We start from the raw sequence: 72,089 nt of genomic DNA, 5'->3' as shown, positions 1-72,089 counted from the left end.
TGCAGATTCGGTAAAAATCCAGATTTGGACTGTCCGAATCTCCAACCCTATTGCTGACCTCAAGGTAGCAGTTGGAGATCTCCCACTATTACAAGTGATCTCCAGACAATAGAGGTAAGTTCACCTGAAGAAAATGGCTATTATGGAATATAGATTCTATGGCATTATACTAAGTTGCTAGTTCTGGGTTGAGAAATACCTGGAGATTTTGGGGGTGCAGCCTGAGGAGGGCAGAGTTTGGAGAGGTAATTCAATGTATAATGCCATTTACTCCACCTTGCAATGCAGCCATTTTCTTCAGGTGAACTGATATCTGTTGTGTAGAGATCAGTTGTAATAGCGAGCAATCTCCAGCCACCACCTGGTGGTTGGCAACCTACATTGTACTGATTGGTGTCCCTCTGCACCACCAACCCCACCCTCTTCAGAAGCTCTATTCCAAAAACCTCCAGGTATTTCACAATCCAGAGGAGTTTGGATGGGTGTTCATTTTAAGGCTGGGCCGGGCCAGTCTGAAGCCAGCCTTGAACTGCCGGCTTTCCCATGGTCAGTCCAGCTTCATACTGCTGGCTTCACCTTTGAAGTCCACATGACTTCGGAGGTGGAGCTTTGGAGACAAAGCCACCAGTATAAAGCTGGACTGACTCAGGGCAGAACTTGCAGTTCAAGGTTAAGTTTGGGCTGGGTGGGTTTTAACTGCATGCTTCAGAGGCTGAGTCTGCAGTTTAAAGCTAGACCCAATTGGGCCCAACCTTGAACTGCACGTCCCCAACTCCACCCAGCTCAAAGCTTGCTCTGGGCGCCATCTTTAGAAGATATGCCGTGCAATAAGGGAATGTCAACAAATTAACAACTGCCCATGACATAACAAGATCAGGAAATGACTGCTTTGGAGGGTGGACATAGCTGGCATTGTAGCCTACTGAGGTCCATCCCCTCCGCAAATCCTGCCATCTCCAGGGTCCATCCCCCAAATCTCCAGGAATTTCCTATCTAGAGCTGGTGCCCTTTCTGGAACTGCTGCTGTTTATCAGATGTAATGAAAATTGTACAGTTGATAAGCATAAGTATCATAGTTGCCAAGCACCTGGCAAGCCATGGTCCATGCAATACACAGCATTCAGCTTGGGAGGTCATCAGTTGTGAAGGGCTACTGTGTGGGATGATTTTAACCTAAAGCAAAGTTCCTGGGGTCCCCTTGAATCTCTTCTTTGAGGCTCCACCCCAGGTGACTGAAGAACTAATAACTCCTGCATATCAAAATATTAAAAGGCCTCTGAGAAATTGCAAAGAGGAAGCTGGCTGACAGCATCTTGATTGAGTGATCATGTTGAAACAATAAAATTTCAGCACAGGATCAAAGAAATGGTGTTTACGTAAATGGAAAAAGAAAAGAGAGGCCTGCAAAGTTTTCAGATCTGGCTGACATCCTTCTGAAGCCCACATTAACTGTTGCCATTTGCACTTTGCATCCATTTTGCTTATGTCAATACCACATTTTCTTTGCCCACCCCCTCTGAGCTTTTGTACAGCTCGCTTAACCACTTCATTACTTAAAATGTTTTTGAACTTGCCACTTGAAAGCAGATGCACAGCCACCGATCAAAGTCCAAAGGGATATGCCGCATAAAATGTGTAATTTGCTTTGGAAATCAGAATGCTTTGAAGAGTGAATTTTTTTGGCTCCTCACTTGAAACTGCTGCAAAATGTCTTGTACTGAATCCAAGGTGACGGATCTGGCACATCATCCTCTTTGTCATTCTGCAGTTAGATTAACTACAACATTCCAACTAAGCACTATGCACAAAAACCAAGGCAACAGTCCACCTGATTGCCCTGCAGCATAAACGACATTGGAACTTGCCATCTTCCTTCCCATGACTCCATGCTAATAGTTTCAACAGCTACATATTAGGCAGAAATTTAACAGGTGATGTTTTCCTGGTATTGAGACTCAGTTTAGGTGTAACAGAAAAACCAGATAAGGGCATAAAAACATGAAATCACAATCAGCAACCTCAAATGACATTCACTAAAAAGTCCTAATGCTACAAAAAAAGAGAGGTAAAAGTAGTTCCCTTTGGAAGCACTGGGTCATTACTGACCCACGGAGTGATGATATATCATGACGTTTACTAGACAGACAATGTTTATGTTGTAGTGGGTTGGTTGTAGTGGGTTTTCCAGGCTGTGTGGCTGTGGTCTGGTGGATCTTGTTCCTAACATTTCACCTGCACCTGTGGCTGGCATCTTCCGAGGTGTATCACAGAGGCAAGTCTGTTACACACTGTGTCCAGTGAGAAGGGAATGTTTTAGTGGGGTGTATAAATTGTCATGTCCCTGGGTGGGGAACCAAACAGTAAGTGTTTGGGTGGAACTTGCTATGGGTTGGTTTGCCATTGCCTTCCCCAATCATCTACAATTTACCCCCAGCAAACTGGGTACTAATTTTATCGATCTCTGATGGGATGAAAGGCTGAATCAAACTTGCTATACAAGCATACCACAAAACACATTGAAAAGATAGTACATCTCAGTTTTAAAACTAGGTACAAAGAAATGTTTGGGTTTGGAACCTAAAGGAGAGTAAGGTGAGCTTTACAGAATCCCAAGGCAAGTTGTCACTATTGAAAATGTTCCAGCTCTGGTTCACCTAAACACATGGGGACACAGATAGCAGGACTTAGGAAGAAGATGTAGCCTTACTAATCTTAGCTGGTAGAGAGGCATGTATTCAAACAATCACACTAACTATATTTAACATGGAATTGTGCTATGTCTGAACTGAGCCACAGGAAAAGCTCTACCTGCTAAGTGCCTCCAAGTTCAGCCTTTCAAAGGCAAACAACAGAGTTCCTGGAGAAAGAAGGTTAGGCAACACCCCTAAGTGCAGAGAATGGTTTTGCGCTGTGATATTGAAAATGGTATCCTAACATAAGAAAACATAAGAACATAAGAACAAGCCAGCTGGATCAGACCAAAGTCCATCTAGTCCAGCTCTCTGCTACTCGCAGTGGCCCACCAGGTGCCTTTGGGAGCTCACATGTAGGATGTGAACGCAATGGCCTTCTGCGGCTGTTGCTCCCGATCACCTGGTCTGTTAAGGCATTTGCAATCTCAGATCAAGGAGGATCAAGATTGGTAGCCATAAATTGACTTCTCCTCCATAAATCTGTCCAAGCCCCTTTTAAAGCTATCCAAGTTAGTGGCCATCACCACCTCCTGTGGCAGCATATTCCAAACACCAATCACACGTTGCGTGAAGAAGTGTTTCCTTTTATTAGATCTAATTCTTCCCCCCAGCATTTTCAATGTATGCCCCCTGGTTCTAGTATTGTGAGAAAGAGAGAAAAATTTCTCTCTGTCAACATTTTCTACCCCATGCATAATTTTGTAGACTTCAATCATATCCCCCCTCAGCCGCCTCCTCTCCAAACTAAAGAGTCCCAAACGCTGCAGCCACTCCTCATAGGGAAGGTGCTCCAGTCCCTCAATCATCCTTGTTGGCCTTCTCTGCACTTTTTCTATCTCCTCAATATCCTTTTTGAGATGTGGCGACCAGAACTGGACACAGTACTCCAAGTGCAGTCGCACCACTGCTTTATATAAGGGCATGACAATCTTTGCAGTTTTATTATCAATTCCTTTTCTAATGATCCCCAGCATAGAGTTTGCCTTTTTTACAGCTGCCATGCATTGAGTTGACATTCCCATGGAACTATCAACTATGACGCCTAAATCCCTTTCCTGGTCTGTGACTGATAGCACTGACCCCTGTAGCGTGTATGTGAAGTTTGGATTTTTTGCCCCATGTGCATCACTTTACATTTTGCTACATTGAACTGCATTTGCCATTTCTGAGCCCACTCACCTAATTTATCAAGGTCCGCTTGGAGCTCTTCACAATCCTTTGTGGTTCTCACCACCCTACATAATTTGGTATCATCTGCAAACTTGGCCACCACGCTACCCACCCCTACTTCCAGGTCATTTATGAATAGGTTAAAGAGCACTGGTCCCAAAACGGATCCTTGTGGGACACCACTCCCGACATCTCTCCATTGTGAGAACTTCCCATTTACACCCACTCTTTGTTTCCTGTTTCTCAACCAGTTTTTAATCCATAGGAGGACTTCCCCTCTTATTCCTTCATTGCTGAGTTTTCTCAACAGTCTCTGGTGAGGAACTTTGTCAAAAACCTTTGGAAATCCAAGTAGACAATGTCCACCGGTTCACCCCTGTCCACATGCCTGTTTACACCCTCAAAGAACTCTAGTAAGTTTGTAAGACAGGATTTGCCTCTGCAAAAGCCATGCTGACTCTTTCTCAGCAGGTCTTGCTTTTCTACATGTTTTATAATTTTATCTTTAATGATAGATTCTACTAATTTACCAGGAACAGATGTCAAACTGACTGGCCTGTAATTTCCCGGGTCCCCTCTAGATCCTTTCTTAAAGATTGGTGTGACATTGGCCATCTTCCAGTCTTCAGGGATGGAGCCTGATTTCAGGGATAAGTTGCACATTAAGTGAGAAGATCAGCAATTTCATGCTTGAGCTCTTTAAGAACTCTTGGGTGAATGCAATCTGGGCCAGGGGATTTGGTAACATTTAGTTTATCAATGGCTGCCAGAACTTCTTCCTTGTCTACCACTATCTTCGCTAGTTCCTCGGATTTGCCTCCTAAGAAGCTTGGTTCAGGTGCAGGAATTTTCCTCACCTCCTCTTGGGTGAAGACAGATGCAAAGAATTCATTCAGCTTCTCTGCAATCTCCCTATTCTTAACAGGAAGGGCAGCCTCCTGCTCTGTCCAGATTGGTACTTCAGAGCTCTAGCTGAGGGTGGTGGTGGAAAGTGCTGTCAAGTCACTTGCATCAACCCTGTAGAGTTTTCAAGACAAGAGATGTTCAGAGGTGGTTTGCCATTGCCTGTCACTGTGCAATGGTCATTGGTGGTCTCTCATCCAACTACTAACCAGTTCAACTCTGTTTATCCTTCAAAATCTGATGAGAACAGAAAAGCTTGGGCCATCCATGTCAGAGCCCTAGCTATTGAGGCTTAAGTTTCTGATTGTAGTTGGTTTCTATTTCATTCACAGGAAGATTTTTCAAGTGACATTGGAGAACAGGAGTGTTTTGGAGAGAAAACAGAATTACAGAAACAAGCTTCATATCTGACGTGTGCATACCTTTGAAACTGTGCAGAATCCTAGGTGCCTACAAGCATAAACACATTGGGCTATCTTCCTTTGGTTACTAGCCCTTCTTTTTTAGTGTTACTGATTCCATGGGAAGGTTTGTATACTCATGAGACCTATGCACATATAATAATGACAGTCAGTAGGTCGGTCATGGATCTCCCCCAAACAACACTTAATGTTGATTATATGCCTATAATTCTGCGTTCAATCTGGTCAGCTTTTGCTAAATTTGCCTTCTTGTGACAGCTTTTGTCCAGGCATGCCCCTTGGGCTGCATTTGTAAGGTCACTTTTCTGGGAATAAGCCTGTGGTTGTCAGTCATAGCCTTGAGGGCAGAGAAAGGCTAGCAGGAATTGCTCTGATATGTGATGTCACTTCCAGTGCAAAACCAGAAGTAGGATTGCAAACCTCAAGGTGGTATCTGAAGATCTCCTGGCATTACAGCAGATATCCCAGTGACAGAGATCAGTTCACCTGGAGAAAATGGCCACTTTGAAAGATGGACTCTATGAAATCCCCCCTCTCCAAATCCTGCCCTCCTCAGGCCCCACCACCAAAATCTCCAAGTATTTCCCTAAGCAGAGTTGGCAACCCTAACCAGAGGGGATGTCATGGCACTGATGAAACCCTTTTGCCCCAAGCTCTACGGTTAAATAATACAGTTTGGGGTGAATTCTAGAGTATCAACCCTACACAGAGATGACATTAAACAATGGATCAATTCCACTTTTGGAACAATGGATCTTCCACTTTTCCTATGATGATCTGTGAATCCACAACAGAGAGGGTGGGAGGTGAAGAGACAGAATAATGCCAGGTCTCCTACTATAGCTATATTTAATAACATGGGGATTACTTATTAGGAGATCTGCTTAGAATTGTTCTCATTATTCCCAGCTAATAAGGAGCCCTTTATCAACAGTGGAAAAGTTCTTGGATCCGACCCACTGTGCAAAAAAGAGGTGAAGTATTGAGACTAAGCCTATGGCTTGCTGCTTCCTCCTCTTCTCCTGATAAGTTCAAAAATATTTGTGAAATGTAGTTGTCTTCCTCTGTCTCCATGATGACCACCCACTAGATCAAATAAATTTGTGAAAAAAACTATTCCTCTCCACCCAGCCTTTGACCTTTCAGAATGTTTAGGCCTAGACCCTGAAAGGTCTTGCGTATTGAATAGGTGCAGGCATTTTCTAGAATATGTATAATGTTTTGCAGACGTTTGGCCCCAGTGCAGCTGCCTCTGCATGAATGGGGCTCTACCTCACTCTCTTCAACAGCAGGAGGAAAAGCTCTACATACTTAGACAGGATGTTAGAGAGAACAGGGCAGCCCCTGGTCAGCCAGATGTCCTCCTGAGCATCCAAACCCCACAGAGTTTGGACTTCAGCTACTATTTTCTTTGGATTCGTGTATGTTGTCTGAAAGCTGAGTGATTGAGGAACACTGAAAGGCATTTATCTTAAGCAGGTTCAGTGCATAAAACTACTGGACCAGGGAAGTCTTGATTAAAACCATTTCACAGCTTCAGTTCACCCCATCTACAGAATAAAAATGACAATGACCTTCTTTGCAGGTTTTGGTTTGCACACCCTTAGATTAGTCATTATTTTGTACCAGTTCACCTGTGGCAATGAATTAGTTAGATTGTTATAGGCTGACAAAGGAATAAGGATCTAATGCCTTGAACAGAGGGAATTTGAGCAAGTATAGCCTCATGTAAGGCTGAAAAAGGCATGCCTGTTGCCATTCTCTCTTCAAAGTTTTAACAGGAACTGGAATCTCAGCTTTAGTTGCAAGTCATGCAGCTAATTTTTCATGGAGTATCAAAATGATAGGGGGAGGGCATTGTTTATGTCTCCCTTTCTAAGCAGTTTGTTGCAGAATGCAATTTTGAATCAATGCAGGTAGATACAGAGCATGAGTCAGGATCTTGAGAAATATTTAGCTTCATCTTACTTGCTGAGGTAAACTTTTTATTATTGTATTTAGAAAATCCTTCCAAATTCCACTGCTATGTTTCACTAACTCAGCTGTGCAATTTAAAAATAAAATAAAATTGCACTTCACTACTTGAGACTATTTCAATAACTATCTTTCTTTGAGGCTGTAAGAAACAAACGGATTACCAACAAATATTTTGAGTCTTAAACTTGTTTATCCACATGCCAAAGGTATTTATTTACATATTCATTTGAATATGAATTACTTCTAGGCGGGCATGCTTAAGACCACACCCTAAATAGATATTGTGTGTGTGTGTGTGTGTGTGTGCGTGTGTGCGCACACACACACACATCTATGCGCACATGTGCATGGTAAAACAGGCAAATTTTGATAATAAATTTTCAGTTTCAAGATTTTGATACCAAAGTTTGTCAACTTTTGACATCTAGGCAATATTTGGTGGTAAGACACAGCAAATTTTGCAGCCGGAAGAGGGTTTTTTACTGGTGCCATCTTACAGCAGGAGATCCATTGTGAAATCTGATGTGGGACAAGTACCGCTCGTAACTTAACTTGACTAACAGTGAGCATTAATGTTTCCTGGAATGTTTGTACAAAGCGTACTGAGCAGTGAGAAATATGGCTAGACTAGTGAAAAATTAGTTTCCTTCTCTCAGAAGTTATGCCTTCAAATTTGATTCAAAATTTTGCATCGAGCACAAGTACCTAACAACTGCACATGGAATGGAAATGTAAAATCCAATTCACCAGACTTCTACAATGTATTTCAAACAGGGGCAGAATAAACAACCAGGCCACACACAGACTGAGATTTGCATGTCGATTCAAGAACAGTAGATGTTTCCCATGCTCCTGTTTGATATAATAGAAAAAGGAAATATAAGAGTGAATCCAGCTGTGTAAGTTTAATGAAAGATTCAAGCTGCTGTGTCAGTGGGCAAAATTCCATGACCTGAAGCAACCACTACACCCCAAAGACAAAACTCATGTCTGTTCTATCCTAGGCTTCATAAATGTATCTATTTGTTGAAGAGATGTTAATGATATTTTTACTGTTATTTTAGCATGATGTCTCTGATCATCTACTTCTCACATGATTCTTAAAATGCATTCATACACATGTCAGTATGTATTACATAAGAATCAAAATGAAGGTGGAATACTTTGACAACAGAAAAAATATTGGCATATTGAGAATACATACAATGGCAAAGTGGGGGGATTTAAAAGGGAAATTTGGGGAAATTTGGGGGGTGCCTGCTGTCAGGGGTGCAATTGTTAAGCTAGAAGCACCAAAATTTCAAGGTATTTTTATGAGACTCTCCTAATTATACCACCCAGGTTTGGTGAAGTTTGGTTCAGGGGGTCAAAAGTTATGAACCCTCAAAGGTGTAGCCCCCATCTTCTATTAGCTCCCATTGGAAACAGTGGGTGATGGGGCACCCCCTTTGGGAGTACATAGCTTTGGACCTCCTGAACCAAACTTCACAAAACCTAGGTGGTATTAGTAAGAGACTATCTTGATTATACCTGCCAGGTTTGGTGAAGTTTGGTTCAGAGGGTCCAAAGTTATGGACCCTCAAAAGTGTAGCCCCATCTCCCATTAGCTCCCATTGGAAACAATGGGGGATGGGGGCATCCCTTTTGGAAGTCCATGACTTTGGACTCCCTAAACCAAACCTCACCAAACCTGGGTAATAGTATCAAGAGAGTCTCCTGAAATGTCCCTGAATTTTTGATGCTGCTAGCCTAAAAACTGCGCCCCCTGCAGGCCAAAAACTAAAAACCCACTAAAAAAACAAAAAAACCCACCCATAAACGAACCCTGCATTTTTGGCGCCCGCCACAAGGAGGCGTCCTGGTCCACTGCCCACTTTGCCCAATGGGCATTACGCCACTGGTTCCTTGGTGGTCTCTCATCCAAGTATTGACCAAGGCCAACCCTACTTAGCTTTTGAAATGTGAAGAGATCAGACTTGCCTGTCCTATCCAGGGATTCATCATCTTGGGGATTGAGGAAAGGCAGCACAAAAATGTTTTAAATAAATAAAATGAACTATTTAATATTTTGAGAAACTATATATTGATTTTAAGTTATTTGGTCTTTTATTTAAATATCCCTTTCCCAATTTGGTATTTTCCTTTCTAGCTACCTATTTTTACTCATACTTTTTAAAGTGCATTATTTGGGAGGGAGGAGTTTCCTTGTCATTCACGTCAGATATTGCTAGTTAGCAAATTAACAACATTTTTTCTAAAACTATCTACAGATGTTCTTTGCCATTTTTAGAAGAAAATAATTATCTTCCACTTAGTGCTACATGTTGTGAAAGTATAGTTTCACTAAAGGAGGAGATTTTAAGCCCAGCTCCTTTTGGTATGTGAAAGATCCACCAATATCTTTTCCTCTTGCTAAAGAGAACAAGATATCTTGGTGCAACATTGCCATTTTAATTGCTGGCTTCTAACAGTGGTTACTTAACACATCTTTATGCATTACTTAGGGACTTGCTGAAATGGTACATTCGAAATGAAAAGAGTCAGGGGTAGGTTTGTTCATGCCAATAACGAAATCCACTTAATTACTTGGCATATAATCACTTCTTTTTGAGGTATCTAAACTAAATGAAAGAATGACTTTTTCAATTTTCTTTTTCAAATGCAGGCCATGTTATTAACCTGGCTGTTGGATTCAGGTGGGTAAAAGTCAGAATATCTCTTTTCTGTTTGCCTAAATACTTGATCTAGTGAAGAAAGAAAAGGAAAAGATTTTTAACACAAATGATTGTTAATGCAAATGGCAGCTCTGACCTGTACCAAGGGCTAGACTAGATATCCATCCAAGGAACTGATGTACTGCCAGCACTGCTGGAATCAATGGCTAAGGAAAATAGAATTATGTTTTATTACTGTTGTTATAATATACAAAATGTACACCCTACCTTTCTTCTCTCTCAGTGGCCACTTAGGCCACTAACAAATTGAAACATACATAATGAAATCATCATTAAAACTATTACAATCAAAACTAAAATACAAAGACATTTAAAAAACAGTTAAAATATGGAGCAGGAAGGAGGGATAATTGAGGAAACACCAAAAGAGATCAAAAAAGGTCTTCAGCCATTAGTTGAGGATGGCAACAGGAGACAGACAAATCTGGGAAGAGAGTTCCTAAACCTTTTGCCTCCCAGAGCTGCACAGCCCCCAGTCACATCCAAGGTGAGGGCTTGAGATGCTAGCAGTTTAGAAAAGAATTTGAATTAATACACCATCTTTCTCTCATGTAAGGAGTTTCAATGTGGCTTACAAACTCCTTCTCTTCCTTTCTTCGCAGCAGACCCCTGTTGAGGTGGGGGGTGGGGTGGGGCTAAAAGAGTTCTGAGAGAACCATGACTACCCAAGGTCTCAGCAGGATTCATGTGTTAGACAGCAGGCAAACAAATCCATTTGACCAGGTTAGTGTCCACTGCACATGTGGAGAAGTGGGCAATCAAACCTAGTTCTGCAGATTAGCATACACCTGGATGACCTGCTGGGTAACTGCTACACCATGCTGTCATGTTTGAAGTGCATCTGGCCAAGTACAACTCTTGTCCCTTCCTCCCCTTTGACTGATGTCACAGTAACACCTCCATTGTAATTTTTTTTGACATTTGGGAGAAAGGATTCTCTGCTGCTCATGTGGAGGAGCAGGAAATCAAACCTGGCTCTCCAGACTAGCGTCTATCTGCTCTTAACCATGATACCATGCTAGAACATAAGAACAAGCCAGCTGGATCAGACCAGAGTCCATCTAGTCCAGCTCTCTGCTACTCGCAGTGGCCCACCAGGTGCCTTTGGGAGCTCACGTGCAGGATGTGAAAGCAATGGCCTTCTGTGGCTGTTGCTCCCGAGCACCTGGTCTGTTAAGGCATTTGCAATCTCAGATCAAAGAGGATCAAGATTGGTAGCCATAAATCGACTTCTCCTCCATAAATCTATCCAAGCCCCTTTTAAAGCTATCCAGGTTAGTGGTCATCACCACCTCCTGTGGCAGCATATTCCAAACACCAATCACACATTGCATGAAGAAGTGTTTCCTTTTATTAGTCCTACTTCTTCCCCCCAGCATTTTCAATGTATGCCCCCTGGTTCTAGTATTGTGAGAAAGAGAGAAAAATTTCTCTCTGTCAACATTTTCTACCCCATGCATAATTTTATAGACTTCAATCATATCCCCCCTCAGATATCTCCTCTCCAAACTAAAGAGTCCCAAATTCTTCAGCCTTTCCTCATAGGGAAGGTGCTCCAGTCCCTCAATCATCCTTGTTGCCCTTCTCTACACTTTTTCTATCTCCTCAATATCCTTTTTGAGATGCGGCGACCAGAACTGGACACAGTACTTCAAGTGCAGTCACACCCCTGCTTTATATAAGGGCATGACAATCTTTGCCGTTTTATTATCAATTCCTTTCCTAATGACCCCCAGCATAGAGTTTGCCTTTTTTACAGCTGCCATACATTGAGTTGACATTCCCATGGAACTATCAACTAAGACGCCTAAATCCCTTTCCTGGTCTGTGACTGATAGCACTGACCCCTGTAGCGTGTATGTGAAGTTTGGATTTTTTGCCCCTATGTGCATCACTTTACATTTTGCTACATTGAACTGCATTTGCCATTTCTTAGCCCACTCACCTAATGTATAAGGTCTGCTTGGAGCTCTTCACAATCCTTTGTGGTTCTCACCACCCTACATAATTCGGTATCATCTGCAAACTTGGCCACCATGCTACCCACCCCTACTTCCAGGTCATTTATGAATAGGTTAAAGAGCACTGGTCCCAAAACGGATCCATGGGGGACACCACTCCTTACATCTCTCCATTGTGAGAATTTCCCATTTACACCCACTCTTTGCTTCCTGTTTCTCAACCAGTTTTTAATCCATAGGAGGACTTCCCCTCTTATTCCTTCATTGCTGAGTTTTCTCAATAGTCTCTGGTGAGGAACTTTGTCAAAAGTTTTGGAAATCCAAGTAGACAATGTCCACTGGTTCCCCCTTATCCACATGCCTGTTTACACCCTCAAAGAACTCTAGTAAGTTTGTAAGACAGGATTTGCCTCTGCAAAAGCCATGCTGACTCTTTCTCAGCAGGTCTTGCTTTTCTACATGTTTAATAATTTTATCTTTAATGATAGATTCTACTAATTTACCAGGAACAGATGTCAAACTGACTGGCCTGTAATTTCCCGGGTTCCCCCTAGATCCTTTCTTAAAAATTGGTGTGACATTGGCCATCTTCCAGTCTTCAGGGATAGAGCCTGATTTCAGGGATAAGTTGCATATTAAAGTGAGAAGATCAGCAATTTCATGCTTGAGCTCTTTAAGAACTTTTTTACTTAAATAAGTGTCTACTAGCCTTTGAGGAAAATAATATGCCTTGAACCAAATATTTGAGTGTTTTGAATGAACATTTGGTTTTTATGCATGCTGTGTATTCAAATTATAGACTAAAGGACGCATCCTTATTTTGTAAGCTTTGTGTTGCTTGGATGTACTGGCGCAAATATTTTTGTTAGGGCGTTTTCGCACACACTGTTTGTTGCAGATCTGGCATGTGAGGTCGTTGCCGTTTCACACATTTGTTCGCACACACTTAAGCCGAAATGTGTTCCGACTCCCTTTCTGTGCCACATTCCAGCCATTGTTCCGCATTTTTCCTGTCGCTCGATACTTGTGCAACTTTCTTGGAAAACGCAGTTTCCCCCCACAATTTGGTGCCTAGTTGCGAAACAAAAGTGGAGCGAAAGTGGATCAAGCGGCAGCAAGGGTTTACGCCCACCATGTGACGAGATTTGATCCATCCAATGGGAGTGCGACTGGGCGCTCTGGCTGCACGTGCACATTCCTTTGTTCCTTTTGCGTCTCACTCGACTTCCCCCCCTCATCCCGTTCGGATGCTTGACTACCGGGCCATGTGTGAATGCCATCGAGCGACAAAACTACATTAAAAAGGTAAGGAATCAATGCGGTTCGCTTTTATTCTGGAATAAAAAGTGTGTGCGAAAACGCCCTTAGTCAGCAAATAATAATATCTGTAATTTCAGTGAGATTTTCTTGCTGAATAGGTGAATAGCTATCCTTTTTTTCCTTGTGAGGAATGTAAGAAATACCAGTTGGGTGGGGGGAGAGCCTCTGTAATTTCTTACTATGGGCTGGTTCATCTTTCACAAAGTGCAAAGGCAGACTTTGTTTGAAGCTTCACATTCTTTGAAACAAATTATTGGCGTTGTCAAGATTGATCATTAGCTAGGCACTCATGGACATTTGTGTGTATTTCTCTGGATTGGGGCCAGAAAGAGAGCACTGTTTCAGATTCAAATGGGGGAAATGACCGGGATCATTTCCAGTATTACAGAATATAAAACTGGGTGATACTTTTTGCATCATGATAAAAGCAAATTGAGACCAGTAAATAATAGGGGATGTGTCTTTCAGAATTGTCAAAAGTTCCTCATACTGCCAGTAGTTTCTATCTGCTGTAGAGGAGACAGTTTCATAACTTTTAATATACATTTTTTTTCTAGGAAAAGACAAAAACCTATCTCATGGTTTAATTCATAAAGTTTTTGCGCTTTGATTCTAATTCCAATCACTGTAGGTGAGAAGAAATATCTCCTGTTTACAGCAACTTTAGGAAGGTGATAAACCAGCTGCTACAAAAAAAAATCTGAAGGTCTTCCACTTTTCTTTATTTAGATCTGATATAGAAATCATTCATCTTTTTTTCCCTCAGCTATCCTTGGTTCAATATCATAGCAGAAAGAAATTATGCTTCACAACCTTTCTCTGGTTTCTCATTGATCAGTGGCATTAATATACCTGCATGTAATATAGATCAAATTAATATAAATTTGAGCTTCAGTGTGTTTATCCCATACAGTAGACTAGGTAAACCTGCAGGTTCATCCTTGATGCAGCACTCATGTCTACTTTGTCTTTTCTTCTGTTAATAGGGATGATATCTTTGTTTGAGTCCGAATACACAAAGGCACATAAAGTCTGGTGTTTCAACCTGTAATGCAATAAAATACATATGTACAATGCATGATACTTTTGCATCAGTGCAACATTTTTAAAGGGGCAAATTGCATGCTATGTTTTTTAATGAGTTGGATTTGGGCTCCATTTTCACAAAGCTGCTCCATGGAAAGGCATTTAAATGTCTCCAGGAATCTGACTAGGCTCAGCATGGCGGCGCCAGAGTTGAGGGACACCTGCCTACCTTTGGAACTACACTTTCTTGCTTTGAAAAACAAAATGGAGGGGAGGCAAAAGCCTGTCTTTCACTCAGGCCCTTACCCTGGACTCCTAGGGGCTTTAAAATGCCTTTCCCCATAGCTATTGTGTGACAGCGGACAAAGGCAGATTAGGTCCAGGAGATTCAGACCCAACTCTTTCAAAAATGTACCAAGTTGTTTGGCCCTAAGTGTGAAAACTTTTTTAAAACAATGTTTTGTTTTAATTCTGTTGCCTGTGTATGAGGAAAGTCATATAGACAACAATGAATAGTATTTTAATTAGAAAAAGGGCATTGAATTATGTGATGAACCATACACTGACCTTTAAGAATAGGCCATTTATTTCAATAGCAAATGAGATGGCTCTGCAGCTACCAGTGCATGATAAAAACATACAAAAAGTATTACACAGTTGATGAAAAATCATGCCATCTATGTCCTGGGGCAATTCAGAGGAGGAATCAGAAGTAGATGTCATCAGATAGCTCCTGGAGTAGCTGCCATTGGACTTGGAGGGTAAGGCATAAAGACATGGTGTTCCTTTGCAGAGGAATCAATACTTTGGAGGACCTGAAGATCATTATGCCATAGTAGAGATGATAGAATCCTCTGTTCAGATTGCAGTTTGGTCATAAATTGTGAGCAGGACCCTTGAACACTTTTTTTTTAAAAAAAATTTGAATGTCACACTCCTATCCCTGTTTCTTTATCCTGCCCCTGATGTTCCACACACATATTATTGGTAATGTTAACTTATGCAAGAGGTGCTTCTATCCTGCGGGAGGGGGGTTATCCATCTGTCTCGCAAAGCTCTTCACATTTGTGTTCCTCATTGGATCAAAAAAGCCTTTGCATTCTCATATTGCCTACTGGGAACCAGAATCCGACTCTGTTAGTTCTGAGTATGTGACGCTGTGATGATTGCCATCAACTGATAAATGCTGCTGACTGCACAGATAGAATAGTGGCACATATGCTCGAAATTTACACAATTACAATTCTGAGGCGTACATTATCTAAATAAGCCAGCAAGCTGTGAACGTCTACAACTAAAAAAAGTTTTAATAAAAACTAGTAAACTAGTGAAGAATGATGAAAGAATGCTAGTTGGCATATATGCTTTTTCTTCAAAGAACAACAAATGTTATGGTATTAGCAAAACTCATGAGCATTCAGTAAGCTGTACAATTCTGACAACTAATTTCTCACTGTAAAATAACTGATAATTGTATTCATTTACACCCAACCTTTTTTCCCCATGGGAATCCAAGGTAGCATAACTAATCCTCTTCTCTTTTTTAACCTCACAGCAAACCTGTGGAGTAGGTTAGGCTGAGCATGTGTGGCTGACCTGAGGTCACCCCACAAGCTTCCATCAGGGTTCAGACTCAAAATCCTAGTGCTACATTCCACGCTGGTATCATCTGGCCCTATGGAGTCATTATTGTTGATATCAGTTAATGTGGCTTTTTACACACATTGGTTAATTACATACTGCCAGTGTCCCCCACTCTTGCCCCGCTCTGGCATGAAAATTCACACCAGAAGCGCTCTCACTTTCCCTGGGGAAAGTGAAAATCACGCCCAGGGAAAGAGGAAGCATGTCGGGACAAGAAATCTTGCCCCGATGCACCTCCTTTCTTGGCATGTTGCAAAGAGGAAACACATTGAGACAAGATTTTTTGCTCTGACACGCTTCCAGACCTACCATGTGGCCCAGTGCTGGTGGGCAATCGGCCATTGAATGATATAAATACAAGTAGATGCAGGGATAATCCTATTTAGGTATGTATGATACATCCTGTGTTTACATTATTTAAATAGTATCCAAAAAATTGCATTCAATGTATTTGGTTGTTCCTTGCAAAAGCTAGGATAGAGCATTTTACACATCCTCTGTGTATTTCTTTGACCTCAACCACAGCACAAAGATTTGCACTGTAACTGAAGCTAAGCTGCAGCAGTAATTTTGTGGCGACCATTTTATTCCTGCACCCACCAAGTCATGTCAGAATTCCAGATATTACCAAGAGTCAAAAAAATTGAGGAGATTCCTGATTTAGATAGATAAGCTGCTATCATGTTCAAAGTAGTCTGGACAGAGAAGTAATTTCAGGGAATCCCTAGGTTCCATCTGGGAGAACTCTATGCCCCACCTCAAGTTTGGTAACCGCAATACTAACCTTAAAAAAATCCTTAGTGCCCCCCCCCCAGCTATAAATAGGGAAAAGGGTATAAAATGTATAATTCTAGCATATAATAAAATACATTGTGATCTCTTTTTTAAAATACTCATACCATTCAAAATAAGGGAAGATTTACAGAGACACCATATTTTAACTCACACAAACCAATTCCAAAAGCATTGCTATATATATTGTACATGTTGTATTTAAATCCCAATGTGATTCATGATAGTTTTTCTGCTTAAAATACCATATGTGATTTCAGGCTGTGTGTGTGTTATGCTTGGATTGAAACTGCCACTTTTTCACTTTCTCTTGGAGTGAATTGCTACAGTAAACCAAGTTCTGAGTACTGTGCAAAGGTCCACCTTATGCTTTCCTTTTTCTTCAAATTGTTTTGATTCTGCTGAATTCAGAAAACAGGCAATAAAATATTAATGAAAAAAGCAAAGTTTAAGTTTTTAGTGAGAAAAATAATAATTTTGCTTTCCATCTAGTATTAGTAAGATAAATTTGGGTGTCTTCTGTTAATATAGGCAAGAATTGCTTCAAATTACAGGATTCCTCTCAAATCATTAGGGAAACATTTGTTGAAGGTCAAAACTCAACCAGTAAAGCTTTAGGAGACATCTGGTGCTTTACCACTTGAACTGCAGGGAATCAAATGTACTCTTAAAAAGGATTTTGATTTTTTAGCTCTTGATTCCCAAAGGCAAGTGAGAGAGAGAAACCTGACCTGCTGAACATCAGTCAAAATAGTAATGGGAGGATTGAGATCAAGGCTGAAGGGCCAAGAAAGGGGAGCATAGTATGAAAACATGGATTAGGCGAGGTGAATAACAGACTATGTTGTATTTTCACATTAGTGTTTTATTCCCTTGAACATGTGTTGAAGTTTCTTCAAGAAAATAGAGGTGGAGAAGAAGAATAGCAATTTAAACTCTGCTTTTCTCTCCTGTAAGGAGTCTCAGAGCTATTTACAAACTCCTTCCCTTCGTCTTCCCACAAATGACACCTTGTGAAGTAGATGGCGCTAAGAGAGTTCTGAGAGAACTGTGACTGGCCCAAGGTTTTTCAGTAGGCTTCATGTGTAGCAGTGGAGAAACAAACCTGTTTCACCAGATTAGATTCTGCTGCACATGTGGAGGAACAGGGAATCCAACCTGGATCCCCAGATTAGAGTCCACTGCTCTTAACCACAACACCATTCTGGTTGGTGACAAGACTGATGGACTGTTTTACACAAATCTGTAAATAATATTTGTTTGTTGCCTTGTGATTTCTTCCTCAAAAGACAGGTAAAATATATATGGAAGAAATGTGTGCCTTTGAACTGGTTCTCAAGGGTGGTTACCATTATGACTAGGGGGGAAAAGAAGGGGAGGGGAGGAAAAATACTAGAGATCAAGAAGGATGGAGCTGGACAGAATGCTGTAATACTGTACCAACAGCCTGATCATATGCATGTCCACATTACTTCAATGGGACTGATTACTAGTAGTAATTACTCTTATTTTTTGTAAGTAATTTTCAGTGATCAAAGTTCTTTACACAGGTTTATTTGTAAAGTTCCCAAAAGTCTTGTAAGGTGCACCAATATATTATTATGAATCCCATATTACATGTGTATGTGGGGTGGGGGTAGGGGTAGCATTGCTGGGTCTTCTGTTATAGTAGATCTTCCACTCCCCACTGGATCTGCCAGTTGTTGCATTACAGAGGAAAAAGGGTGGGGAAATATGAATCTTGCCAATGGCAAGATGGCATTTCCAGCAGATAACCAGAAGTGTGTTGCTGTGCCCCTCTAGAATTCTTCAAAAACTCTAAGGTAAAACCATTTGGGAAGAAACTCAAAGTGCCACACTATGATGGACAGGGAGCCATCCTGCCCTGAAGGAAAACAGCAGTCACTCATCTGAACTTATGGAAGTGCTACTCTAGCATCCAATCACTTTTTTTGCGCCGGGAGAGGGAATGCTGGAGGGAAGTACAGTAGGTGTTTGATGCAAGTTTGCCTCAGGGAGAGTATGGTGACTGTTTGGGATCTATAGTTTGCAGCTCTGCCTGGTAGCATAACAAAGTGCTTTACCTCTCCCACTGGGAGTGCTTGCTGAGCTGGTGTCATGCCAGCACACTCTCATCACTTCTGTTGAAAACTGGAGTTGACATGGCAGATGGTCCAGCTTTTTACCTGAAGTGTGCTGCTGCACATTCCTTCAGAGATGTTGTGATCTGTGGTCAGTCCAATAATAAAACTCTGGTAATTGAGAATTCTTTTATTGACTGACAGCAATCACGATATGAAGCACAATTGTCCATTCATTGGCAAGTCTAAGTTCTGGCACACCAAATCCCACATATAGGCCCCTTCCTCACATGCTGAATAATGCACTTTCAATACACTTTCAATGCACTTTGCAGCTGGATTTTATTGTGTGGAATAGCAAAATCCGCTTGCAAACAATTGTGAAAGTGGATTGAAAGTGCATTTTCTGCAGGTGTGGAAGAGGCCATAGACTCCTCGTCCTCCCATTTGTTCTAGGAAGCCCCTACATTCCTAAAGCATTGCCAAGCTCCCAGGTGTGATGACTTGGACTCTATCTCCACCTGGAGCCTCATTCCACGTAAAGCATGCAAGGCAAAGCAAAACAGTCCCTTAGTAAAAAACGGGAAAGGAAAAGCAAGGAGGGAGTGCAGCGACAGTAAGTATCCCAAGAACTCCACATGCCATATCCTGGATGGAAGATATGGCAAGGTCTAGGAAAAAAGGATCAGGCCTTGAAATTAGGCTATTGCAGGAAGCCTGATATCCCTAGGCATGATGTCATCCCCATGGCCCTTCCCACTACCTCTGAGTGCCCTGGGGGGATGCCTACCTTAAACTATCTAGCAGTTGGTATGGTAGCAGAAGAGGGACCTCTGAGTTGCAGCTCATTCTATAATTGTTATGGTATACAAGCTCCAGTGGATTACAACCTTTTCATTTTTATTTGTTTTAAATCCTGTCCAGAGTGTTCTTACCAGTGACAATATTATTTCGGATGATGAATTGTTAGTAGGTGGAGGTGACCTTGCAAAAGGGCTGACTTCCTTATTACAGTTTCTCATACATCTTTTTTTTTTAAGTTATGTTCTTTCATTCTACTATGAAGGCGAAATCTCATAAAGGAATTGACTATTACAAATTATTTTGCAATTAAAGTAATTTCTGGGGTACTTTTTGGTTGACTCACAGCCATTATTTAAACAGCTGACAACCATAGACAAAAAAGATCCTTAACTTCCCATAGAGTATGAACATTTTTTAATTTAGTTTGTTAAATTATTTGTGTGTGCCATTTCTTAGAATCAAGTTGAGTAACAAAGCTTGGACACTGCTTGGGACTTCTGGGATCTCTCTGAATGCCAGACCCTGCCATTTCATATCACGAACTCTTCTTGAAGAGTCTCTATTTCTAATTTTAGAAAATGTTTTCTATGCAGCTTGGGACTACTGTTTGCATAATACCCACTAGAAACACTGGGCTGCTTCTGTGGATGCAGACTTGGGAACCCCATGGGCTTTACGGGGACACATGCATGCTTTAACTAGGCACACAAGCTCATCAGGACATTTATGAGAAACTGAGGAAAACATTTCTTAGGGATTGAATCTGAACCTGAAATGTCAGGTATATTTTGTTTACTGTTTTGAGGTATAAGTTCTGAAATATCAGTTATGCATTAATAGCAGAATAATAGTTCAATTTATTGCCTTTTTTCGCAGACTCTTTTAGCTTCAGTTTTGCAAGTGCCTACTATCCATGTTTCTAATTTTGTTATGATTAATTCACGTTCTTCCATAATTTATGGCTTTTGCCTTTGGCTCCCAAGGTGACCTCATCTGCTGTTTCATTTCTGCCCTGCTTATCACCTAGCTGTTTAATTTCTCTGTGGTAAAATAATACACATGCTTGAAATTTCTATTGTCTTTTACAATTATATATAATGTTTTGCAATTACATATTCGCCTCAAGGATTTAGTCAGTAGTTTGCCCTGTTAAAGACTGATTTGGTAATCCTTGCCAGTGGCCTTTTACATTTTCAGGAGCCCTTATCAATTTGTTGAGTTCCCCTAAGGTGAGTCCAGCTGTTCCTGAAAGCTTTTGAACTCTTCAGGACTCTGTTATATTACCTGCAGCAAATTTAAAGAGATGAATTTGCATTTACTGATTTTATTTGGCTGTAAGGATTCTCCCCCTCCCCCGCCCTTCCCCCCTGCACATTTGATTAATTTCAGCATTGAAAAATGTGAAGTCCCTCTGTCCCCAAGTTTTTTTTATACATGATCATTCAGTAAAAGATAGGCGCTCAAGAGCAAAGGTGTTTTTTTCCCTCTTCTATCTAGATACTGGATCAGTCTGACCATGATTGGTATTAGGGGTGTGCAAAACAAACAAAATAAAAAGGTAAAGTTGGGATTTGGATCTAATGGACCAGGGCTTTTACACATATGGGGTCTTTGTTGGATTGAGAGTACATTCCCTTTTGTTTTGATTCTTAGTTATGCACACACTTTGCCCTCTTTGGCAGTCACCCCACCCTCAGATCACAGATTCGTTGCAGTTTGGGCACTTTCCCACTTGCAGAATAATGCACTTTCGGTGCATTTTCACAATTGTTTGCAAGTGGATGTTGCTACTTTGCATAGTAAAATCCAGTCTCAAAGTGCATTGAAAGTGTATTGAAAGTGCATTATTCTGCTTGTGTGAAAGTGCCCTTAGGCCCCTTCCACACAGGCCATTTAGAGCAGTGCGGGGCCAGTAAAAATGCCATTCACATCACTGTCACTGCTAGAGTGCAGCAACAGAAGCAGCAGCGGCAAATACCCTCCACAACAGCGTTTTGTTGACTCGCTCATTGAGAGAGTCTTTTAGAAAATGCTGCCCTCCACTGGTGCTGTGTGAATGACCCCAGGGGGTGAACCAGCTGCAAGTACACTGCTGCACCCCTGCTCACCAGGGCCATGCAGAAAGGGCCTTAGTAAAACCTGTTTAAGTCCCATTTTTTCTCACCCTTTGCAGGAATGCAAAGGAGAATCATATGCATTATGCTTTCTTAGGGTCTTGTTGCTCCTCATCGCCTTCCCCCACTCACACTGTTTAGGCCACCATTTCAAAATTATCAGAAAGGCTTTTAAAAATTTTTAATGCTAACAGACCTTGTGAAAGTGAAATTAACATGATCTAGTAAGATAATGCTAGACCAAAGTGAAAGTGAAATTAACATGGTCTAGTAAGATAATGCTAGACCAAAGTGAAAGTGAAATTAACATGGTCTAGTAAGATAATTTTAAACCAAAGTGAAAGTGAAATTAACATGGTCTAGTAAGATAATGCTAAACCAAAGTGAAAGTGAAATTAACATGGTCTAGTAAGATAATGCTAAACCAAAGTGAAAGTGAAATTAACATGGTCTAGTAAGATAATGCTAAACCAAAGTGAAAGTGAAATTAACATGGTCTAGTAAGATAATGCTAGACCAAAGTGAAAGTGAAATTAACATGGTCTAGTAAGAAAATGCTAAACCAAAGTGAAAGTGAAATTAACATGGTAAGATAATGCTAGACCAAAGTGGCAAAAAAAGTGAAAGAAAGCATGGAAAGAATGAAAAAGTGGTGGGCAGCCAAAATATAGGTGGGTTTAGCTAGGTGCGCTTCACAAGAGGAAAATTTCTATGGATACAAACAAATGCAGGAAAAATCCACTGTGAAGCAAACAACTGCAGGGTAAGTAGTGCATTCACAAATGGCCCCAGATATTTCTGAACCTCCATAATCTGAATATCCAGGATTCCTGAAAAAATTGGGTCCATTAGACCTGAATCTGAATTTTACCCCCAAATTCACCCCCTCTCCCTTAATTTACCTGAGGTCCAGTGGTGGGTGGTGGCCATGTTCGGGCTTGCAGCTCAGTACTTGCCACTACCTTTGTCAATTCCCCAAGCATGGTTTCCTCTAAAGTCCTGTGAGATAGCTGTGCGGCTTTCAGAGATATTATTTCTAATTTTGGTAGAGGGTAACTTTTAAGAAATAAAATAAAACAGGATTCATAACTTTCTTTCTCTGGAGCATTTTTAAAAGGATTCCAGCCATGAATTTAATATTTGATTCATGACCCTTACTCATGGGGTAATAGTGGGACCCTGACCAGAGAACCATACAGAAAAAGTTTTCCTTCTGGTATTCCTAGTCACGTTATTACGACCCTTCAGCAACACTGGGTTCACTCAGCCTTGTGGATTTCCCCACCCATTCCTCCCTTTGTTTTGCAGCTTTTAGGAGATGTTGTACCAGGGTTTTCTTTTTATCTCCATGGCTGGTTATTTAATTCTCTTATATCTGTATGGGTAGTATCAGCATGGGGTAGTATCAGCATGGGGCTGGATCCATTTTCGAGGGGGGGGGGTGACTTGCATGCTAATTGCCCCCATTCCCCAGTGGTGGAGTTTCTGCTCACTGTCTCTTTGCCCATACAGTGCTGGCACTGCAACCCTCATTCAAAACACACCAGAGCATAAAGCAGTATACAACATGAAGCAGCTCAAACTGAATTATGAACATTCTCAGGATCAAAACAGTCTACAAAATGATGTTCATTAAAAACCTGGGTAAACAGAAACATTTTGGCTTGGTGCCTAAAAGAAAGTACTGTAGGAAACAGAACAGAAACCACCAATTCAATATAGGGAGGAAATGGTGTGTACTGGAAATGGTGCAATACAGGAACGTTGTAAAGAGTGCTGTATCCAGTCTGCTAGGTGTTCAAGTCTGTGACCTGTAAACTTAAAGAGATTTGTCTAGAGGATTTTAGGGATCTAAAATAATTTAATGTGAGGTTTGAGCTTTCATGGGGGCACATTATTTCCAATGTAACAAAATAAAGCTTGAACTTTGTTACATAGCACCATCTGCCCCTGTTTCTTGTGTTAGTAATTTTGAATGGGGGAAAAGCTTTTGAATAGGTGAAGCTAGTCTACTGGATCCCTTTGGGTTTAGTTCAAAGGAAGGAAGAGTAAAGCCTCGAGGCTGTGCTCTGATGTAAGCATCAAAGTGACACCGGGACCTGACAAACTAAAAGGAAATAAATTTGCCGTCAAAAATACATGGCTTGTTTTGAATCTTGACATCTTTGTTATCACCTTCCCAGTAAGACTGCAAATTGACAGATGGCCCAGAGCCTGCAGTGTATATTCTTTCATACTTTGATTTGGTAATGTACAGACCTGTCGAATTTTGCAGAAATGTAGAAGGCACCGCCTTCTCTTGTAATACATTGACTGTCCACTGGTCATAAGATCTCATTCTTCCTATCAAAGTGATCCTGCCAACTATATAAAAATAAAAATAAAGCATAGGTAATCCCCTGCACAAGTGCCAGGTCATTACTGACCCATGGGTTGATGTCACATCACAATGTTTACTAGGCACACTGTTTATGGGGTGGTTTACCACTGCCTTCCTCAGTCATCTACCCAAACCAAGTTGGATAAGCAATTTAATAAATAGCAGCGTGAACTTCACTGGCAGTATCCCAGGGTTTATTACCATGATGAACAGAAATGGTTCACCCTCTCTCTTCACCCTGATTTGGATTCAGTTTTAAAAGGCACGGATATTTTCAAAAAAGCCCAAACCCAAAATTGGCCTTTTCAGCTTTCCCAATTTTTTTTCAGTTTTTTAAAGCCAGATCAAAAGAAAAATACTTGTGGATTTTGACTTTTAAATGGCAGGAGACCTTTTCCCATGTGGATATGCCTGTTCTTTAAGATTTATTTCAGACAAGCCTTTGAGTGCCACTATCTTTGGAGCTCAAAGGACTTAGGACTGCAGCACCTTTATTCATTTATCAGATATTCTTCTCAGACAAATCCTAGCCTGTTGAAGCAAAGTTACTATGTAGTGTTCTTAACTGAGTTGTGCCATCTGTTGATCCACTGGCTGCTGTATTATTCAGTATTTGCTGGTTCTGTTATTTGCCTACTCTCAGGTATTATTATTTGTGGAAGGGATATGACTCAGTTGTACAGCATCTTCTTTGCTTGTAGAAGGTCCCAAGTTCAACCTCCAACAGCTCTAGAAAAAGAGATTATTTATATTATTATATATGTATTTTGTATTATATGTGTATTATATTATAGGTGTATGCTGCCTATTCCCAGCTGAGGCTGATTCAAAACCATCACAATACAGATAACATGAAACATTAACTTTAAAATCTAAATTTTTCAATGGCACACTATTCCTAGCCTAAAAACAATGCCCGTGCCACCAGGCTGGACCCAGGGCCGAAAAGATAGAGGTCAACTGGATGTCCTTGGAGCCAAGAACAGAGGTGTAGCTGGGCCAGAGTGCACCCGGTGCACACTCTGGCTTTCCCCCCGCGGTGCCCCCCGGTGGCACCCACTCCCACTCCCACTCCCACTCCCACTCCCACTCCCACTCCCACTCCCACTCCCACTCCCACTCCCACTCCCACTTACTTTAGAAAACTGAGCAGGCTGGAGAACAGGCCTTCCTGTTCTGGTGGGAAGGCCTGTTCTGCAACCTGCTCAGTTTTCTAAAATAAATGTGTGGAAGGGCACTGCTGGGGGGGGTGCCGTGGGGGGCGAGGGAAAGAGGGAGGGGCTGGGGGATTTTGCACCCCCCACATGACCCAAATCCATGCGCCTTGTGTGTTGTGTGCCCCCCTGTCCCCTGGGAGCTTCGCCACTGAGGGAGAAGATTACTGTTTGAAGAATGGAGTGTTAGGTGATGTGAAAGAAAACAGAGTTGTTGCCTGACAGAGTCACTGCCTGAAACAGAGTTGTTGCCTGACAGAGTAGACCAGGGGTAGGGAACCTTTAACACTCAAAGAGCCATTTGGATCCGTTTTCCATGGGAAAAGAAAACACTTGGAGCCGCAAATAATTTTTGACATTTAAAATAAAGATAACACTGTATATATTGGGTTTTTTTTTACCTTTTACTCCGCTCATTCTGAGAAGCACATGGATGCGTCCGCCCTGCTACTTGCAGGGCAGGCAAGGATGGGGCCAGCGGCTCGGCTTCACTGGCCGCCAGGAAAGCACCCACCCCGCTCCAACGGGGCAGGCGAGAGGGGAAGTTCGTGGCGCGGCCCAGCCCAGCCGGGGTTGCGAGCAGTTGGTGCGCCCGCCCTGCTACCTGCAGGGCGGGCAAGGATGGGGCCAGCGGCTCGGCTCGTGGAGCCGCAGTGCAAGGGCAGAAGAGCCGCATGCGGCTCTCGAGCCGCAGGTTCCCTACCCCTGGAGTAGACAAAGTTGACCTCAACAGACCAGTGACCAGATGCAGTATAAGGCACGTTCAAGGGCATTTATGTGTGCATATTTTTTTGCCAGTATTTGTTCTAATGCTGGTTAACTTTACCTTGTGAGCAGCACATACATAAAAAAGTAAAATAAACTACTAAAATAATTGTGCCCACGATAGTATATTGAGCTTCTTTTAAAAATATGTGTGTATAACCTCTAAAAAAGCATCTTCCAACAGTCCTGTTCTAACATCTCTAGCCTACTAATGTTTGTACAAATCAATTCTGTTTTCAGAATTTAAAATTAATTCATATGGCTGTGACAACCACACATTTCCAACCTATGTTTTCCCCCAGCAGCCTTTTACAGTATGTTAGATTTCTCAGAAGACAAAACAGTCTTATTTTTTTAAGATAAAACACTCTATTTAAAAATATTGACACCGGCAGTGTTAATGATTGTGTTTTGAAATGAGTTTACTACTGTTGTTTGGTTGATGGAAAATTTATTATTTTAGTGGATTTTTTTCATTTTTAAATATGTTGCAAGATGTACTGAAATAGAAAAAAAGCACATTAAAAATGCTTTAAATAAAAAGTGTACCATTAGGAGAAAAATATAGGAAAGATTTCTTGAAATCTAACTTGAAGTGCCAGCAATTGAATTGTATAAAATATATTGTATTATCCTATATAATGAAATGTACATGCTTGTTTTAAGAGTTTTTCCCCCCATGATATTTTATGCTAGAGGAATCTGACCTTATCAGTAAAGGGCTCATTTACTTCATGTACCTCTCATCTCAAATTATTATAATCTATTTAAATGTATATATTGGTTCAAGCATCCCATTATCACAGCAAATGTTGTTGTTTTTTATTTCAGCAAAATGATTTTATCACCATATACATTGAGAGTGAAAATTAAAATGTATTTTGTTTATATAATGTGTTGTCCCAGTTATAATATTTTAAGTTATACTTAATGGTCTTTTTGTCTTGTTCATTATGGTGATCACATTCCTTTCTATCTTGCTTTTGTATCTTCTCTGCTGTTCCAATTTAATATATTTCAAAACCAGGGTAATTTCTGTAATAGCAGTACAGCCTCTTATTCCTATATTATATATCTGTATCTCTGGTTCTCCATTTTATTTTCAACCGGGAAGCTGTAGTCAGGCAATACAATTTCCCTTACCAGTTTTGCTACCAACTTGTTGTCCAAGTGACAGTTACTTGGAAGTAGTATATGACAAGGCTGTGGGAGATATATCTAAATCTAGATCTGCACTGTTTCCAGCATAGACTTCCCCAAAGCTTAACATGCAAAATACAGTGCTCTGTTAACCAATTAAAAACATGCAGGACAAATTCCTAGATCAAATTCCTAGCATGGCCAATTCAGAGATTTCTTTGCTGTTTCCTTCTGTGACTAAAATTGGTTTGGAGGCTCAGTAGGAGGCCATTTATGCATGTGAGGTCTCCTCTGACTTGAGTGAAATTCCCTTTCAGTTTGATTCTTGGTTATGCATACATTTCCCCCTCTTCAGCACTTGCCCCCGCTGTCAGATCAAAGAATTTCAATGGTTTTCAAATCTCCTAAAGTGTTACCTTTTCTTTCCCAGGGAAAGTGAAGGAGATTTTCATATGTTTCGTTTCCTCAGGTTTTCTCACTCTTTCTCAAAGTCTCCTGCCTAGACCATAGCAGTTCACCCCAGTCTTCGGGCCACTATTGGAAGACATTTAATTAAATGGTGAAGGTCTATCACTCAAATGGTGAGCCTAGTGGAATTGACAAGGCTAATCTAGGAAAGTAACGTCAGGCTAAAGACCACAACAACAACAACAAAAGGTGGCAAGCAACCTTCCCAAATGGAGGCTGAATGAAAACAACAAGGAGGCAGGTGGGCCAGCAAAATGGCAGATTAGCTCGGCTAGGGACACTTTACAGGAGGGTAACCTGTGTGAACAAAAAAACCATGGGAAAACCCCACTGCAAATCAAAGTTAGAGAATCTACTACTACTATGTAAGTAGTGCATGCATAAATAGCCATATAATCTGTGGTTCTCAGATATGAGCCTGAGAACTTGAATTTTCCAAGAGTTTCTGACAGAAGTTTGGGGAGTGCCTTGAACTTTGGCAAATAAAGGTAACAGTAATAAAGCTCTCATCTTGTTGTTCCAGAATTTAAAGTTAAATCATGCATTTGTTTTCCAGCCTTACTCTTACAGAAGCCTGGGCTTAAGACTCTTAAGGAAAAGCTCTCAAAACTATGGGAACTGTAGAAATTTGCCAGAATTCAGATGCGGAGAACATGTCATTTTTATGAATTGGTTACTATGGTAACACATTGTGCCTTTTTGTGTGCCAAGTTACCCCTCTCTTTTATCATGCTAATCTCTGCAATATCGCCAGTATATGAGAAATGTGGTTACTTAGCAGCAATATTTGGATTGTATCCAAATCCCATTCCATTTTTCCCAGTGCAAAAGTCAGTATTTCACAGCTTGGTTTTATTTGTTCAGTGTGTTAAAATACGATCTTTTAAAAATAGTTGCCAGTACAGAATAGTAGGGCAAAGATTTACACAAGTCATTGTACACTTTGTATGATTGATACAAGATTTTGCATGTTCAAAGTGTGGTCTTAAGATCCATCTTAGCATAAGAGAAGTCATTTGATTAAGCCAGGTGCATATATTTGGCCATGGCATTTGCAGAAGTAGACAAAAATGTATTATATTAATGTTAACTGAATTTGAAGCAGCTTCCAATAATAAATAAAAAACATCAACAACATGCATGAAGAGACTAGAACCAGTTCTCAAAATCTCAGTCCAATATGTGTGGTCATGCATCTATGTCAATGGGCTCCTGCCCAAATTTGGTCCAAATTTCACTTTAGGATATGTGGTATACAAATGGAAGTAAATAAACAAAGACTGCATGAATCAGCAATTGTCCTAAATCAGGCAATACACTCTTCTAAGCTCATTAAAGTGAGTGGATTTAGAAGGGTGTACCTCTCCTTATGATGTTTTGGTTTTTTTTTTTTACTCTAAGGCACAATGCCCTTAAGAGTCTTCACAAATGTGTAGGGGGGAGAGGACTATAGACTCTTACCAAAAAAAAGTTCCAGTGTTTGGCTGAAAAAATATATATACTGGCTAATCTGATTGAAATGGGAACTGGATATAAAATCTACCAGATTTCATAAGAAAAGAACATAAGAACAAGCCAGCTGGATCAGACCAGAGTCCATCTAGTCCAGCTCTCTGCTACTCGCAGTGGCCCACCAGGTGCCTTTGGGAGCTCACATGCAGAATGTGAAAGCAATGGCCTTCTGCAGCTGTTGCTCCCGAGCACCTGGACTAAGGCATTTGCAATCTCAAATCAAAGAGGATCAAGATTGCTAGCCATAAATCAACTTCTCCTCCATAAATCTGTCCAAGCCCCTTTTAAAGCTATCCAGGTTAGTGGCCATCACCACCTCCTGTGGCAGCATATTCCAAACACCAATCACACGTTGCGTGAAGAAGTGTTTCCTTTTATTAGTCCTAATTCTTCCCCCCAGCATTTTCAATGTATGCCCCCTGGTTCTACTATTGTGAGAAAGAGAGAAAAATTTCTCTCTGTCAACATTTTCTACCCCATGCATAATTTTATAGACTTCAATCAGATCCCCCCTCAGACGTCTCCTCTCCAAACTAAAGAGTCCCAAACGCTGCAGCCTCTCCTCATAGGGAAGGTGCTCCAGTCCCTCAATCATCCTTGTTGCCCTTCTCTGCACTTTTTCTATCTCCTCAATATCCTTTTTGAGCTGTGGCGACCAGAACTGGACACAGTACTCCAAGTGCAGTCGCACCACTGCTTTATATAAGGGCATGACAATCTTTGCAGTTTTATTATCAATTCCTTTCCTAATGATCCCCAGCATAGAGTTTGCCTTTTTCACAGCTGCCATGCATTGAGTTGACATTCCCATGGAACTATAAACTAAGACGCCCAAATCCCTTTCCTGGTCTGTGACTGATAGCACTGACCCTTGTAGCTTGTATGTGAAGTTTGGATTTTTTGCCCCTATGTGCATCACTTTGCATTTCCTTAAAGGCATCAATATAAACAGCAGACATCAAGAGTATATCCCAAGCACCATTTTGCAAACATATCCGAACTGAGATTATAAGAATTTCAATTATGAAATTTCTTTATGTTCCAAAGTGTGCTGTTCACAATTTTTGAACCACATCCAAGAAGATAATTAAGTATATTAAGACCAATTTGTTCACCCTGACAGTAAATGCTTTTTCTACAAGCTTTAAACCAACTTAGTAATACATTGAAAATAGCTGAACTGAAAATTAGGAACAGCTAAGCCCTTGATTTTAAAAGGTGATTATTAAATATTTGTTTTTGTAAACTCATATCAATGTATTGCTTGGGGGAAGCAAAAGGAAAGAATAAGAATGTGGGAAGAACCGTAGTTTTAATCTCTGCTGTCCTTCCCATCCAAGAGATTTTTGATTTAAGCCATCTTTTATCTTCTTGTCTCCTCTTCTGAGTAATACACATTGTACAGTGTGTGGGGAGGTGGCAAGCTACCTGGCATGAACCCAGACCCTTGGACCTAGCAGCACGACTTATCTCAATCAAACAGAGCTAGACCAGGGGTAGGAGGGTACATACATGATAACTTCAGCAAAAAGGCAGCTTTGGCAGTCAAAAGATCGGGCTCAGAAGACAAGGAGGTAGCAGTCAAGTGTCGGCAATGGATTAATGTCTATCTGGGTCCAAATGGCTTAATTCAGGGTATGATTATGGAGCATGGACAATGGCTAAGGCACAGGGAACAAAAAACAGGAAAGCAAAGATTAACACAGGAACCAGGTGTGGAGCTGGAGACAGAAATAGGAAGAGGGAGGCTGGCTGGAGGGTGATGGCATAGGAGCAGAAAGGGAAGCCATACTAGCCAGGAGGAGGAGGAAGGGATATAAATAGCAGTCTTACCATCACTGCCATAGCAGCCAAAAGACGGTTCCTAGGCAAAGAGGCAGGTTGCAATCTGTGTCTCTTCTCATTTATAATGAATTGTAACCCTGAAATGGGTGAAGCAAACCACAACTTTAGGTACTTGGAACAGACATCTGGAAATATGTTTGCTATATGCTTCAAATAATCACAACTGTTTAAGTGTGTTAATTATTCTCCTCAATAAGTCTACGAAGTGATTTGAATCCTATTCAGTCCAACATGACATCCCTGCAGGATTTTGAAGGCAAGAAGCGTTCAGAGGTCTTTTGACATTGCCTGCCCCTCAGAGGCATATTGTGGGGAAATGGCACTAGAGGATAACACCTGCTCTGAATGCCGCCCCCCCCCCGCCCCATGCCTCCCATGCTCAGGAGTGGGGATGGCTTGGATAGGCACCACAGTGACAGGCTGGCTCCTGGGCCAGCCTGCTGCCACAGCACCCATCCAAGGCACCCCCTGCCCCCATCTTGAAAGCTACAGTGGAGTCAGAGGCGTAGCTGGGCCAGAGTGCACCTGGTGCACAATCTGTGTTTTCTCCCCCTCCCCTGCAGTGCCCTGCTCCCACCCCCTCTTACCTTAGTTCAGCCTGGAAAAGCATCCTGTTCCCTTCAGGCTGAAAATGGCCTGGTGGAAACTACACTTCCCATGAGTCCCTGGGGCTCACAATGTCTCCTGAAAAGTGTATTTCTCACCAGGCCATTTTCAGCCTGAAGGGAACAGGATGCTTCTCCAACCTGCACTGTTTCACTAAGGTAAGTGGGGGGTGCTGTGGGGAGAGGGCAATTTTCCAAAAAAAACCCCAGGCATGCACCCCGTGCAACGTGCCCCCTTGTACCTCCATCTCTGAGTGGAGTGCCAAATCAGGATAAATAATTTGTGCATAAAAGGAAAATCTTGAAATGCCTGGCTAAGGTTGGCCAAGGTCTCATAGGGGATCTTCTATGGAACCAGGACCCCCTCCTAGTCAATGTTTTCAACAGAAATGGCCTGGAAATTCCATGCATGCCATGTAGAGCTTCTTTGGTAGAAAGGTAGAGTATAATTTTATTTTTAAAATCCATTGCCATCTCTTTTTTACAGAAATCCTGACATGATTCATAGAACTGCATAGGAGTTATTGCGTTCTGCACTCCATTGTTAGAAAATCAGTTCTTTTGTTCCTATATTACTTTTAATAAGCTGATTCATGGCAGTTGCCATGTTCTGTCCTCTTATAAGGAGCAGAATGATAAAGAAGGTTAATGGTAAAAAAGAAAGTCACCCGAGGGAGGTCAAAGAGTTTCTTTTTCTGACACAGACTCATTAGGAGAGGAGAATACAGCAAGGGTGGCATTGATCACCATAGCCTGTACACTCTTAAAGGTTAATGATTAGGGTAATTAGCTGACCTATAGGAACCAGATAGCATTCAATGGAGATCAGTGACAAGTGGCAGCAGTTATTTAAGAATGAGCTGAAGCAAAGTCATGAATGCTGCCAGCTACCATAAAAAATTGCTCTCCCCTGGGCCTGGTTAAAAAGCTCATTGGAGGGGGAAAAAGTTGATGTCACTTCTCACAATAAATCTTGCTAGGCTGTTCCTTTATGTCTCTGTCTATTAGTATCCCCTAAAGGAGGCACAGTGTGTGCTTTGGAAATTAGTGTATACACACCATTGATGCTAACCAAATAAAATAGCACTGGGAGAACATGGTCCTCCCCTGGATGAGTGTTGGTATATTACAAGTGTATGCCCCTCCAGTCCTGAAGGAGCTAAATGTTGTTTGTATGTAAACAACTTGCTGATGTCACATTGTGTTGAGCTGTTGATGAACTATTGGTTAGTTAAATCTCCATTGCTTACATGCAACAGGTCACATATCTTAAGTGGTTAAAAAGTAAATCTATGTTCCCTTTTTTTCTGGTTCTGTTCCTACTTAGAAAAGCATAAAGAAAGATGTAGTGATAAGTATGCAGCTAGATATCAACATGTGTAACAGAGCAGATTAGCATTTTCTCAAAATGTTCTTTTCTATCTACGTGTAAACTTACTTAGTTGGATAGTAAACCTCATATAACTTTGCAACTCATGCATCTCAGCTCAAAAACCCAACAATGAGCCAGGCTGGTCCCATCTTGTCAGATTTCAGAAGGTAAGAAGAAGTCCTCCTAGTTAAGTCTTCAGTGAGAGACCTCCAAGGAAGTGCTGGGTTGCTACACAGAGGCAGGCAATGGCAAATCACCTGTGATCATTTTTTGCCTTGAAAACTCTTCACAGTTGTCACAAGTCAGCTGTGACTTGAACACCCTTTCCATCACAGAGTATGGGGAATGTTTGTTTGATTATTGGATAACACAAGTTTAATTCCCTGAGGAGTCATGTAATAGTGGGTGGGGGAGGGGTACAAGAGATGGTGCAGTAAGTGTTGAATGTTGGGGGTTTTCAGTTTTTGTGTTAAGATTTGCACACAGTCCATTGTCTATAAACACTATGACAGTTGCTCTGCTTTTTTCAGGGGGCTTCACACCTGAAAGTTTAATAAAAAGGCATTCTTGGAACTGTAATGTCAAATGAATAGAATTCCCCGTGAAACAGAAGCAACAGAAAAACAAAGCCAGACTGGTATTTAGAAATAGCCCAAAACAAGGCAGGCCTAAATGGAATAATCACAGAACACTAGTAGTTGTCACCTACACCTCCCCACTCAAATAGTTTGATGAATTATCAGTGATCTAAAGTCCATCATGGATAATTCTGTTTTACAGACTTTGGGTGGTAGAACTTTCCTTCCACTACCTTCAACAGTTTCTTACCAATGACAGCATGAGATATGAGTCTCTGCAACAAATCTAGATGCCAACTCTTCCTCCCCTTTCACTCCAGCAATGCTATTACAAGATCTCATAATGCCAGCTATTCCATCTCGAGCTCAGTCACTCTCTTGCCTTCCAGTGTAAAATATCCTGACATGTGTTAACAAAGTCCTTCTGTTTATCTACATAGGACAAACAGTTCAAACCCTACACAAAAGAATACATGGACAGGTATCTAACATTAAAACCACAATATTCAGAAGCTGTAGGAAATCATTTAATACTTCAGGATTCTTTTGCTGATGTCAAAGTCACAATTCTTGTCCCAAGAACATCAAACAGAGAATTCAAGGTGATAGTTATAATTAAGGATCAGCCAGCCTCCAGATGGGACTTGGGGATCCCTCAGAATTACAGCCCATCTCCAGACTACAGACATCAGATCTTATGGAGAAAATGGATGTGTTGGAGGGTGAACTCTATGGCATTGTAACCCACTGAGGTCCCTGTTCTCCCCAGGCTCCATTTCCCAATGTGGATCTGGCAATCATTCCTCCCTATCCTCCACCAGCAGTTACATAATCTCATATGAACTCATATGAGTAGGATAATCTGCTATTTCTTTGCTTTCTCTTCTTCCCCCCCCCCCTTATATTATTTAGAATAGTAGGTAATATTTAAGCATAAGTTTATATTTTACTAATATGGTTTTGATGTATAACATTATAAATTAACGTATACCTTTCTGACATATATAACTTCAAAATGAATTTATGTATTAATTTACCAGTTGTAGTAAGTGTAATTGACACTTTTATATGGAAATTAGAAAGTGTTCTTATTTAAGAGAACCGGGAAGTTTGAATGAGAGAACGCCTTTGTATGGCATCATTTACTGAACCGAAATCCAGAATATGAATTGAAACTAATGAGGAGTCTTATCTCAAACAGTATCACACTTAAAGTGATGTTGAGTTTGTTTTACTAAGATGATCCTAATATACAAGAGTTTAAATCAATATATATCTTTTAAACAAGAATGCTGGTATGAAGGGACTGTCAAATAAATATCGTTTATTTTTTTCATTCCTTTAAATTATATTTGGAATTGTAATTGGTATTTTTTTCAGTTCAATTAGTTACTGATGTACATCTATTTATTATTATTAAAAAGATTTAAAAAAAGGACTCATGCTGGCATAATTATGCTGGAATAACATGTTGTTAGTCTATAAAGTCCCATAGAATCATAGAGTTGGAAGGGGCCACATATGCCATCTAGTCCAATCCCCTGCTCAGTGCATCCCAAATCTTCTATGGATGGGGCGGGGGTTGTGTGGCATCCATATGATCATGACTTTAAAAAATATTGTAAAGTGGGGGTCCCATTAGTGCTGTTAGGTTACAATACTGAGAAAATGTCTTTTCAAATCCCCAACTGCATTGGGAGACAAATTCTCCTGCTCATTCTCTCCCTCGTTCCCTCAACTTCTTCCCTCCTCCATCTGCTGTATGTAATAACCAGAATTCTGCTCTTCACAGCAAAGAGATGGCAGGGACAAGAAGGCAATAGTGGGAGAAGCCACAGCTGCCTCTGGAGATTTTAAAGCCTGTGAGCAGCCTGTGAATTGCAGCGGTGCAGTCCTAGGCTCCAGACTTGAAAAACTGCTGACTTGTGAGTATTAAAAGATATTTGCAAATTCACCTGAAATACCCTCCTTCCAAACAGTAACCAATCCTTCATCTCTGCTTCTGTTCCTGCTGGGAAAAGCTGCCCTATTTCATTACTGTTCTTGGATTCACATGGGTTTGCTTTTAAAAAAAAGATATACTGCCTATCTCAGAATAAACAGAAACTCCTTAATTCCACATTGAGTTAAGCAGATTATTTTCCCACACAATATCTGCTGTCACAGGAGCAAAAAATCGCTCCATTTTTCTGTCTGTTCTGATTCTTATTTGACTGTACTAAATCAGGCATGGCTTTTCTTCCTTTTTTTAACATCTGCTCTAGTATTCCTCCCCCCTCCCCCCCCCACCCTCGATCTTCAAGTATGGCAAGCCATAAAGCTTGAGTCTAGATTCAAACACCGTCAATCATTTAGATACTAAAGCAGAAGGCACCTAATGCATCTTTCCCATTTGATGCCGGAATCGTGTATGCGTTTTCTGGGTTTCATTACTAATCAAGCATGTTTCTGGGTATCTGTTTTATCCAGATGCATTTTGGCACAGCCTACATTGTAGGTCATCCATAGGAAATAGATTTGTACTCTATAAAGGAAAGCAAGACATGTTTTCCTTCAGGCAAGCTTTCAGCCCTTTTGGGAAATGTTGTAATTCTATCACTCTTATACTGGTATAACTTATATTTTAACATTAAACTGCCTCATAAAGTGGTAGAGATTAAATGCTTGTTCTTAATTGGAAAGAGAGTAGCCCAAAGGCACAGAAGTGTGCCTATTTCTCCTTTTCCACAATCTAATTAATAATTACAGCAAACATTTAAAGAACAGATGAACAATATTGGCAGATCGCAAATCACCTACATACCTGTTAAAGCTTATCTTGTGCTAAAATAAATGGGGAGAGTTCTACTTTAAGGTTGCCAGCCTCCAGGTGGGGCTGTAGTTCTCCGGAAATTACAACTGATTTCAGAACTACATTATTTATTACTTACATTTATTACTCTTCTGGAGAAAAAAAGCTGTTTGGGAAGGTAGTCTGCATGGCGTTACACCCTACTGAGGTCCCTTTCCTCTCTAAACCCCACTGTCCTAGGCTCTGCCCTCAAATCCCCAAGTATTTCCGAACAGAGGCCCTTTCCGCACGGCGGCAGCAGCGCTTCTGCACCGGCATAATTTATGCTGGTGGAGGTGTGGGGACTGCTCGCATGAGCAGTCCGGCTCCCTCCCTAGCTAGAGAGGTGGCTCCGCATGGAGCCACCTCTCGTTCACCCTCCCCCACTCACCTGCCTCTCCAGCGTCACTCTGGTTCGAACCGCACTGCAGGGAAGACACAGTTTTTTGAAAACCTCGCTCAATGAGCGAGGTTGTCAGGGATGGCTTCACGCCACCCAGGGAAAGGCAGGACAGCGCTGCTGCGATGCAGCAACGCCGGCCATACGAACGCTCTCCCAGGGACGGCGTTTTTGCCGTCCCTGGGATGCTTCATTTGGCCTGTGTGGGAAGGGCCATAGAGTTGGCAACCCTAACTTTGGCTGATTCTGCACAGGCAACTCTAATGGGTAAAATGAACATGTGTTGCCTATGCTTTGCATGGCAAGTGCAGGGGCCAACTGGGATTGCTGGGATCCCAGCAACAGGAGGCAGCATGGTTCACATGGGTAACACTGTATTCCCCTGTGAACCATGCAGCCAAGAATCCCCACATCCGAGGAACCCACCCCCTCACCAAAGAATCCGCCCCCTCCTACTTACCAGCACAACATGGTGGCTGCCTAGAGAATCCACTTCAATGGCAGCCACCTTGAGGAATCCACCATAATGATGGATGGGAGGGTGGGAATACTCTTGCTTGCCATAGTTTGTACATGCAAGCAGAAAGCATCTGAAGCCTGGGTTGAAGGGGAAAAGTCATTAATTTAGAAACTTCCATTTAACTTGACTTCAAATAATGTAACGGGTTAGAACTTAAAAACATTTCCCCATCATGCTTTAAAAAAGGGTCTGGACCTATTATATTAGGCCTACGCGGAATCACCTTTAACTTAATATTTTCCGAAAAACTGTGTGGCCATTTGTAGTGCAATGAAATAGCAGAGCAAATAATAAGGCAGACATACAAGTAAGTAGTTTTGTAGACTGGCCAATCAGATCATCTGTGGACACTTCACAGTGGGTTTTTTCCCATTTAAACAAAACAACCACAGGGGAAACCCATTGCAAAGCACACAGCCCCAAGATAAGCAGTGTATGCATAAACAGCTATTGTGACAAAGCAACTGTGATGAGATTATATTCAATGAAGTTCAGTCAAGCTTTTTGTGTACTTTTTTTACCAATATGTGCATCACTTAAGTATTATATAAATGGCATCATAATGCCATTGTACATGCCATCACATTGAAGTTGCTTTTTCAGTGCATGCATATACCGTATAAACTCGTGTATAAGCCGAGGCACCTAATTTTACTACCAAAACCTGAGGGAACGTTTTGACTAGCGTATAAGCTGAAGGTGGGAAGCCGGGAACGCTGGCTGGCTGGGCTTCCTCAAACCCCGGGAGGCAGAGGGAGCTCCTTATTTGGGCAGTGACTCCCCCTGATGTCATTGCCCAAATAAGGAGCTCCCTCGGCTGCCTGGGCTTCCTCAAATCCAGCCGGGAAGTGGAGGGAGTTCCTTATTTGGGCAATGACATCAGGGGGAGTCACTGCCCAAATAAGGAGCTCCCTCTGCCTCCCCGGGTTTGAGGAAGCCCAGCCAGCCAGCATTCCCCTTCACCCTCCCAGGAGGGCAGCAACAAGCGGCTTGTGCAGCCACAGGGAGGTCGTCCCGGCCACGCCCCCAGCCTGGGCAGAGGCCTGAAGAGCTGGCTGGTAAGCAGGACTCATGTATAAGCCAAGGGGGCATTTTTCAGCCTTAAAACAGGGCTGAAAAACTTGGCTTATATGCAAGTATATATGGTACATTGCAGTAGGGGAGCAAGAGATGCAAACAAACTGAAAGCTGTGACAAACTGCGTGATCCAGTTCCAGAGTTCATTATAAATGCTCCTGGATAAACCAAAAAGCAGAACAGAAAGAACTTATGGAACAATAAAGAGACAGAACAGGGGAAATCTGATTTTCTCCAGTCAACATGCATCACTGAGATGTCCTCACTGGCAAATAAACGCACAGAAAGCTGAAGGTGGATATGACTGAATTAGTTTGTTTGGGTAGAGTGCGTGTAAGATAAAAGAGCTCCTGTTCTGAGCTAAATAATAATGTCGGAATTGTCTACAAATTCCACACTTTTATTCCCACTGTTGCTGTTTGTAGCTTATATACAAGAACAAAGGACTCCACCTCTTAAGAGTTCCTAATTTTAAACTTACTTCCAGAATGGGTTTTGGACCTATTTACATAAATGGCACTTTATAAATATACGTATGCCAACTTTTGAAATGAATTCTCTTCTCTAGAGCTGCCAACTCTAGCTAGGAAAGTTCCTGGACATTTAGGGGTGGTGTCTGGAAATGGGAGGGGCCTCAGCAGAGATTTGATGCCATAGAACAGGGGTAGGGAACCTGCAGCTCGAGAGCCACATGCGGCTCTTCTGCCCTTGCACTGTGGCTCTACAAGCCGAGGCGCTGGCCCCATCCTTCCCTGCCCTGCAGGTAGCAGGGCGGGCGCACCAACTGCCCACAGTGGGCTGGACCGCGCTGCGGGCTTCCCCTCTCGCCTGCCCCGTTGGAGCGGGGCGGGCGCTTTCCCGGTGTCCGGTGAGTCGCTGGCCCCATCCTTGCCCACCCTGCTGCCTGCGGATGCATCCATGCGCTTCTCAGAATGAGCGGAGTAAAAGGTTAAAAAACCCCAATATATACATTGTTATCTTTATTTTAAATGTCAAAAATTATTTGCAGCTCCAAGTGTTTTCTTTTCCCATGGAAACTGGGTCCAAATGGCTCTTTGAGTGTTAAAGGTTCCCTTCCCCTGCCATAGAATGTACCCTCCAAATCAGCTATTTTCTCCAGGACAACTGATCTTTGTAGCCTGGGGATACAGGAATATTTTAGGAATACACGAAGCCTTATGTGGAGGTTCGCAACCCCATGACTTTCCATTTCCAAGGCTGTCCTTTTTTTGCACGCTCACTGGCAATTTTTCTTTTGTGTCTGATGGTCATTTTTGGAGCAAAACAACTTTTATGTAAAAATGAAAGGGAAAACAAACGAACAAGAAAGTGTCATAGTTCCTACTTGACAGAAGAGCAATTTTCTCCTGAAATAATAAATGCAGACCTGTAATGTTCCTTACTATATTTGTTTTAGTGGCTTTTTCCTCTCTGACCAGTGGGTGCATCAATCTTGTTGAGTGATCAACAAAGCTATGATTGAGGGCATGGTATAGCTTAAGTCTAGCACTTGACAGAGAATTCTCAAAGTCTCTGTTGTACAGGCATGCTAGAGAAATGGTCAGCAATAAAGGATAGTGTCACCATCTCCAGTTTTGTTTGATTTTATTAGTCTGAAGCATTTTCATTAGTTTGTAGGCTCTTAACTGCTTTTAATTTAAAATATTTATGCCCATCTTCAGGGTCAGTGTAAGCATTCAAGACTGTTAATAAAGATAAGATAACTTTAAAACAAATACAGTGTAAATCAATACAATATACAGTGACCCAAAGCAGTTGAGCTTGAAAAAGGTAGCAAGCACTTTCATAGATATACCAGCCATAGCAAGTTAGGTCCCAAAACACAGCAAGTGCCATTTACATTAGAAACCCAATTGCTCTTGCATGCAGGTTTTATTTAATGGCAAAATGACACCAGGAAAGGTACCAGACAAGCTTCCTTGGGGAGGGAGTTTCATAATCTTGTTGAATCAAAAAAAGCCCTGTTCTCTATCCCTGAGACCAGAGCTGGCCCAAGAAGAGAGCCCTCAGATGCTGAGCCTACTGTGCAAGTATTGTGGACTCTAATCTGGAGAACCGGGTTCCCTGCTCCTCCACATGAATGGTGGACTCTTAACTGGTGAACCATGGTTGTTTCTCCACTCCTACACATGAAGCCTGCTGTGTGACCTTGTGTTAGTCTCAGAATTCTCTCAACTCGACCCATCTCACAGTGTGTCTGTTGTGGGGAGAGGAGGGGAAGGAGTTTGTAAGCTGCTTTGAGACTCCTTAGTTGGGTATAAATCTAATCTCTTCCTCTTCATTTTCTCTTGACCAGAACTGGACCTCCGGGGCACCAGCCCACAAAGAATTTTCTCATTATGTTTAAAGGCCAGTCTGTTATCATGGATATGATTAGAAATATTGGGGAACAGTTGCTGACCTTGGCCAAAAAGATAACGGAGGATGTTTCTACACACCAGAAATAGAGCTGGCTTAGATAGATTTGAATCCAGTAGCACCTTAAAGACCAACACAATTTTCAGGGTATGAATTTTTGAGAGCCAAATCTTTCTTTATCAGCTTTGTTAGATACTGGTTTAATCTCTCAGATAAACATGCCCAAAACATGCTAGAGACCCAGAATAGAATAGCCCCGAAGAGGGACAAGAAAAAAGGAGTAATACAATAATATGTCCTTTTGTAAATTAGAAATCCTCTTATACCAATGGGTACTTTGTGCTGAAGCCCAGCCAGGCTTGGATTGAGCTCTACTGGTAAGCTTCAGGCTGGAAACCTGCAATTTAAAACTGGACACAACCCTCACTCAGGCTAGGCTCAAACAGGCCCTTGCCACTCCCAACCACCATTTGGAGATGGGGGAAAGACCAGTTATCTGGATCCATTCCTGACTTCTAGGTGGATATGGGGGCAGGATGAGGCCAGCTGCCTCTGCTCCTGATCTCCACATGGAGATGGGGGGGGCAAGCCTTGATCACTGGTGCCCAACTGCACCCCTGCCTCAAACTCTCTGGGCTAGGGAGTTCAGAGCCAAGACACAGCTGTGGGAGGGGGCATGACCCCCGGAATAAGCCCTGGGGGTTCATTTTATAAAGCTATGCCCCTGGTTCAAATATAAGGCATATTGGTTCAGGGCCAGCAGGTATTTATAAGCATAAGAAATGTATAATGCATATTTTTAAACAGACTTTGTTATGATAATATTAGCAAAAATTAACTAACAGTTTTAATATATTCAAATATTGATTATTTTGTATGATGTTTGAAGTTATAAGATAATGAGCTAGCCAAGAATGTGCACTCTTAGTTGTCTATTATTAGGTTATGACTGACCTTGTTCTTTCTGCCCTTCTTATATTGACTCCCTTGAATACATCTTGCTCTTTTGCCCTAAGTACAACAGCTTTAGGCCCGACTTCTCTGCCTTCACCACAGTTGGGTTCTCAGATCTTCCCATCAACACAAAGATGACATTTTGCTCAACAATCCTGAGATCGAAATAACTGAAACAGTAGCCAAATTTTTGCTGCACATTTTGAACTAGGTTCCCTTGGCTTCTGTTCACATTACTTTCAGTGTTCTTTACTGGATTTACTCTTCTCTGAATCTGAATCTTATTTGGGTATGATTTTAAAAACCTGTAAATATGGGCAGCTGACTGGGAGCTGCTTCTTAGAAGGGGCTTCTCGATTTTGACCTGCGTGTCTTTGAGTAAGAGACCACAGTGGACTCATGTAATTGTTCTTCCTTAATTATAAGTGCAGCAGTACTGGATGATAAAATTTTCTAAATTAGGCAGTGTTAAGTAGGCAAAATATTTATGCTGTAATAAAGGATAAAATGGAAACAATTCTCTAATAATCTAACTTGTTACTAGACTGCCGCAAATCTATAACATTGGTGAGGTATATTTGTTACCCAAAATCAAATTATCTGATATAGGAAAGATAACTAGAGCTGTTTCCTCATGGGCGAAATACAGCGGGGAAGGCGCCGCTTTCAAACCATGTTCCCCGAGCGACGTTTTTCCAAAGCAGCGTCTTCCCACTGGCACTGTGTGAACAGCACCGGCGGGAAGATGTTGCTTTCCCCCTCCCCTCCACTCACCTCTTCGTTCAGCATCACCATGGAGGGTGGCAGAGACCCACCCACACTGCCCTGCAACCTCCAGGGGTCGGAGGGCAGCGTGGGTGGGTCCTTCCAGCTCTCCACGGTGATGCAGAATGAAGAGGTGAGTGGAGGAGACTGAAGGAGAGGTGGCTCCATGCAGAGCCGCCTCTCCGGCTGGTGAGGGAGCCGGGACTGCTCGCACGCTACCGTGCGAGCAGTCCCCGAGCCTCCACTGGCATAAATTATGTCGATGGAGGTTTGCTGCTGCTGCCATGCAGAAAGGGCCTAGATGTCTAGGGATTCTTAAATTCACACCTGTATCTTAAGCCTGACCATAGTAATCCAGAATTGAAGCCTGGAAATGTTAACATTGGATGCAGCGTTAACAGGGATGTGCACAGAAAGTACAAATGCTGCATGATCCCTGATTTTGGTTTTGCCTGAAACTTTTGCATCTCCATCCTTTCCTACCTAAGAGATGTTTGTGTTGATACATTTTTTTGACAAGTTTGTGTGGGGTGTGGTTATTGTGCATTGTATTATTTGCATGGTAGATGATCTCACTCTTGCACCATGCAAAGACTCTTGCTGGCACATTAAATATCTGAATTGGGATTACAAGTTGTTTACACTTGGCCTATCCTTGTATACTTTTATCACAGTCCTGAAGAGACAAGTGTAAAGTAATTGGACTCATGTATGCTATCTACAATAAGAAACTGAAGAGTTTTCTAAATGTGGCATATGTTCTTGATGGCCGTAGTACCCAATTTTCTGCAGTTTGACTTTCTGATATTGATTTTTACAGAGGTTATTTTAAAGCATTCCAGTCTTGGAAGCCGAAAGGTGCATCAAAGGCATGGCAATTCAAAGTTCCAATTTGCATATGTGTTGACAAGAGTGAAAAATTTTCTAGTGATCAATAAAACTATTTTTATTTCTATTCATCGACCAAAAATGCCAAGTCTTGACTAAGTAGTATGGTAGACAGACTATTGGCTTGAAGATGATTAAGAAGAGTCTTTAATAGCCATACTCCACATGCAGTTGTAAGATGGAACTATTGTAGAGTTTATATGCTTTTTCGAGTAATACTCCACAGCTATCTTCTTCAAAGGCAGTGAACTGGACCTGCTACTGAAAAAAAGGAAATCTGTGTGCCTTGATTTTGATTAGTGCTGGGTGACTTCCAACACACTTCTGAGTTATATTTGATGTGCTCATTACAAGCTACCAAAATATAATGTAATGTCATGTTTCCTAAAGTTCTAAGTTGGAGTATAATGTTTTGGTATGCACACATTCTCTCACCACTGCTTGGCAGCAGCACACTGAGTCCTTTTCATTGTGGATATGCCTGGTAACTGGCTCTCGAATTCTTCATGCGAGAATGGTCCTGTAATTGATTCTGAGCCTAAAGTATATACAGTTTAGCCCATCAGATTTGATCAGGCAAGGTGGAGGCAATTTTAACAACATCTGAGCAATTGATTGCTTGATTAAGTAAGCACCCCAAACACAAGCATATTTTTGGTATTGTAACAAAGGCATTGACAGTCTTAGAAAAAGAGGGAAATCTATGGCAGTAACTCCTTTATACCTACTACATTGTTGCTGTTATTTCTTTTGCTCTACTTTTGTTCACCTAAATTTTTTCCTTTGGGTCCTAGAGCCTTCAGGCTTTATTTGCAGGTAGTTTTGAACACTTCATCTAGAAACTGGGAAGAGGGAGGAGACATCAGCAGCTAATGCTGCAGGGCAAGCATATTCCATTGTGATAGTTAACATTAATATATGAAGATTTATGGCAATAGGCTCTTAACATTATATTAGAATTCTTTATTTAGCTCTGTGCCAAGTTAAAAAATTATTTTCCACAAAACTTACAGTTTATCAAGCTGCTATGAGGGTTTTTTTAAAGCATAATTTTTTCTCAGGCAATTGACAGTTTTATGGAGTTGAATCATAAGAGCTTCCCATAGTGGGCATTTATATAGTTATTTTATGCTAACGGCAATCAGATTGTTTTCTTTTGACAGCTGGATATTTCTTTCTCCAGGCCAGTTTTCCATTAAGTTCTGGAATTAGAATGGGCTATTCCTACTGTTTTGGCACTTTCCCCCCCGCCCCCTTCAGATACCCTGTCTCAAATACTAGATCGTCCAGTTAAAAAACACACAAAAGAAAACCTTTTGCTCTATTTTATCTGTAGTGTTTAAGATCTTGTGCTCAGTTTTAAGAGGAAACAGCACAGGAAACGTTACAGTTTCTGAAAGTTAGCCTGGCCTCCTATTGCTGATATATCTAATAGTGATGAAAGGGAGCTATCTTCTGATCTGGCTCAGAATCCTAAGGCTGAAAGAGACTCAAAAGTCATTTAGTGCACCAGTGCACTGAGATAGACTCATCTGTACCCAATTGTTTCTGACACATTAGCCTTGACAGAATACAGCCTATAATCAGCAGGGTTGTACAAAAGGCAGAAAATTGGATGTCTCAGGTAAGCCCCTGTCAGAGAGCAAGTAACATACTTCATAAAACGGATCCAGATATTTCATGGTGAAAATGTCCATTAGTTGAAATGACCTGGGGTCCATTTATTTCCCAGTATTAAACATGGTGGCCAGTTATGGAACATATACTGTCAGATGACAAACCGTAATACGATGAGAGGTTGTTTTCAATTAATGGGTCAAACATTGTACAGGCCAAACAGCAGCTAAAGCCAATCCAAATCTTAGTAAACCTTGGCTGGATCCTATCAGTGTTCTATTGATGAAAGAGGGAATAGGAGTAATTGCCTGTTTTCCTTTCTTATTGCAGCCTTCCACTGTGTGTTGCATTTTGTGTGTATGTCTCATAACAATGTGTTGGGAGGGAGACAGAAGACCTTGGGGCATAGGAGGAAAGGGGAAAGAAGGAAAGAAGATCTCCCTCCCTGTGTCCTCAATGGTGAAGGAATGAGATATAGCTGAGTAAAATTGAGCAAAAAGAGGGAAAGAAACAGGGCTGAAGGAAATGAGTAGAAAAGGCCATAAAGAGATCAAGAAAGGGTGGAAGAAATGAGTGGTCCATGGAAAGAGATTGAAAAGCAGGCCCTAAGGAAAGGGGTAGAATGGCAAAGAAGGTGGTCCCTTCAGGGGGACATTCAGAGCCAGTGAAAGAATAATTAAGGAAGCCCAGGAAAAGATGTATGGAAAAAGCAGGAGCCAAACCAATATTAAATCAGGAAAGTATTCCTGAACAAATGCAAAGGGCCTTAATGAAGAAGGAATGAAAGAAGCAGGGATCCTGAGAGTACTGGACTAAAGAAAGATGGTGGGGCAAAGTCATCATGATAAACAGTTGTTTATTTCATTTTAAAACTTTTTAGGAAGTTTCTCTTGGAAACGTTGAGTTTAATTGTGTGTCTAGTCAGATGGCAATTAAATGCAGCTACCTGATTAAACGTTCCAAGTGTTCATTCACATAATGATTAGAAGTGTCTCAGGATGATAGCTATATCATGTCAAGTTTCAAAATGTATGATTATCACCTGCTGATTGTAAAAGCGAAAGTCTATAATGGGATTAATTTTAATGGCAGCCCTTATTATAATCTAAGAGGGATCATATATTGCAGTGATTATTTTGTTGTGTCTGGCTTTGATTTAAACTGATAATATTTTCAGTCTTTGATTTACCTGTCAGCAGAAACAGAGCATAAAGGAGAATATACAGAATGTTTAATCAAAAAGAAAAGCGAATCTATTCTCAAATGTAGAAAAAAAGATTTTTGGAGCCAGCACAGCTAAATTAGATAAGGAATTGTTTCAAAATCACTCACCATGCATTATATTGCTATAAAATCATAAAGAGGAAATATTACAGCTGAGTACCAACAGCAGAAATGAATCTCATGGTAAACAACCATAATCCAAAAATATGTTAACATTGCAAGATTTCAGCAAAAGTTAACAGTTTGTAATTTCTCCCCTAAACTGGATATAAAATGCACACATAAGTTCAAGCCATCCCCAAAATTGATTTGCTATTTCCCTGTGCAGGATCTGAACAAAATTCTATGGTTTTTGCTACAGAGCTTTGTCCAAATCCTAGCACTGATGTCTTGCCAGCAATGTGATGTCACTTCCAGGTATTTTCTGGAAGTGACATCACACCATTGCAATGACATTACTCCTGTCCACCCCCCCCTGTCTTTCTCCTACTGGTAGTTGACCAATGGCTGTCAACCCTAGTAATGCAGTGGCTATTTGGGTTTTGTACATGTAATTGTCACACTTATTCAGGGGCAGAGCGAGAAGGAACTGTGCCTGGGGCAAGCGTGTGCCCTGCACCCCTGCCATACCCCCGCCCACTCACGCTACACCACTTCCCCTTCATGCCCTTGTCACGGCCCCACAGGGGTATACGTACAGTGCGTCGCGCGCATCCTGTCCCCTTGACACTACGCCACTGCACTTACTGGCTTAGGTTCTCCACTGCTTACTTGCCTTTGGTCCACTGCACTGACAGTCTTCTGCTGTGGAGCCTGTGGTTCCTCTAGCATGAGACAGTTTGTAGTTCATTCAAAGACATGATCATGCATGAATAGGATTGCTTAGTGCCTGAACAATGCACACTTTGCAGCAAAGTGCCTCTGCAATGGATGAAAGATAAAAACAAGGTCCAGGATTCATGCCTGTAAGTTTATGAAACCCTTTCAAAATTGTCTTGTTTATTAAGAAACATCTGCACATCTGTTCCTCTTGAGCTATACAAAGAATTTAAAATCAGATTGGGATGGATCCAGCCAAACCTATAGCCAAGCAGGTTTTCCCTTTTGGCGAACCGATCTTTTGCTCTCTTCTGACCCTCAGGCTAAGATTCGAAGGACAAGAGCTCTTCAACCCATGTCTCTGGGTGTGGCCAGGCCTTAAATACCTGAATGAATAGAGGAAAGTTTAACTAGCAGGATCTTTTCCCCGTTCCTTCCATACCTTTCTACTGTTGTCTTATTTTCATCCTCAAAAATGAAAAGCTGTGCAACAGTCTCTGACACTGATCAATGCCTTGTAATTAGCTATCACACATTGCAGAAAGCTTAATCAATCTCTAGTCATAGCAAATCACCTTTTGCTGATAGTGGTGGAGTCCTTCCTTTTTTAATCATTACAGCCTCTTAGTTCACAACAAGTTCATTATTACTGGCAATTGGACTTGCTCTTCAGTAAACAAGTGCAAAACAGAAACGAGACTCAGATTAGTCCTCTAGAGCATAGGTGTCAAACTCACGGCCCTCCAGATGTTATGGACTAAAGTTCCCATCATCCCCTGCCAGCATCATGCTGGCAGGGGATGATGGGAAGTGTAGTCCATAACATCTGGAGGACTGCAAGTTTGACACCTGTGCTCTAGAGTTTTATTAAAATTCCTCCAGATGTTTCAGAAGGGAGGGAATTTGTGGAAGCCAATGAAATTGGGACACTGTGAACGCTCTGTATCTTGCCACAAGCACTGAGTAGGAACTCAATAAAATTGGAGGTTTTGTTGCCCTAGCATTTCAAAATCAGAGGTTTTGTGAAATCACCTCAGAGGTCACAATATATGACTGGTGGGCTTCATCATCCCAGGTTATTTACACTTGTGCCAACAGCAGATCCAGCTGGGTCACTCGTGTACCACTGCTGAAACACCAGCAGAACTTTTTAAATATAACGTGTGAGTTGTGTGCGTTATCAGCCCTTGCTGAACGTATAGAATCCCACCTTACTCTCCTTGAGCACTGCCTAACAAGTTTGCTTTTTGTAACATTAGTGACACAGTAGCACTGACCCATGCTGCTCAGCTAACAGAGCATCTGGACTGGCTGGCATTGGCACACGTGCAGTTCTGCCAAATGTGCTTCCAGTGCCCCAGTGCATCAACAGTTCTGACTTTAATCCAGGTCCTGCTGGTCTGTGTTAAATGTCAGCTATTTGGACTTTTGGTGACTTCCCTGATTATTCTCCCTGATTATTTGATGAGTTCATGTTTATTTATAGAGGCAACTTAGTTACTTAGATAATTACATGCTTAAGTTTAAAATAAAAGGAGAAGTGTATTTATGTGCCTAAACTTAATAGAGTACATATGATCTGCACCATGAAATGTTCTTCCTGCTACCACCTATTCCCAAATGCCTGCTATCCAGCCGTATGCCCTCCAGTTTTCCACTAGACAGTCCTACTGCATTCTTTGTTTTAGAAAAAAACCTGATATGCATTCAGCTTGAACAAGGCTATTAACTCACTTTGGAGGCCATTAATTCATAGGATCTCCATCCATCAGAAGTGTTGTGACAGATCACACATCAGTTGTAATGTTTGGCTAGGGTCTGAAAGAACCAGGTTGAAATTCCCACTCTGCCATGAAAGCTTGCTGGAGAAGGTAAGTGTGGGGAAACGAAATGAAGGTGTCCATGGGCTGCAACCACTCTGGGGCCGCTCCCACCTTAGTGTGCAAACAGCCCGGAGGCCACACCAGCATCATATATGCTGGTGTGCAGCCACACTGGACCAGTCACTTATTTCAACCTAACTTTGCTGGGTTGTGAAGATAATCTGAGCAGACAGAACAGACAAAATGTAAATAAATTAGTGATGGTGCATTAATGCCCAGGTGTGCTCCTCTTTTGACGATTGATTGCACCATCACTAGAGTGCATGAGCAAAAATCCTTCCAGTGTGGACATGATTAAACTAATTAAACAGAAACAATGTTGCAAAAGGAGACATGGGCCGTTTCTGCACGGCGACGATGGGGGTTGGGTCGGCGTATTCCACGCCGACCCAACCCCCCTGGGACCGTTCACATGAACGGTCCCAGAAACAGCCGGGAAGACAGCGCCGCGGAGCTCCGTTGCCCAGTCGTAATCTACCGCGTGGCCATGGCAGTCCGTCCACCGCATCGTCACTGAGGCTCTGGGACATGCCCCTTGCCCTGGCTGCTGAAAGTGTCTGGGCGTCAAAGAGGGGGCAGGGGGCGTGCCCCCAGGCCTTGGCGAAGTGCTGGACGGCCACGAACACGGTAGGTAGAGGGCGGAAGGGGGGAGGGTGCCTTGGAGCCGCTGCCTTTCACTCCAAGCCGCCGTTTCCCATAAACCTCGCTTCCCAAGCGAGGTTGGGAAACGGCGCCTTCACGCCGCTCGGGCGGGGTGAGGGCGGCGCGGCTGCAAAGCAGCTGCGCCCCCTGTGTGAAGGCTCCCTGGGGATGGCATTTTTGCCGTCCCCAGGGCACCATAATCCAAGGGCACCATAATCCAAGGGCCATGTATACAATTCCAAGTCTCTGAGATCAACAACACATAAAATGTGGGGTAAGTGTCGTGTGCAGAAAAAGGCCTATTTGAAAGCAGCATAAAATGATAGTCAATGCTCTTGGCTTTGCAAGATTTTTTCCTGATCTTTTTTCAGTAAGCATCATAAATAGCTTTAAATGACTAATCATACACCCTTATAGCAATGCATTTTCCATTTGCTGCTGACGATCAAATGAACTAAAGAGAGAAAATGGAACAAGTCTTATAATCCCACTTATTGTGAATAGAATTACCTCTTCCTAAATTAAGTGCATAATTATAAAGTCTCATTTATGTTCTTTCATGGATTAACTTTTATTGATCTAATAAGTGTGAAGCTTAGAAATTACTTACCAGTCAACCTGATGGTTGCAGTACATTATTTTACATTCAGTGCAAGAAGGGAAAGGAATTGATAAATTTACTGACTGGGAGGGTGACTTGTAAAGCTAACATTGACTATTATGTTGTATCTCTGATCTGATAAGGATTCTGAAAAGTAAATGGGAAGAGAAATTCAACTACTATAAACATCTTTTGATATAAACATTAAATGATGTTTCTGGGCGGTTTCAAAAACAAAGTTAAAATAACTTATGTAAAGCCACAAGGTGAACATCCAAGTCCTATTGAATTCCATGGGACAAGTTGGTTGGGGCTTCTCATTGCTTTCAATAGTACCTACTCCCTAGTAACTACCTGGAATTGCAGGTCTAAATAACTGAATTAGGTCAACATTCAATATAAAACCATGCAGTTAAAAAAACTTTAGCACTTTTGCAGTTTGCCTTATTCCCCCTGAAAAGTTTTATTTCTGGTGGCAAGCTGGTGGTCTATGTGCTTTAGGCACAGAATAGAGGAAGTCTACATTGGGAGGGGAGAATCAGCAGAAATAACTGGACCCTATTAAGAAAACTTATGTTGCTGAGATTTTGAAAGGTGATTGCATATAAGATGATACGGTTTTTGCCTTTTAAAAAACCACATAAGGATGTTTAAATTTCATTAAGATTTTTTTTGTAAGTAGATAGCCCCACCCCATTCCTCCATGGCTGCTTTCACATGGTTGGATAAAGTACTTCAAATGCACTTTAATGATTATTTGCAACTGGGTTTTCCTGTGGAAAATTCACCTGCAAACAATCATTATAGTGCATTGAATGTGACTTTTCCACTGTATGTGAAAGCAATCCAATGTCTCCCCTCTTTTCCATGATTTACCTGTTCATATAGGCCAAGTGTAAGACTACCGATTCCAGGTTGAGAAATTCCTGGAGACTTGGACATAGACCCTAGGAAAAGAGTCAGTGGAGAATAGAGCCAGTGGTGGGATTCAGCAGGTTTGCACCACTTTGGCAGAACCGGTTGTTAAAATGGTGCTTGTAAACAACCAGTTGTTAAATTATTTGAATCCCACCACTGCTTAGAGCCCAATTTCCAAACGAACAATTTCCCTAGGGAAATTGATCTCTGTTGTCTGGAGATCAGTTGTAATTCTGGGAGATCTCCAGATCCCATCTGAAGGTTGGCAATTCTAGTACTGGGTCTGCATGTGGCGTGGTTACCATAGGGTTAAAATCCTCTCTTCTTCATGTTTGGAAGTATAATTTTATTTTTACCATGCAGAGCTAAAGTAGAATACCCCTAAACTGGAAAAAGGTTGATTCAGGCTAAAAATGTATGTTGTTTACTTTTGATACAGATATTTTGCCATGTTGTAGCCAATAAAAAAATTAAATGGAAATTAAGGCACTGTTGCCTTGGAAGGCAAACAGTTGAGAGTAATGTTCAAAGAAGTTCAAAAATTCGTTGCATCTCTGCAAGATAATTGGCAGACTGCAAACTCCTGAGAAGCATCAAGAAAAAACTGTAAAGAGAGTTGGATTTTTCTTGTTTAATGAGAGTGCTGAATACCCAGTCGTGTGTCCAAACATATTGACTTTGATATTAGGAGAGGCTCTTTGGACACATCCATCAGCATTCGCTGATCATACTCCATTAAGACAGCCCTGATGGTTTATCCCCATGTAATGATGAATATTAATGGCTCTTGAGTCAATATTTTGAAGAAGATTAGAAGATAAAGTACAGGGCTTTTACTTCCAAGACAGCATCCAATTTTGACCTATAACAAGACTTTATTAGGCCTAATAGGAAACATGAGGAAAATGTGGGCCTATAGAAGGGTTTGTACTTCCCTTCACATCCTTCCCTTATAAATATCTGCTTTTGTATCCTTTGAGAGATAGAGTTATAGCAGAAAGGTATTAAAATGACATGCACAACTCTGTTTCAAATTTAAGTACTGCATCTTGTGTATAAGTACTTACTTTAATTGTGGCAACTTATGAGTAATAGCTGAAAATATAATAGAAGTCCTCTGTGTGTAAGCAGAGTAGAGGCAAAGTAGATAATAAACAAAGGAAAAGTGACTGCTAACTCTGATGAGATTAGTTTATGGCATAAGCTCACCACACCAAATAATTACCAATTAATCAATCATGTATCAAGTTAGTAAGAACTCTCCGGAAGGTGAGCAAGTTGCCCCACCCTTTTGAAACTTTCAATTAGGGCTTTAGGTGACCATTTGGGTCTAGCTGAAAACAATTGGAGATGATTCCAAGGCCATAATGAGGAATCTGACCTTGGTGGTGGTACAGTCTATCTCTACTTGCAAACACCTGCTTCTAAGCTATGTGAAAACGGGAAGACAGAAAACAAGATTTTTGGTAAGCTTTTCCAGCTATCAAAATGGAGTTTCTTTGGATATAGTAATATACAAGCAAAATGGTTATTCTCTTCACAAGTTGGTACCCATCTCACTGGCATTTCAATTTTACTTCTTTGTGTCTGCATGCCTACTAGTTGTACCTATCCAATATCAGTAAACATGTACATGGTACACGGCAGTTCACTCCGTCCTGAGTACCCATTTATTAGTGCACTCAATCAGATTGAACTATAACAGTGCCATTCTAAGCAGATTTCAATGGATGTAGAAAGGTGTAAATCTACCTAAGGTGGCACTGTAAATGAATTTAAATGTAAGCATGCTGGTTTAACTGAAAACAATCCAAATAAGATTTATGTGGACTGCCCCTCTGGGGATATATGATTATGCACTTCCCAGTTTCGTTTTTGTTTTCATAACTGGTCGTTCATTGTTTGCCCATTTTCATTGTTATTATTCCTAAGTTGTTTGGATTTTTGAAGTGCCATTTTAATGTTTTTTTCTGTATCATAAACATTTGTACATCATTGACTAGAAATAATGCTAGTGCAGCACAAATTTAGTGGAGAACAAAATGTTGGTGAGAAGATACACAAGTGTAATTTGAACTGGAGAGAAGCAAGATTTTGAAGTTGAAAATGATGGGGTTGCAAATGTTCTCCAGGATAATTTGGTTTTTTGTTTTTTACAAATAAAGCACAGGAAAAATGAAACATTTGTTTGGGTGCTGTGTGGTTTCCGGGCTGTATGGCCGTGTTCTAGCAGCATTCTCTCCTGACGTTTCGCCTGCATCTGTGGCTGGCATCTTCAGAGGATCCTCTGAAGATGCCAGCCACAGATGCAGGCGAAACGCCAGGAGAGAATGCTGCTAGAACACGGCCATACAGCCCGGAAACCACACAGCACCCAAGTGATTCCGGCCGTGAAAGCCTTCGACAATACATGAAACATTTGTTATTTTCTCTTGGATCTGAAACCTCTTATGACTGCATTGATGATTTATTTGGAATTTAAAATGAGCAGCACTTTGTAAACTTACACTGAATAGCTGTTTTTGGAACCTTCTCACAATGTACTTACTCAGTGAGTGGATACTAGGATACCCTAGATGATTTTGAGCATCATGATGGGGCTTGGTCAGAATTTACTTAGGCTCATTCCGCACATGCAGAATAATGCATTTTCAAACTGCTTTCAGTGCTCTTTGAAGCTGTGCGGAATGGCAAAATCCACTTTCAAACAGTTGTGAAAGTGGTTTGAAAACGCATTATTTTGCGTGTGTGGAAGGGGCCTCTATTAAACCACAGTTCTCAGGCTGCAGTGTGACAGTGTGGATAGTGTTCATGGGTCAATTGGGAACACTTGATTAACGAAAACGTAGGTCGATTCCCCACCCACCATTAGATGCGCGCTCCTCACGGCAAGTACCCCGGGGTGCTGCGCAGCACTCCCCACTACACACGGAGCAACAACGCAGCGACAACGCAGTCACCCCGATTCTGCCGCTCCTCCCACCCCTCAGCATGCGTCATTTCGGATCCTGGTCGGAAGTACACCTTTTTGAAACCGCGCGCTGGAGCAGGGGTCCCCTCCACTTTCACTTTTGAAGTGGGGAATCGACCGATCGATCCATTTGAGGATCATTGGGCAAAATGGGCAAGGGAGGAACACTAGTCAGAAAGCAGCTCTCCTCATTGCCTCAGCAATCTTAAGACAAGCTATTAAACTGAGTTCATTTTTTTTCTTTCTTGTGCAAGGGCTCAACAGATATGGGAAGTGTGAATGAGTGAGTTGCAGGAAAGCAGTGTTGAGAATGCAATGAAACAATTTGCAATATAATTTTGAACATTCACGAAAAGAAATCTATTGATCAAATGTTTGTTTATCACAATCAAGCTGTACTTTGTACCAATGTTTGTTTATCACAATCAAGTTGTACTTTGTACGAAGGGGTATTTGGTCTCCCACCAATACTTAGTAAGTGTTTGCATTAATGTCTTGGTCTAGCATTGTGGTAGCATTGCCGGAGTACTTCTGGAGTGCTACATTTTGACCTGTGGACCAATCCAGGACTGATTCACACATTATCTTCAGAATGGGCCAAATCAATTGTCTGTGGTTGTTTTTAAAGTTGTTGTTAGGCCACAGCATTGCCAAGTTTAGGTTATGGGTCCTGTTTGATAATGCAGCCTCTTTGATTGGTTCAGAGTTCTATCCCTGGGTCAAGTGCTGCTCCGCATCATACTCTTCTCAGACACTGAGAATGTGTTGGGACAACTTTGCAATAGGCAAATACTTTCTGCCCTTTTATTATATTGAATTTTTTTTATTTCTTATGTATATAATGTTGAAATCAATTTCATTGACCATGCTGCTGTACACTTCAGTTCCTAAGAAATGTTTAATATTTTTTTCCTTAGATCTATAACGGACAGGCTATCACTATTGCAATCTTGAATGGCTTCTCTGAAGATCAATTCCATTCCTGAGAAAGGTCATTTGGAGCTAAAACACTGATAACCTTACCTAAGAAATATTAAATGTCGATGTGGGGTTATTTTTATTTCTCTGAAACTCTAGGAGAAGTGTGTATATATATTTCATCAAAAGATATACATTCTTGGGTCTGCTGTGTTTTCTTTTGAATTACAGGCTGCTGCCTCAGAGTGAATGGACCCAGCACATCCTGGCTTCTTTTGAGTGTAAATTAAACTGAGTTGCCTTTCAAAACAACCTGTTGTGAGCATACGGAACCTTTTTATATCTCTATGCTGTGATGAAAAATTGTTTGATAAATGAGTAAATGGATTTTAAAAATTGTTAGTCTTAATATTTTGCACAAGCAAAACTAAATCCTTAGCATTTCTGTGAAACACCGTTTCAAAAAAACATTTGTGAAAATAAATCTTTTGCAAATTTGGGATGAACAAGAAGTGAGAAATTTCACTCGGCTCATAATGATACGTTTGTGCTACTGATTAATAAAGGATATTAGAATCCTTCTGTTAACACTAATAACTGATATGTTAACATAACTATCATTTGTGGCAAGCTTGCCAACTCTGAGATTTTGGGGATGACACATGGAGAGAGGGAAGCTGGGAGAAGGTAGGGACCTCAGTGGTGATGTGATGACACAAAGGCCACCCTTCAGTGGTGTTTTGATGCTACAAAGGCCACCCTTCAAAGCTGCCATTTCTTCCAGAGGCATTGATCTCTGTAGTCTGGAGAACAGCTGTAATTCTGAGAGTTCTCCAGGCTTCCCCTGGAGGTTGGCAACCATAATTTAGAAAGCCTGTAGACTGTCACAGAAAAGGATGTTAATGGGGCTGAATATTCCTCCTTCACAAAACAAAACATGCCGGACCTTCTTTGTTGTAAAATGCTCTGTGGTCTTAGTGCCTAGCTAGCCCTGCAACCTACCCTTACCCATTTGAAAGTTTGACAGTAAAAATACAAGTATTTGTGAGACTTGTTCAATGAACGATAAATGCTCTTGTAACAAAGTACCGTGTTCAACAATGCACAAAATGATGGTTTCGACAAAATCCGTACATAAAAAATGAATTATAATTCTCGTATTCATTCAGGACTATATTCTAACATGGAAGCATACAATTTTCTTGATCGCTGTACCTCAACTGACCATACTAACATCTTTTTTCTGACACAGAGTATAGTTGATTGGGAGGGGGGTGCTGGAGCATATGTTACATCTGTCATTCACAGATTGCTAGGAAAGGCTTCTGATTACTTTAACCCTCCCCCCCTCACACACACACACATACACACAATAATCACAGCAGGTAGTGCAAGCTATCATGTCATTCTAGCGCCTCTCATGGAAAATCTCTACAGTAGTTTAGTCATTGCTAGAAAGTACGTGACACTCTGGGAATCAAACACAGGGATTTTGGTGATGGGTGGGAAATAAGTACAAAGATGAATGAATTAATTAATGAATTAATGAATTAATGGGGATACATATTGGTCTACTACTCCATTAAGTAAATTGAAGCCCTCCTGCAATGGAAGGGCCCCTTGCGTTGGTGGAAGGCTCCTTAGGCTATAAGAATTTCCTCCAACCTAAGGCTAGAGTCTTCCCATTATGTTCATAATCAGAATAAGTCATTACACTGAAGTCATTTTACAGTCTCTGTATGTTGAAAGTAGCATGTTTTTTGAATACTTAAGAGACATCTGGGATCATTATTACTGAAACTGGTCTTACATGTTAAAATGGAAACAATTCTCACCAAATATCCAAAAATAAATCACTCTGCTCACACCTCATTTTTTTATAAAATATAAAGATCAAGATCTACATATGTTAGAAATGAATGCTGATGAAACCTGCACACTCAACAGAGAGTTTCTTCTGTTTTTGCTCTGCAGCCCCTCCCACTGCCAAAGAGACAAACCTCCCTAGAAATTGTTCAAGTTGAATAGTCTGCCTCTTTGGCAATAGAAAAATTTGCAACAGAAACAGAAATTGGATATCCAGAGTGCACATATTAGTTTTGGAGTCACTCAAAATATTTTTTGACTATATGAGAGGAAATAGGACTGTATGAGTCTAAATCTGAACAGTGGCAGTTGACAGTTGTCACTAAATTAGATATGAAATTAATTGCAGCAGAAAGGGCACAAATTGTGATTTGATGACAGCATGCACATGAATACTGGAAGTAGCTTAATGTGAAATTAGGCTGTTGGTCTGCCAAAGTCAGTATTGTCTATGCAAACATGTAACGGCTCTCAGGGAACTGCAGCAGAATTTGGAGATCTGTTTTATATAGGAGGACAACACAAGTGGACCAGCACAGTACTTGAACATGTGTTTCATAGGTTCCCAATATGTTTACTTTTTCCTAATGTGTTTAAGTTTGAGCTATTAAAAGAGGCAAATGGAAATGGAAAAACTGAAGCCAAAGCAGCAACTTTAGTGAAAATGTCAGAGTGGAACACTGACAAGTTGGACATAGGTTCTAAAGAGGAGTAGGCATTATGCCATCCTTCCATTCCCTGTACCCCCAGAAGAACGTAAAGGCTTCAAAATAGCAAAGAATTGCACACTGAGGAAAAACTTTAAAAATCCCTGCCATTTACTCATTCCAAATCTTATCAACTTGATTTGAAATATGCTTCCAGAAGATCATTAACGGTATTCAGGAATTTGAAATTATTTCATTCATCAGTTGCACAAAGTGCCAGCCTGTCCACTAGAATTACAATTTGATAAATAATTTCTGAAAAAGTAAAAGCAGGATATGTAGTTGTACTTACTTCGAGTGTGATCTACGCAACTAACAATCAACCACAGGTTACTCACCTCTAAATCAAAAAAGAGAAGGATGACTAGAATGGTGCAAATAACGTAGCATTAGGGGTATGCAAAAACTCCACCACTAAATTCAGATTCATATCTAATGGACCTGAATTTTGGGGGGGGGGGGGGTCCTGGATATTTTCAAACCCCCACATCAGAAAATTCAGAATTATTGAAAAAAAGCTGGTCCATTAGACCCAAATCTGAAGTTTACCCCCATCTCTTCCTCCATCTCCCCCTACATTTAAAAGGGGCTTGGACAGATTTATGGAGGAGAAGTTGATTTATGGCTACCAATCTTGATCCTCTTTGATCTGAGATTGCAAATGCCTTAACAGACCAGGTGCTCGGGAGCAACAGCCGCAGAAGGCCATTGCTTTCACCTCCTGCATGTGAGCTCCCAAAGGCACCTGGTGGGCCACTGCGAGTAGCAGAGAGCTGGACTAGATGGACTCTGGTCTGATCCAGCTGGCTTGTTCTTATGTTCTTATGTTCTTACCTACTTACCTGAACTGTAGCAATGGGGGTAGCTGCCTCCAAGTCCCATGTAGAACCTGGAGACCATGGTGGTAGAGTTCTGTGCCTGTCACAGTCTCCAAGTTCCATGTATAATCCAGAGGCCATGACAGTAGAGCCAACCAACAAATAACTGAAAGGAGAGGAAAGGGGATTCTTTAAAAAATGGCAGCAGGCCTGAAGCAATCCAAATCATGCCAAACTAATCAGCATAGTTTTGAATCTGTTTTTCACTCATTTTAAATTTCTGTCTTTTTGGAGGTGAACTCCCTGCAAATGCTAATAAGGTATTTTGGGGGGAGAAGGATCAGTGTGATGGAATTCTTGGAATAGGATCTTCCCCAACTGTCATACTCCAAATAGCCTTTCTTCATTCTACAGAAGCCATTACTAACCAGACTCAAGAACAATATGCCATGCAGGAGGGCATGGCAACCAAAAGTGGGGATCACCCCCAAAAGATAAACTGAGGACCCTGGGACCTGCATGGACAAAAGCCATCTGGAATGGGAGCTCTAGTGAGGACAAATGGATGAGACTGAGCAAACAAAGCTGGCTAAATCCAAGTGTGTTCCTTCCATATCTTCCCAAGAACACAACTAATTTTAAAATTGTGATCATTTCTTGCAGATACACACAAAAAGCAAACCATATAGCTGATCTTGGTCATTTAAGGATATAAAGAAGGGATAAAAATCAAGGGTAATTCTGTGCTTTAGCTGTCCATTAAGAAATGTAGTTCTTGGCACACATAGAAGCTGCAAGAACCTGGCCCTGTAGAATAAGCAGCTGCTGAACAGACACAAAGTTACTTGAATCAAACTTAGACAGTCACTGAGGCAATCTGCTCAGGAGTTCATTTGTATCAGAGGGAACGTAGCAAGATGAGTTTATCTGGCCACAGCCTTTGTATGAAAGTTCACAGCATGCCAACTTAGGGCTACTTTTCACTCTATTTTAGGACAAAGCAGAGTCACAGCAGCTAAAGGACAACACAATTCCTTGTTTGGAAGCATGCTAGTTTTTTTCATGAGTACTCTATCAACCCAAAGGTTAGGGAACTGGAAGAAAAGCCATAGAAGCTAACCATGGGTGCTGAAGAAAATCAGCCAGGTGTTCTACACTTTCCCCTTCATTCTAGGCTTGCTAATGTGACAACTGTAATTTGAACATATTCTGTATTTTTAAGATGTGGATCAATTTTAATTGGCATTTCATAGTCATATGAAGTAGTTGGAGAGGCAACATCATTCAGTAAATAACTGTGTAGCCTGCAGTACTCAGCTCATTTATTCCACCACAGTCTCACTATCGTCAGAGACCTTTCCTTGGAGATTCTTTGTTGCTGCCTTAGAAATTGTAATTAGCTAATATTCTAAATATCTGATCATGTTTCATCCTGTGTGATTGTTAACTAGAGGAAACTGCAGGACTGTGGGATTTGCATGGCATCAGTTGCTCTAAGCTATTCATTTTGAGGACATGTTTATTTCTCATTCTTCTGTTCACTGGGAACTTCAAAATATGGCCATGATACTATCATCTTTATCCCTTAAGTTTCTTCTAGACAAATAAAGAAGGCCTAACCATGTTTGTTTAGACAGTACAGCAATGAGCAGGGTGGTCTTTTCATGTGTTCATTATTTCCAATACAAGATACAGCCCAATGTCATGTAACCTTTTTCTTGTCCATCCTGTTGAAATTTGTTCTGTATATCTGTCCCAGCTCTCCCCTCCCCCCCCTATGCAGATTATCTAAACTATAAATGGGCAGAAAATTTCAACTGTCCTTTTCCAAACTGATTCACATTCACACATTTAAAAAAACACATGCATATATCAGGGAGACATTTTAAGTATTGTAAGCATTATTCATCAAAAGCAATATGTGAGTGCTAAGAAAGCATATTGCCAGTAATACTCACCAAAGTCACCCTTTACTTTTAATCTGAGCCATAATTGAATTGAATTGAATTGCTATTCTCATGCTGTTCCTATCTGAGAAATGGAAACTTCTATTGTTCAATTAATCAATAAATGTAACTCTTGTAAAAGAAATCTATATTCTCATCTCTGGAGAGTTGATCCAAGTAACAAAGGAGAAATATAATGAGTAGAACAACCATAATGCTATAAACTGTGGTTAGAGATAGTATGTTTTTCAGCAAATGTTACATGTTTCCATCTTAAAATCTGCACCTGCTGTGATCGCTTGTTGTTCAAGCATCATTCTGTTCAGAAGCCTTTATTTTCCCAGAGAACCCATAGAGTTATGCCCATAACTCTGCCTAACCATACACAAATGTGCAAGGGGATTAAAAAAACATACCCACATATACATGTAACATGCCTATTCTGGGATGGGATGGAGCTGTGGTGAGGTGAAACAGTTAGAAAAGGTTGGAAAACAAGTCTGTAAATTTGAAGCAGAAGTTCAATGTACACAGATCTCTGTGTGAAGTGATTACAAAATCTCCTTCTCCTGAGTCTCCAGAGTCCTTTTAAAAGTGACAATTTCATTAATAAAACTCCAAATGAATGCATAAACATCCAGTAATTCATTTTAAAAAGTAAAAAGAAAACAGCAAGCATGAAATATGAAGAAGGGAGAGTAATGGCCGAGCAATCATTCACTTCCTTGGTGAGTGTGTCTCTCATCTCAGCTATAATGACACTGGAGGTGAAGAAATATGCTATCTTTTCATCTTCTATCATATTTTTTTATATTCTCAGTCTCCTAGACATGTTGGGTATGGTAGGAAGAAGGTCTCTTGGCTTTGAGATGCAAACATATGCATGCAAAACTAGATCAATAGCTGGCAGAGATCCCCAAAGGAGAAAATATGTTCCCAAGCTTACCCAAGAAATTTCTGAGGCAGCTGTGACAACCAGAATAGGTAGAGATGTTGTAGAAATGCAGGGCAGCATACAGGCTCTTTTTTTTCTCCTCAAGTTTCTTTCAAGAAACGCTCATGATTCTCCCTGCCTCTGTTTATGAACTCTTCATCATAGGATATCCATGGGCCTAGCCCTTCCATCTCAGCTTTCTTGTCCTCCCCTCTCTACTCCACCCCAATCTGTGATGTGATTCTACTTTTTCCCTCCTATTGCTGGCTACCTTTTCTGGTACTGGCTAACTATGAGGGAAATCTAGTTGTCGATGTTTGTCTAGATCAGAGGGCTGCCAACACTTTTTTTGGTGTTCGCCACGTGTTTCGAGAATGTGGATGGGGTCAGGTGGAGTTTTTCCAAACAAAGCCTCTGTTGGGCCTTTGATGGGCTGCCACCATAGCACAAGAATCTTCACTTTGTAAGTGAAAATAATCTGCAATAGCCACTTATCGCCTGCGGCAGCTACTTTGTGGCAGCCATTTTGTGATTGCATCCACTGCACGTTGTCAGACTTCCATAGGTGCTTGCAGGTTCAGAAAAGTTGGGGACACCTGCCCTAGATCCTAATCAATTCTAGCAAGATTTCTGTGATGGTTCCAAAGTGATCAATCATTTTGACTTCTCTTCTCCACCCTCAATCTTCTGTGTAGACAAAAGTACTTTAATCAAGGAGTCTATAAATGCCCAAGTGAGTAGTGGGATAAAATTATGCTCATAGGCCCATTCCGCATGGGCCATTTGGACTGGCATGGGGCTGGTAAAAACGTCATTGTGAAGGAGAAGATTTCACAGTGGCGTTTTCCCTCCACAACAGCATTTTCTCACTCATTGAGCAAGTCTTTTTGAAAACTCCGGCTTCCATCTGGTGCTGAACAAACGGCATCGTGTGGAAGCTTGCATTTTCCCCGTGATGCTCCTGGTGCCCTTTTACCTCCTGCCAGCTCCAGTTGCTCAGTGGAGGCCATGGGGCACACCTCCTGGCCTCCGACCCTGGAGGCATCACTATGGCCACAGGGGCATGTCCCCTGGCCTCCACAGAGCAATGGGAGCTGGCGGGAGGGAGAAGGGCACCGGGAGCAGTGCGGCCATGCAGAGGGCACATCGCCAGCTGCTGGGCCAGCAGGACTGCTCATGCTAATGGCCCCAGGGGGTACACCAGCATAGACTATGCCGATGCACCCCCGCTCGTGTGATCTGTGCAGAAAGGACCATAGAGTTATTCCCACATGACTATTTATTTGTTTTATATAGTTTTAAATATGAGGAACAATCTTCATATAGCTGATGGTACAATAATAGGCAGAATACAGCAAAAAAAATTAATGTCCTTTTGGATTAGATTATAAATTTAATATATTTATCCAGCGTTAATGTTAGGGATCACTTTTAGTAACACCAAGACATTTTCATTACACAGAAAGCAGAAGTTACATTTCATTGTTAACTGGCTGTTACATGACAAGTAAACAAGTTTAATCGTGTTATTCACCTCATTTACTTTAATGATTCAATAATAGATGTAACAAGAACCTCAGGGCCAGATGGCATAGGGGAAAAAATCTCCATGAACTACCTACTTTTTCATCTCAAGTAGCAGATAAATATGATAGTTCTCTACTCTACAATGACAGGATTTCCCACCAGCCAGCCAGTTAACTGCAAGAAGTAAGTGACATCTAACTTACCTGAAGTACAGAATTGTAGTAGTTTTGAAATTTTTGTTTCCAGTTGTTATCAAAGAATTAATTGATATCTTAACTAGGGATGCATGAATACATACCAATTTTAAGCAACTGCTGTAAAAACAGGTGGCATTTTAAACAGCAGTATTCCTATGTATTTCAATAGTATGGTTGGGAAAAGGCTTGGATCCTTTGGGAAATTTTGGAGGATGGAAGGGATTTCCATCAATGAAACAGGACTACATTTTCAGCCTAAAATGATCCCCCAAAATACTGCTGCTGGACCTTCTTTAAAACCACCAAGAACAGCATGTGGGGGGAATCGAGTCTTAAGAGACAGAGGGAATCTGCAAAAATCACATCCCTTTCCACTAGTGGAAATATCCCACAGGATCCCTCCCACAGTTTTATTTCTAATTAAACCAGACTTGTCAGAAAATGTGATTATATCTGTAAACCTAAGTGGTGTTGCAGTCATTTTCTTGGGAGTCAACTTTGACCTTAAATTTGGAGCTGTTTAAGACAAACAAAACAAAAGTGTGTTTTCTGGTACTTTCTTTTACTTTTCTCAGCATTATCTTTCAGGTGACCCACTAGAAATAAGTTGTTTTTATTTAGTTTTGATTTAGCTTAATTAGAATAATTTTTTCAAGCTGAGAAACATAATGAAATTGTCATGCTTGCACGAAGAAATTTAGATTTCTAATTAGTCTGAACCCCTGTGATTCTAAACCAGGCCCACACATTTTTTTAAAACTGGTGATATGAGAAGCTAGCAATCTATCACATCATAAGAAAGTAGCACATGTGGTGTAGCTGAAATTAAAGATGACTATTTAGTCATTCAGCTGTCTCAAATATAAGGAAATGCTCATATTTAGGAAATTAGAGTTTGTAGTGCAATAAGATAAAGCTAAGTCAAATAATATAAAAGTATTTCAGAAAAAAAAATCTTTAATGCAGTATGGCCAGATTTGCAATCTAGGACCAGAAATTTAGGAAAGAATTGATAACATTTTCTTGGTTAACTATCAAATCAATGATCTGTATTAGATTTTGTGCAGTGCAATCAAAAGTGTGATATATACTCCGCTTGCTTTACTACCATCAGATCCTCTGAAGATGCCAGCCACAGATGCAGGTGAAATGTCAGGAAAAAATGCTAATAGAACACAGCCATACAGCCTGGAAACCACACAACTCCCCGGAGATTCCAGCCACAGTGGCATAGCGCCTATGGAGCAGGGAGGCATGTTGCCTTGGGTGGAGCTGCAGCAAAAGCATGGCTGGGCAGTGGAAGGGGCATTCTGGGGCAGGGGCAGGTAGTGTTGCAGCAGGGGCACAGGGTGCATGCATGCCCTGGGCTCAGTTTTCCCTTGCTCCGCCTCTGTCCAGCTGTGAAAGCCTTCGACAATACAAAAGTATGATTACTTAGAAATAAATTCCATTGAGCTCAATTGGTGTTACTCCTAGGATTTAGGATTGCAGCCCTTGTAATTTGACATTGTGTTTACCACTCTTTGGTTTATTGTTTTTGAGTTTTTTTTTCTTCTGAGTGGTTAAAATGTTTTTGGCTGGCCAATAAAGTCAACTGAATAAATTAGATTTACAGAATCACATGGGGCTTAATTTTCATGATGCTCAATTTTCATTTGAGAAGTTTCCATTTAGAGAACTTTAAAGATCTCTGAAGAGAACAGAAGCCCTGCTTTCTGCTTCTTTGTGCCATTTTTCATGGCCATTTACAGTTATTATGCCCCCCCCCCCATTTGATGCTTCTTTGGGCCATTTTTGTATCTTGTAATAGTTTTTTCTCAGTGTACGGCCAATGTGGCAGGCATCACGTAGTTAAAGTCATGGTTTGATGACACCACATAGTCAATCAGATTTGGCTACTTAACAGTGTCACAGAGAACAAAAGCTATCCATTGTTCTCACTGTGAATGGAAGTGGAGAAAGTGGACATCCCCTTTACTCAGGCAATAAAATCTTGCTCACTCTGCTGGCAGTTTTATTCCTCACAGAAATGGCCAGAATGATTCAATCAAGAGGTCACCAGGACAAATGTATAATTATTACCATTAATATTAAATATTTGTCATTGAATATTGTTAAAATGTTAGTTCTCTCACATGAGAGACTGTAGTATTTCGACTGATGAGACATTACTCTTATAAACTAGAATTATTTCCAAAAAGGGGATGTGAAATGGAAATTTAATTTTATACAAGTAGTGTTAGGTCTATCAGCTGGGGTGTTGCTTTTAAAAAAAAGATGTTGAGAAGCAACCACTGTTGGCAGAAATAGAAGGAAAATAGAATGTCGTGAAATATCCTGTAGTACTGCTCAATAATTAATACTCTTGGAACAAGATGATAGTGGCAATAAAAAGACTTGAGGCCGTTTCAGCTGGATGTTACCCATAACGATTACTCTCTAGAGAGAGAAATAAATGAAAGCTGCATGTTTTTCTTGGACTGGACCACACTCCCGCAGTATTGATTGCAGATTGCCCATTTCTCAGTTTTTCTTCCAAATGAACAGCTAAAATTCCCCCCCATTGTTGAGAACCACCCAAAGCAAATGAAAAATATCTTATGTTGCCATTGTCCTTGTATACGTTGCTGAAAACAAGCTGTTGCATTCTCTTTGTCTGTGATGGGAAGTATGGTTAACTCTAGAGTACGTGATTGTCCTCCAGAGAACCCGATTGTTAGAAGAACTGCATGCTGATGTAAGTTGGCTCTGGCTGCAGTTCAGAGATTTAACTGCTAGTAACTTTCAAAGTGTTGTTCTCTCTTCACTTTCAAACTATCTTCAAAAATGTTTTTCATCAACAGCAGTAGAATAGGAAAGATAGGGCTTCCTCATTTGGCAAATAGCTCCAATGGATTGTTCAAATGCAGAAACAGCTGCAGTTCTTGTTCCCGTTACTCCTGGGTTAGTGCTGTAATAATGATTTGGTGCATGCATTTGGGCTTTTTTTCCAGTTACACATCTGTGCATGTTAATATTCCAATACAAAACATGGCTGTTGGCTACTGGGTAACCACCAGAATAGTGGCAAGGACATGAATGGGGAGAATTCATAACAGGGCAGTTCTAGATTAATCCCAGTTCTGATCTTGATCCAAAAGCTAGGTTCGATGCAGGAAACCATTGTCATAATGATAGCAGAAATAAATTAAAATGTCACATGGGTTCTGTGAATCAGCAGAAGAGAACTGAACCTTGGGTAGCGTTAAGCATAGTGTTAAGTTTGTTTTACATTTTAATCTCCCATGGTTACTGGGTAACCATCAGAATAGTGGCAAGGACATGAAGGGGGGAAATTCAAGCAAGAGTTATTCATCCATCAAATAACGCTACGAGAGATTAAAATGTAAAACAAACAAACTTAATGCTATGCTGCCCCAAGGTTCAGTTCTCTTCTGCTGATTCACAGAACCCATGTGACATTTTTATTTATTTCTGCTATCATTATGACAATGATTTCCTGTATCCAACCTCGCTTTTGGATCAAGATCAAAACTGGGATTTATCAAGAATTACTTTGTTTTGAATTTCATAATGAATTTTGGAATTCCAAACTATACATACTTCACAAGTATAATTGAAACATTCATGTCATAACCTTCCATTTCTCCATTTGGGGGGAGGGGTTTAGATCCTTCAGATCAAGTCCACTAATGGTCGCACATTCCTCTGGTCCATGAAACTTTTTCCTGATGCAAAGCTCTTCCTTTCATTGGTTCTTTCCACACAGCACAAAAATATGTCTGTGAGACATCTTAAAAAGAGGTAACTGCCTCTTTTCACTCCAGGAATTCTTCCTGCTGCCATTTTGGAGCCTGCAGAGCAAATGGCCTAGGGCAACCTTCAGCAAAGGGTGGCGGGGAGAATTCCTTCAACTGCACACAAAATGTCTGGTGCAAGCCAAGGTTGAAACTGACCAGAGAGCAAAACAGTCGGGGGGTGGGGGGGGATAAGATGCCTCCTGAGTTCTTGCATTCCACATAGCCAGGTAGGAAACATCTTGCAGGCAACTAACCCTAACCATGCCAGAGGCTGGTGTGGTATTTCCCTTAAAGAAATTTTCAACATGCAAACTGGCATAAAATGTGGTGAATTACATGGGTAATTTTATTTATTTATTTTTATACCCCACCCTACCCACAAAGGACTCAAGGCGGCTTACAATGGCATAAAGCCTAAAATCATACATAAAAATTAATGCAAAATCTATAAATAACAATCAATTAAAACAAATCATAAAACCATTTAAAACAATCCAGGTAAAAAACCCAGATGGTGAGACATATTGTTTCTCCCACAAGAGGCTCGGGGGAGATATCGTAATCGGGAAACATCTGGCTGGTTTGATGGAAAGGCCTAGTGGAACAGCTCCATTTTACAAACCCTGCGGAATCAGGCTCCTGATGTTCCACCAGAACTTTGAAGATGATCTGGTACTTGATGGGCAGCCAGTGTAGATATTCTAGGACTGGTGTTATATGGTCTCTGCTGGCTGTAAGCAGCCTCGCAGCTGCATTTTGGACAAGGTTTAATTTCCGGATCAGCAACAAAGGTAGGCCGGCGTAGAGTGAGTTGCAGTAATCTAGCCTGGAAGAGACCGTTGCATGGATGACTGCAGTGAGATTGGACTAGGAGAGGTGGGGCGCCAACTGCCTAGCCTGGAGAAGGTGGAAAAATGCAGTTTTGGCTGTTCTCGTGACCTGGTCCTTCAATGAAAGGGTAGAGTTCAAGGTTACACCAAGACTTTTCACTGATGAAGCCAGGGCCTCACCATCTAAGGCTGGCAGTCGGAAGTTCCCCCACCTGACATAGTAAATCAATTGTACAACCAATTGTGGTAAACTGACTTTTCAGGCCTTGTTATGAATCAAATTTGTCTCTCTGTTCTTGAAAATTACTTTCATGTGGATTCAGCTATTCAGTAATACTCACCCCTTAAGAATAGACAAAACCAAGTTTTTATACAGGAAATACATTTTTTAAACAATTGTTATGCCTCTCCCTACATTTTATGGTGCATTACCTCATTTTAAGACAATTTATATTTTAGACTGTAAAGTGATGCAACACATCACAGAATTTAGTTGGAACTGTAAATCAATGATATTTCTTAGTTTCCAAACAGATGTTCTTTTTTTTCTTGAAAGCATGAAGTTGAGATTCATTTTTTCCTCCACAAGTGGCACACCTGGTTTTAAATTATTCTATTATCAGAAGGTATGTGTGTGTATGGGTGCTCATATATTTGAACTATCAGTTACAAAGAGAATGAAAGAGAGTTTTGAATGAACGGCAGTAAATCAAACAGCACACATAATTCTTTATTAAAATTGGACAGCAAATACAGGGCCAAACTGAAAACCTAATGAAGTCAAACTCATAAGTATGTTCAATAGGCTTTAAATAATGATCTTGCACTACATCATTAAGAAGAGTTTGGCTGGAGCATCGTTATATATGATTTAAAACATCAATTCAACATGGTCCCAAAGAAATGATGGACCTTATCTCAGGATTTTGTTTCCTGTGCCACAAAAATAAAAATCGTTACCATGACTGTTTATTTTTGGCCTTAGTCAATTGCTGGAGAAATGAAACCCAATGTGACAGAAAGCAATCCTTTCATGATTCTTGTTCTTTTTCACTCACTGGTTAAATGTTGTTCACATCACCCAGACATGATTTTGTTGCCTCCAAAGTGGCAGCACAGTTGACTTTCACTTCCTCAAGTTATACACAAGAGTGGGCCGCTGCTGCCAAGCTCAGCAAACAGCTAAAAGGTTTCCCTGCCAAGCTGCTAATCAACTCAGTTCAACAACTGATATTAGTTAGGGAACTAGTGGATTAGAACCGTACATTTGCAAAATGTCAGATGTGTTTGCTCTGTGATGGCAAGAGCTACAAATGAGAAAGATGAAACATCAAATTTGTGTTGAGGGAAGTGGAGAGCAGATAATCCAGTCAACAATTTGCATTAGAAGCAAATGGCCTAATATAATAATGTTGACATGGGAAGAATAAAACTGAGAGAGATAAAAGGTCAGCTTTGTAGGTATCGCTACATCTGCTGTCCTAGACACATTTACTCGAAACTAAGGCTGATTGGAGTCAGTAGGGCTTACTTTTGAGTAAAGTGGGAAGCTGTGACCTTTTCTGCATAATGGTGTAGTCAGTGGTGGGATCCAAAAATTTTAATAACAGGTTCTGATGGTGGTGGGATTCAAACAGTGGTGCCACTGCACACGTGCATTTCCAGTCCCTATTGGGCAGGGAGGTTGCTTTAGTAACCCCTTCTCAGCACAGAAAAAATTAGTAACCACTTCTAGAGAAGTGGTGAGAACTGGTTGGATCCCACCTCTGGGTGTAGCTATTTGCTCTGCTTTATTCCACAGTCTATGGGATATCTCCTCTACTGTATTCCCTATAACTCCAGTTTAGGGCTGTTCTTTTCTTATTAGAACAACACAATTGGCCTGTCCTATTATATCTGCTGCCATCATCAGAATAACCTGTCGCATTTTTTAGCTAGGAGATAGAGGTCTAATTCTAATTGAGTTAGCAGCTGGGTAGCCCAATCTAGATCCCTTGGTAGTGGGATACTGCACCGCTTCGGCACTGTCCTACTGCCTCCAAGAGGACTTCCCATCACCCAAAAAGTTGGCGTAAGCCCAAAACTCTGGCACCAGCATTCCAGCAGGCTGGGTGGCAGCTGACTACCGACTCCACCCCCGGCCATTTCTCTGGAATGCCCCTGCTACACTGGCAGATGCAGTGCCAATGCAGTACCACTGTCCAGCAGTTTTGCCCCCCCCCCAATGGGATAAGTTTCCTGGGGAGGACAAATCCACCAGCACAGCCCTGCACTGCCTCCATAGGCAGATCTTCCTCCCCTGGGTTGGGCTGTAAGTCAATTAACTAGTATATCAACCTCTTGTCATCCATTTCCAATGATTTCTAAAAGGGTCTGTTTCACATTCCAGATGGTGACTTTCCTCTTTTGGACGTTTCCCTCCACCTCTTGCCTTCCCCTCAAATGTCTACTTTTAAAACACTTTAGAAGGCACTCAACAATTTCCCAAGTCATCCAAGGGCAGGCTACAAAGTTTGATTTCCTTTGGAATACAGAATATGAAAGATTTACAGTATTTTATAATATTTATTTCATTTTATTTGCAAAGGCACAAGCAGAGCAAAGTTGGAGGCAGAATAATCTTTGAAGGGCAGCAAATCCCCTGTGCCACATCAGAACCCCCCCCCCAAAAGAAGGTGTCCAGAAATTAAGAACATAAGAACTAGCCTGCTGGATCAGACCAGAGTCCATCTAGGCCAGCATTCTGCTACTCGCAGTGGCCCACCAGGTGCCTTTGGGAGCTCACATGCAGGAGGTGAAAGCAATGGCCTTCTGCGGCTGCTGCTGCTCCTGAGCACCTGGTCTGCTAAGGCATTTGCAATCTGAGATCAAGGAGGATCAAGATTGGTAGCCATAAATTGACTTCTCCTCCATAAATCTGTCCAAGCCCTTTTTAAAGCTATCCAGGTTAGTGGCCATCACCACCTCCTGTGGCAGCATATTCCAAACACCAATCACACGTTGCGTGAAGAAGTGTTTCCTTTTATTAGTCCTAATTCTTCCCCCCAGCATTTTCAATGAATGCCCCCTGGTTCTAGTATTGTGAGAAAGAGAGAAAAATTTCTCTCTGTCAACATTTTCTACCCCTTGCATAATTTTATAGACTTCAATCATGTCCCCCCTCAGACGTCTCCTCTCCAAACTAAAGAGTCCCAAATGCTGCAGCCTCTCCTCATAAGGAAGGTGCTCCAATCCTTCAATCATCCTCGTTGCCCTTCTCTGCACTTTTTCTATCTCTTCGATATCCTTTTTGAGATGTGGCGACCAGAACTGAACACAGTACTCCAAGTGCGGTCGCGCCACTGCTTTATATAAGGGCATGACAATCCTTGCAGTTTTATTATCAACTCCTTTCCTAATTATCCCCAGCATAGAGTTTGCCTTTTTCACAGCTGCCATGCATTGAGTTGACATTCCCATGGAACTATCAACTAAGACGCCCAAATCCCTTTCCTGGTCTGTGACTGTTAGCACTGACCCCTGTAGCGTGTATGTGAAGTTTGGATTTTTTGCCCCTATGTGCATCACTTTACATTTAGCTACATTGAACTGCATTTGCCATTTCTTAGCCCACTCACCTAATTTATTAAGGTCCACTTGGAGCTCTTCGCAATCCTTTGTGGTTCTTACCACCCTACATAATTTGGTATCATCTGCAAACTTGGCCACCACACTACCCACCCCTACTTCCAGGTCATTTATGAATAAGTTAAAGAGCACTGGTCCCAAGATGGTTCAGCGTTAGCCAACAAACAGCATGCTCATTCGGCTTCCTCCCTCCCTTTGTATCTTCCCACCCTAAGCCTTATTTACCCCCCAATCAACAGCATCTCTCAGCTGGAGAGGTGCACCTTCTCCAAGTGCTGAAGAGAAGAGCCACTATGAGAAGACCATTTTCTGACAATTAGCAACCATTGTGGTAACTTCCAGAAGTTTTAAAGCAAATTAACATTATTTATAAACTTCCTGATTTCTGTATGTATATAGGAAGGGTTTTTCTTTAATTTCAGGCACCAACATTTCATGGGAGCTATTGGTGCACATCCTTTAAATTACCTCCTAGGTAGATTGGACCAGAGGTCCAGTTCTATGGGTTCCTAAACAGGGTGGCTATGGCTGTGCTCCATTATTTCCTATGGAGGGAGGGGGGAACTCCAAGCTTTCTCCAGGGCAAAAGCTGTGCCTTTAAGTAGCAATCACTAGTCAAATGTCTCCCATGGAAACACCAACACAACCATTGCAGAATGCAGTAATTTCAGTTGAACCACAAGCCAATGTGCCAAGCCAAACTGAACCAAATTAAACCAGAGAATCTCAAGGCACTGGGTTCTGCTATGCATCCTCCAGATGTTCATGGATTACAATTCCCATCAGCCTCTACCAGCATGGCCAGTTGGCAGAGTTTATGGGAATCATAGTCCATGAACATCTGGGAGGGCCGTATGTTGGAGGACCCCCGCTGTAGAGTGTTAACTCAAGTATTGGGAACACTTTGCAA

This window comes from Sphaerodactylus townsendi, linkage group LG04, assembly GCF_021028975.2.
Source record: "Sphaerodactylus townsendi isolate TG3544 linkage group LG04, MPM_Stown_v2.3, whole genome shotgun sequence".
NCBI lineage: Eukaryota > Metazoa > Chordata > Lepidosauria > Squamata > Sphaerodactylidae > Sphaerodactylus > Sphaerodactylus townsendi.
The sequence above is the reverse complement of the archived record's forward strand: the minus strand, read 5'-3'. Positions refer to the sequence as shown.